The sequence below is a fragment of the Rhinopithecus roxellana genome, chromosome 5 (genome assembly GCF_007565055.1).
Source record: "Rhinopithecus roxellana isolate Shanxi Qingling chromosome 5, ASM756505v1, whole genome shotgun sequence".
NCBI classification, from domain to species: domain Eukaryota; kingdom Metazoa; phylum Chordata; class Mammalia; order Primates; family Cercopithecidae; genus Rhinopithecus; species Rhinopithecus roxellana.
This window is the reverse complement of record NC_044553.1, coordinates 32,779,257-32,851,345: the sequence shown is the minus strand read 5'-3', so window position 1 is coordinate 32,851,345 and position 72,089 is coordinate 32,779,257.

The following is a 72,089-nucleotide window of genomic DNA, read 5'->3' as shown; positions in this document are numbered from 1 at the left end:
TGCACATGCATGTTTATAGCAGCACAATTTGCAATTGCAAAAATATGGCACAAGCCCAAATGCCCATCAATCAAAGAGTAGATAAATAAAATATGGTGTATATGATACCATGGAATACTACTCAGCCATAACAAGTAATAAAATAATGGTATTCACAGCAACCTGGATGGAACGGGAGACTATTATTGTAAGTAAAGTCACTTAGGAATGGAAAACCAAACATCATATGGTGTCACTCATAAGTGGGAGCTAAATTATGAGGACACAAAGGCATAAAAATGATACATTGGACTTTGGGGATTCAGGGGAAAGGGTTGGGGGTGGTGAGGGATAAAAGACTACACACTGGGTACACGGTACACTGCTCGAATGGTAGGTGCAGCAAAATCTCAGAAATCACCACCAGAGGACTTACTCATGTAGCCAAATATCACTTGTTCACCAAAAAACTATGGAAATAAAAAAATTTTTCAAAAAAAAAAAAAAACAGCAAAAAGAAAACTAATAAAAACTGTACACCTCAGCTTTGTCCCCCCACTTTTTAACTTTTTGGTGTTTCTATATATATGTATCTTACTGTACTGTCTATGTCTTGAAAAGTTTTTTGTTACTATTTGTGGTGGGTTTATCATTTAGTCTTTCTACTTAGGATAAGAGTAGTTTCTACACCACAGTTACAGTGTTATAATATTCTGGGTTTTTCTGTGTACTTACTATTACCAGTGAGTTTTGTACCATCAGGTGATTATTTATTGCTTGTTAACATCATTTTCTTTCTGATGGAAGTACTCCCTTTAGTATTTCTTGCAGGACATGTCTGGTGGTGGTGAAACCCCTCAGCTTTTGTTTATCTGGGAAAGTCTTTATTTCTCCTTCATGTTTGAAGGATATTTTTGCCAGATATACTATTCTAGGGTAAAAGTCTTCTTCCTTGAGCACTTTAAACATGTCATGCCACTCTCTCCTGGTCTGTAAGGTTTCCAACGAAAAGTCTGCTGCTAGACATACTGGAGCTTCGTTACATGTTATTTGATTCTTTTCTCCTGCTGCTTTTCGGATCCTTTTTATATCCTTGATCTTTGGGAGTTACACTATTAATGCCTTGAGGTAGTCTTCTTTGGTTTAAATTTGTTTGGCCTTCTATAACCTTCTTGTACTTGGATATTGATATCTTTCTATTGGTCGGGGAAGTTCTTCATTAATATCCCTTTGAATAAATTTTCTACCCCTATCTCTTTCTCTACTTCCTCTTTAAGGTAAATACCTCTTAGATTTGCCCCTTTGAGGCAATTTTCTAGATCCTGTAGGTATGCTTCACTCTCTTTTATTGTTTTTTTTTTCTTTTGTCTCATCTGACTGTGTATTTTCAAATAGCCTATCTTCAAGCTCACTAATTCCTTCTTCTGCTTGATCATTTCTGCTACTAGAAGTATCTGTTGCATGCTTCAGTAAACCAATTGCATCTTTCAGCTCCAGAATTTCTGCTTGATTTTTTAAATCATTTCAGTCTCTGTTAAATGTATCTGATAGAATTCTGAATTCCTTCTCTGTTTTCTCTTGAATCTCTGAGTTTCTTTAACAAAGCTATTTTGAATTATTTGTCTAAAAGGTCACACATCTTTGTTTTTCCAGGATTGGTCCCTGGTGGCTTATTTAGTTCATTTGATGAAGTCATGCTTTCCTGGATGGTGCTGATGAGGCAGGAAAACAGGGTCTGGAGGAAGGGAACATAAGGCCAATTCACACTTCAGCTCTAACAGGAAATATCCTCTGTATAGGGCGTACCCCATAAATAACTTTCTAACTTTACTTCATCCTCTCCATTTACACAGGGCATACCCGAAGTAACCAATGGAATCCTCTATGGGGTATTTAAACTCCCAAAAATTCTGTAACAGGGCCTTTGAGCCCCTGTGCTTGGGCCTGCTCCCACACTGTGGTGTGTACTTTCATTTTCAATAAATCCCTTTATTCCTTCCTTGCGTTGTGCGTTCTGTCCAATTCTTTGTTCAAGACTCCAAAAGCCTGGACACCTTCTACCGGTAACACTGATACTAGATATCTTCAGTGTTTGGGCATTGAAGAGATAGGTATTTATTGTAATCTTTACTGTCTCGGCTTATTTGTGCCCATTCTTCTTGTGAAGGCTTTCCAGATATTTGAAAGGACTTGGGTGTTGTGATCTAAGTTGTACCTGCTTTAAGGGACATCCCAAGCACTGTAGCACTGTGGTTCGTACAGACTGGTGAAGGTACCGCCTTGATGGTCTTGGATAACATCCAGAAGAATTCTCTGGATTTTCAGGCAGACACTCTTGTTCTCTTCCCTTACTTTCTTCCAAACAAATGGAGTCTCTCTCTCTCTCTGTTCTAAGCCACCTAAAGCTGGGGAAGGGGTGACACCAGCACCCCTGTAGCCACCACCACTATGACTGCACTGGGTCAGACCTGAAGCCAGCACAGTGCTGGGTCTCACCCAACACCTGCTATAACCACTCCCTGGCTACTGCATATGTTTGCTCAAGGACCTGGGGCTCTATAATCAGCAGGTGGCAAAGCCAACCAGGTCTATGTCCTTCCCCTCAGGGCAGCAAGTTCCCTCAGGCCCCAAGTGCCATCCGGGAGTCAGGGACTAAGGTCTAAAACCTTAGAAGCCTACATGGTATTCTACTGTACTGCAGCTGAGCAAGCACTCAAACCACAGGATGCTTCCTTCCCACTCTTCCTTCTCCTTTCCAAAGGCAGAGGATCCTCAACCCATAGCCACCACCACCACCGGCTATGGGAAGTACTATGGGAAGTACTGACTACTGCTGTTCCCTTCAGGCCCTAGGGTTCTTAAGGCAGCTTGCGGTGAATATTGCCTGGCCTGGGACTCACTCTTTCAAGGCAGTGAGCTCCCTTCTGGACCAGGGCAGGTCCAGAGATGTTACGTAAGAGTTAAGTCCTGGAATCAGGGAGCCCCAAGAGCCTACTTTGTCCTCTACCCGATTGTGGCTGTGCTGGTACCTGAGGAGCAAGACAAAGTCCCCTTTACTTTTCCCTCTGCTTTTCTCAAGCAGGAGTTTCACCTTGTAGCCACCACAGCTGGTAATGTGCTGAAACCAACATCTGAAGCCAGCAAATTTCAGAGGCTCATCCAAGGCCTCACTGCAGCACTTAGATGTTGCTGCTGGTTATTCAGGGCCCAAGGGCTCTTCAATTAGCAGGTGATGAATGCTACCAGGACTGAGTCCTTCCCATCAAGGCAGTAGGTTTCATTCTTACCCAGGATGTGTCTAGAAATGACATCCAGGAGCTAGGGCCTGGAACAGAGGCCTCATGACTCTTACAGGTTCCCTATCCTGCTGTGACTGAGCTGGTATCCTAGAAAGGATACATCCCACTCTTCCCTCTCCTCCCCTCAAGCAAAAGAAAGGGCTCTCTCTTGGAGCCATGAGCTATGCAGCCTGGGATTAGGGGAAGGATGATCCAGAATCCCATAGCCATCCTGGCTAGTGTCTCAGTAGGTCACATGCCCCCCAGTCCACTGTCTCTGAGCCTAGATCAGCTCTAAGACTCGCCTATGAGTTGCAATCCATATGGCCTAGACCGCCTTTCAGGTTTATTTAGAGCACAGAGCACTTTAACCCGCAGTGGTGAGGTTTTCAGGAACTCAATTTCAAACCACTGGGATCGGGAATTCCCTTCTGACCAGGGCCAGTTTAAAGCTCCCTCTGTGGGAGGGCATCTGCTGAGTTCAGTCTGGTTTTCCTTCCTGCTCTGTAACAGGACAGCACTGAGTTCACCGCCTCGCAATTGCTGTGCTCTCTCTCCCCCCCGCCCAGAGAAGCTCCTTGACCATGCTGCGGCTGCTGGAGGTGGAGGAGGGCTGGCATCAGCAATTCACAACTGTTTTTTCTATCTCTGCAGTGCCTCTGTTAGTAACATAGAGTTAAAACCAGGTACTATGAGGGCTAACCTGATTTTTGGTTCCTATGAAAACGTTTTTTCTGTGTTGATAGCTGTTAACTTTCCGATCTGTGGAGCCTTCTATTCCACCATCTTGCTCCACCTCAGCCTCAACATGAGTTTTGGAGGGGACATTCAAACGATAGCCTGTATCTTGGAGAACTGTACCACCATTCCCCATTCCCTAACACCAGAAATCCTGGAGTCATTCTAAGCTCCTCCTTTGTTATCATCTTTCATAAAACTGGCCACCAACTAGGTATTTCTCAATTTCTCTCTTCCTCTCCATCCTTCCCAACACTCAAATTAATTTGTTTCTTATTTGAAACAGTCCCCAGAGGGGTCTCTCTGCCTTCATTTCCTTCTACCTTCTGCTACATCCGCTAGAAGAAAACCGTCCTAAAATACAAATCTAAGTACATCATTCCCTGCTTAAAACAATCTTTTCAGCCATCACCCACACCCATTCCACTGCCTCTGAGATGCAGGAGAAACTTCCAAGCATGGCACAGGTGGCCCCTGCCTTTCTGCAACATGATCTCCTGCAGCACCCCAGCCCCATTCCCCAGCCATGCCGACTTGCAGTTCCCCCTTGGTGGGTCAGGGCACCGGGAGTACCCTTCCTCTCCTCCCTGCCTAACCGACACTGTGTTCCCCAAACAGCTCAAGCATTACCTCCATAAAACTTCTTCTGTCCTGATCCTCCTCCAGGCTAAATTAGGCGCTCATCTTCTGACTCCCATTCTACACGAAGAAGTTCAGTTCTGCTCTGTGTGAGACTATTCGGAGCTTCTCAACTCCAACTACACATTAAAATTCACCTAAGCACCTGAGAACCCAACTGCAGTGATTCCAATTTAATCAACACAATTATCCTGTGCCTGGGGCTTCGTACTTCTCAAACTATAATGTAAGGGCCAATCACCTGGGGATCTTTTTAAGATGTAAATTCTGATTCAGCAGGTCTGGCTAGCATCTGAGATTCTTCATAATTAATAAGTTCCTAAGTGACGTAAATGCTAGTGGTCCACAGACCACACTTGGAGGGGCAAGGGTGATAAACTCTGACAGTGGCTGACCATCCATAGGCAATAAAGCTGTTAGTAGCCAGAGCAACTACAAAAAGACTCCTCCTTTCAAGGAAAGCAGATGTTGCTAAAAACAACATCCATAAATAGCCTGGCTCCAGGAAAATGTATGAGTATCTCTGATAACTGTAAAACCAGGGTTTGTAGAAGCTACTGTCACCTAAGGATCTAAAGTTCAGAGAAGAAAAGTGACTTGCCCAGAATAACAGAGAGAGTCAATAGCAGAACAGAGGTCCAAACTCAGGACACTTGATCCTCAGTCTGTACACTGTTCAGTGTACTCAGTGCCTGGGGAGAAACATCAAAGACGCTACTGCATTAGGAAAGTAGCAGGAGAGACACAATCAAGATTGGGAGGACCCAACTAAGAACTTCAAAAGAGATTCCAGCCAAAAGTTGCTGGTGGAGACAAGGAAACTGACCACTTCAGTTCAAGTTTAATAGATGTGTGTTGGGTCCCTGAATGGACTTAACCTTGTCCAAGGATGGTGAATGACATTGGAAAATGTATGCTGTGGAACACTGGACTATTTTGATGCCTTTTAGCACCTTGAAGGCAGCAGGAATGAATATATTATTTCATTACTTCCAGCACCCAGCACAGTGCCTCACACATAGAATTCAGCCCCTGGATATCTGTGAATAAAGCCTAACCAGAGAAGGCCTTGGCTTTCTTTGCTTGGCAAATACTTTATCTGTCTGTGCTGTGGCCAGCCTCCTTCCTATAGGATGACATTGTCACCAGTCAACTGCTGAACTGTCCCACGTAAACATTGCCTCAAGTTTCTGGGTGGGGGCTGGATCAAGTAGAAGTGTGACACAATGCATGATTCCAGGCCCTTCCCACATGTGCCTCTAAGATACAAAGGCTTAAACATAGCAGTGTTCATTCTGACTTAGTGAAACGGGCAGAAGTCGAGGAGTTGTATTAAGTTGTTGGGGAAGAAGGAATTAGAGACGTGATCTCATTTGTTCTCCTGCCAGAAAAATTATTTTCCAAAGACAAGAGAACCATTGAAGGGTAAGCCACATTGCCTAGAGGTTGAGAGCATGTGCTTAGGAACCAGATAGATCTGAGTTGTGTGTCATCTCCGCCACAGACTCATCACTTTGGGCAGGTTACTTAACCTTGCTAAGCCTCAGATTCCTCATTTATAAAATAAAGAAAATAAGTAACTTTCTATGAGCATTGCTGTAAGGATTAAATGAGGTAATTGTATAAAGCACTTAGCACAGTGTCTAGGGCACTGCAGATGTTAAATAATAATAGCTCAGCAATAGCACTGCAATAAACTGAAAGTTCATGTCCTCCCAAAATTCGTATGTTGAAATTCTAACGCTCAACGTGGTGGTATTAGGAGGTAGGGCCTTTGGGAGATGATTAGGTCCATTGTAGGGAAGCCCTCATGAATGGTGTCAGTGCCCTTACAAAAGACACACCAGAGAGGCCCTAATCCCTTCCACAATGAGAGGACAAAGCAAGAAGACGCCATTAATAAACCAGGAAATGGGCCCTCACCAGACACTGGATGTGCTGGCATCTCAGTCTTGAACTTTTCAGTCTCCAGAAATGTGAGAGTACCTTTCTGTTGTTCATAAGCCACTCAGTTTATGGTATTTTGTTATAGCAGCCCACATGGACTAAGAGAAGCACCACTGGAGAAAGCGTTCCATGCCGGTTGTTGTTGCACAACTAATTCTAGAAACAAGGTTGTGACCACCATTTGTATCTCAGGTTTCTTTCCTTGCTAGACTATTCAAAGACTGAAAAAATATCTTCCCATTCTTGTTTTTTTTAAAAAAAAAAAAACAAAAAAAAACAAAATGTTTTCTTGTTTAATAATTTTATTTAAAATGTTATTTAAACTTATTTTTTAAAGAAAAGAGCATTTATTATTTCATTCTAATTATCTTAATCATATTCTGTTTTTCCTCCACTATTGCATATGAAGTGGATAGATAATAGTTGTATTTACTGATTAGGTGAGAGATGGCAAATTTTTTGCATCTCAAATTCATGCCAATTTATTGGAGATGGCTGCCTGGACCACTATGTTAAGAAGGATTTTTATACTAAATCCAAGCTTAGTAGGGGGAAAAAAACAGCCATGATCAATTAGCAGTATCTTCAATGGGTATTTTTCATACCTCATTTTATTTCATAAATGGCAGAATGGTGAATAATAACACTTAGGTAGGATCACAATGCAGCCAAAGAGGGAATGGACAGTAATGGTAGACTATAAGTAGAGAGACTGATGAGCACTTTTGCACGGACACTGAGATGTCTTTCCGTAGAGTTATTGGGTGTCTCTGCCAATTGCCCCTCCACATCCACCCTCCATCCTTCTCTCAGCTCCCTGCCTGGAGGCTGACCTGGCCTCAGTATATCAGCATGGCTTGTGTGCCTTCTGGCTGTAGTTGGGTTTGCCCATTGGAGGTCCATATAGGAAACAGGAATACAGAAACAATGAAAGCAAGGTCAGTATTTACCTGGATCTCTCCCTACAGGATAGTCTCAAGCTGACTGTGCCCCTTGATTTAAAATCGTTTAATCCTCTCAATGTGGTTGACTCGATGTGAGTTTCTCTTTTTCCAGTTTTCAAAAACCATCCTCTCTTCCATCCCTTTGAAACTAGAGGTGATAACAGCTTTAATGCTACAAGATTTGGGTTACTGCACTGTAACTAGTGGTTCTCCTTAATACTTTTATAAATAGTCACTTTATCAATGAGCCTTATTGGACTATATTATTTTCAAAAGATCATTTCCTCTTGTAACCCTGTGCTTTGGGGTCACTGCTATTTTGGAAGTGAAGTGAACATTCACAGACATGCATATGATAGAACATGCTAGGATAGGTATCTTTGTACATATAGGAAGAGGAGTGTGTGCATGGCAGCAACGATGAAATGGATTGGAGACAGCAATATAGATGCCCACCATGCCCACTTTCCCATCTACCTTAAACTACCCACCCATGATCTAGACCTTTCTTTGCAAAGGAATGTCAACTGGTTGAGCAAGTTTAGGTTCAACCATCAACAACCTCTAGTTTGACCTGGTGGGACTGTTCTGCTTCCCTTGCTGGGAAATCAAAACTCAAAAATGTGTTATCTGGGTACCTGTGAGACAGAGAAGTGCAGATGTTCAGAAGGCTGAGTAAAGTTAACAGCAAAGAACTAGAGTGAAGAGAATACTGTGTTCCTGCCTTTCCAGTCACCTGTCTTTTGCACCAAGCCTGCCATTCCTGGGGCCAAGTCAAAATTCTGTCAAATCTCTACATGTGGGAAATTAAATGCATCTCTGGTCCTTATTCAAACATAAACAAGAAAATAATACACCCCTGTATATGCACTTAGTGAATACACGTTATGATTAGCGGTCCAGATGGTAGCAGAAAAGGAGGTGAGCCTCCAAATGTGACCTCCACCTTCAATGTAAAGATGCTTGTCCTTAAGTGTTGCCCAGTGATCTTGTGCACTAGGCAATCGCACCTGAAAACCTTCATCTAAACTAAGGTCATCCCACTTCTTAGTAGAAGGGAGACCACTCAGAACCATTAAGTCTCTTCAAGTGTCTAGCATCCAGAGATAAGGTTTCCACAGTCAGCACAGGCAAGGTAAAGAACTACAGCTCTCACTCTGTCCTATACAAAAGATGATAAAACATCCAAAGAGAAAAGGAAGGCAGGGTATCTCTGAAAAGACAGGTTGTGAGAGAGCAATCAAAACACTATGCAGGGAAAGAAAAGGAAGTGGAATTAGGGCTGCAGGCCTCTGCCTCCTAAGCTGGGAGGACACTAAAGTTCACCCCAATTCCATTTCAGTAAGACTCTTTTTAAGCATCTCCAACTCTTCAATTCTCTGTCTTCAATAGCCTTTTCATCTTTCAAGGTCCAGATCAAATGCCTTCTCTTCTGTGGAGGCTTCTCACTCCCAGTCAAAATTAACTGTTCCTTTCTCTACAGGCTTTAAAGCACACTAACCCTCTCTTTAGTACTCTATACGTTGTAAGATATGTTCGCATTTGCCTTCCCCAAATCGTTTGTGAGCTTGCTAATGGCAGGCATCTGTCTCAGTGATTTCTGAGTAAAAACAGGCCCTGGATCATAGTAGAAGAGTATTAAATGTTCACTGAGCTTGACAATAACAGACTTTTGCTGCCAACAGGAAATTGTCCAGCCCTCCTTCCTTCACCCCACCCCAACCCTTTTTCCAGGTATGTCATTGGTGGGAAAATAAGGGTGTCAGCAATACATGTAAAGCTGACTTTCACCCTGTCTTATCCTGGGTTGCTCCATTTTTTGAAGCAAGCTTCCCTTCCACAAGACAAGGGCTTGTGGGAACAGAAGTGGGTAGGGGTCTGGGTGCTGGAAGGAGTGAAATAAAAAAGAAGAGAAAGACAAAATCAGGTGTATTATCAAGCTGGTTCTTTCTTGGGCAGTGGGGTTCCCTCTCACTGGGAACAGTCTGAAGAACCATGTAGAAAGCACCTCAGAATCGTCCCCCGAAGAGAAAGAAGAGGGGAGGATGTATCCATATTACTCATTGGCCAAGGGCTGCCTATTGGATCTTACCTTTCTCACACTTGATGTGTGTGACTACAAACGACTAAGCAAATTTCTGCAAGTGTCCTAGGTGATGGTAGTAGAGATGCCCCAGGACAGAAAGCAGGTGATAAATAGTGCAGCTGAGGTGAAACAGGGTCAGGTACACCTGAGCACAGATGGCTGCCAAAGCAAAAACTAGAATAAAAATGTGGTCCAAAAGAATCTGAATGGGTGCACAAGAAGTATTTGATACACACATGCTATGATAATTGTATCAGTCTTTTGTCATTTTTATCCACCTTAGAGAATGTGTCACTAATCCTAGGATTAGTAATTGTTAAATTGTTAGCCAAAAAAAAAAAAAAAATCATTGGCTGATATAACTAGGATTTTCCCAAGTCTCACCAGGCTGCAAGTAAAAAGTCATGACAAACATTCAAATTTAAATGGCTCTAATCCTCTAGCCCTCTAGCTTCCTGCGACCTTCTCCCAGTTAAACCTCCAATCCTCCAGAGGGCGCGGCACATACACACTTAGAAATCAAACTGTCTGTCCACCACATTCTTCCTCTCCCATTCCAGCCCCTCTTCTGTAGGTCCTTCTGCAAGCAGTCAAACCAAGCCCACCCCAAGACTGCACCATGTTACCTTCCCTTCTCCCAAATCTGCCAGACCCTCCAGTTGCCAAGATAGCACATTTCTTCCCATTCTCCCTGTGCAGGAGCTATACTGTGGTTCATACAGACATGGGAAGATGCTTCTGTACCCCAGGTCACACTGGGCTGAGAGAGTCCATGTGGTGCTGCTACTGACCAGAGGCTCAGTCACCAAAGACAGTGTCTTCAGCTTCAGCCCTAGTCCAAGGAGCTGGCCTCCTCTCTCCCCCTTGTTGTCTCTCCCCAGGCTCCACCACCAGCAACACAGCTCACACAAAATGGCTGCCTACCTCCTCCAGCCAAAAATATATACCATTGCACAAATAAATTCAAAAATCCCAGTTGCTGGCAGCCCATCTCAGCAGTGCACTGGACTTGCCTGGGCAGATGTGAACTCCAGCAGTGCCCACAGCAGCAGCAGAGGCCATATCCTCACTACCACAGCAAGTATCTAAGAGCTTCTGTAAGCCAGCTGTTGTGTGCATTGTGGCTTAGAATTCTGAGGATACAGTTTAGCACCGAAAACTCCTAAGGCTTTTTGTTTTGTTTTTTCCCTCCTACTACAAACTGAAATCCCACCAGATGTGCTGAGTAGCTTTTATCCTGGCATTCTTTCACATTACTTCACTTTAAACAGAAACTGGGTTTTTTGTTAGAGAAGGTACCTAACCTCAAAGACCCATGTAGTATGAGTAACTCTAAGGCACAACAGGTTTCCTGGAATATGTTTTTAAATGACAAAGTTTCCTAAAAGTAAACTCAGTGGACGTTCAACATCAGTCCTCAATTGCGGCTATAAGAAAAGAAAAAGGCTGGGGCAGTGGCTCACGCCTGTAATCCCAGCACTTTGGGAGGCCGAGGCAGGCAGATCATAAGGTCAGGATACCGAGACCATCCTGGCTAACACGGTGAAACCCCATCTCTACTAAAAATACAAAAAATTAGCCAGGCTTGGTTGCGAGCGCCTGTAGTCCCAGCTACTTGGGAGGCTGAGGCAGGAGAACAGGGTGAACCCAGGAGGCAGAGCTTGCAGTGAGCCGAGATCACGCCACTGCACTCCAGCCTGAGCAACACAGTGAGACTCCGTTTCAAAGAAAAAAAAAAAAATGTGCTCACAGTAGCATGCTACAGCGTGGTCCAGCTATTTGAAGAACAATAGCTGATGAAAGCCAAAAGCAAAAGAAAATAGCAATAAAATCAGGTAGCATTTTGACAGCTGAGATCTAGTATGACATCTGTGGGTGGTGCTGTGGCTCCAGGATTAGATTGTTCTCACTTCAAAAGAGACATCCATGAACTCTGTCAATCAACAACTCAGTCATACATACATAAAACATTTTCCCCTACCACACTCTGTTTAAAAAAAAAAAAAAAAAAATCCGTAAAGATGGTGCTAAGGAAACATTGTGCAGATCATATATGTCCCAGTAAAAGGCAGCATTTTTCTCCTTGACTAACTTACAAACAGCTTCGATTTTTATCCAACATTTATGGTGCCTCACTTTTACAAAAGGAATTCAATTTATTATTCTCCGTGGTCTTCAAATAAAAAAGTAACATCAAAGTCTAACAGAAAATGAAAGCTCTCATTCAGACATTATTTTGTTTTCCTCTCCCAAGCAAATATTTGCACTTGCTGGAAGAGCTTATGCTGATATGTCTCTAAATTGAATTTTTTTTTTTTTTTTATGAGAAGGTAAGTAGCCGGGAACAAAGGGACACAAAACAGGGTTCCCCTGTGCTCTCTTCCAAGTGACCTCCAGCCCACTGTGTGGATGACATGTTTAAAAGGAAGATGATTTGGTCTCCATGGAAGCTCAGTTTGTGGGCTCTGCTTTGGCAGATTGACAGCTGTGCTAAATGATGTTGAAATTACATGTAATAGATTTTAGATTATGACTATTGTCCACTAGGGACTGAAGCACCCCATGCAGTGAGAGTAGGCTGTTTGGTGATCTTAAGCTTCATTTGAGAGTAAAAAGGCATGAGTTTTTCTTACTATAAATTGACCTGTTTGTTTGTTGAGGGAGGTGGTAACTAAAAAAGTAGTTTAATTAGAAGCCGCAGGTCCAGAATAACCACTGTCATTCTTTTCTAGAATGAAATCCAAACATGTTCAATACAATTTCTGGCCACAATTCTTGCCCCAATGTAAAGCTAAGTATACATGAAATGCTCACTTTTTCAGTGCCATAATAGCAAATTAGCATAGAATTACCCCAAAGTGGCATTTGCAATTGTATTCTTTCTAGGACTAGTGGGTCACTGACTTTCTCCAGATACAGATTGATTGACATGCATGACTTTTGTATTGTATATTTGTTTAGTTTTTATGAAGGAGAATGGGATTTGTGTGAGGATGTTCAGGAGAGAGGAAAGCAATGGAAAGAATGCTGGTGTCAACCCCCAAGGAAATGGAGTAGATAAGGAAGGACAGACTTGAAGCTGGGCACAGTTGAGATGGGCCCCCGGAGACTCCCAGAAATAACTGGGGGAGGCTCTGAGGAGCTGGGTGCCTGTATGAGAAGCAGACATGTCATATCTGGGAAATACACAGTAAAAAATAAAATAAAATTACCATATGTGTACTCAAAAATTGGGAGGCTGGGAGACACAGGTTATCCTATGTACCCAGGTTTGAACAGCATTCTTTTTGTCATATTACACATAACATAGCTCACACCCTGCCTTTTTCCTTTTAGAGAAAAGTAAGTGTGTTTGCTCAATAATTAACACCTCTGTCCAAATGACTTGAATCTCTTTACAGGAAACAATTTAGGAGGCAACTGGATAAAGAAGTAGGAAGGGGACAGGAGGATAAAATGAGTTAGAAGGGTACTTTACATTTCATCAAAATATAAAATAGCATTTCATGTTGTCTCCTCCAGTATACCATCACCAGTACCCCCAAAATAAAGCATGAATCATACGGAGACAGGCCAGTATATGTACTGGTTCCAAAAAGACATTTCAAGAACTGTGGTCTGAAGTTCATCCAGAGTCAAGGGAGGCTGTCCATGATGCAGTCTAGTCACACCCAGGAGTAGTCTGGAGTCCTGTGGCCCAGAGCCAACAGCATCAGCGCCACCTGTGAGCCTATCAGAAATGCAGAATCCCAGGCCTCACTTAAGACCTACCACATCTGCCCTTTTACAAGATCCCAGGTGATTCATGTGCACATTAAAATTCACATCCGGCTTAGATGACCACCCTCTAAAGGTATTGGGAAAGGCAGAAAAGGAAAACTTACAACAGAGAAGAATTCTGAAAATAATGAAGGTGGTATCTCCTCTTTAATTTCTTGCCTCTCCCACTAAGAAAGAAGCTTCCCAGCATGCAAAAGAGCATACTGTGTGTAAGCAATAAAGGGAAATAAGATATATATATATATATATATATATATATATATATCTCTTTACAAAAAAAAAAGCACAGCAGAGATTGATCAGGAAGCACTGAATCTGGTTACTTATGAGGTATAACAGGAGAGAGTGGGGTAGAAAGGCTATAGGGGAGACTGATGCTTCTCTGGGTATACCTTTTAACATAGCTTTAACTTATGGAAGCATGTTTTACATATTCAAAAAGCAAAATGAGCCAGATACAGTGGCTCACACAGGTAATTTCAGCACTTTGGGAGGCCAAGGCAGGCGGATCACTTGAGGTCAGGAGTTCAAGACCAGCCTGGCCAACGTGGTGAAACTCCGTCTTTACTAAAAGTGCAAAAAAAAAAAAAAAAATAGCTGGGCGTGGTGGCGCACACCTGTAATCCCAGCTACTCGGGAGGCTGAGACAGGAGAATTGCTTGAGCCCGGGAGGTGGAGGTTGCCGTGAGCCGAGATCACACCACTGCAGCCTGGGCGACATCTCAAAAACTGACAAAAAACAAAAAAGCAAAATGAAATCAACAATGATGGGAAGAGGAAAATAAAACCTAAAGCAAACTAAAACAAATGAACCAATCGCATTTCAAGTGAATACCATAACCATAGTGAGGGAGAAACAACAACAACAACAAAGAATTAATCCAAGTAACTTATGAATGTAGTATTTTTGACTCTATACCGCCCCCCCGTCATGGACAAGATTGAGGTTAGAGAGAGCAACAAACAAATCCTGAATTCTTTTTAATACATTTATTACTTATACAGGTATTGGCAAAACAATTCTGAAACTATTTTAAATGCATTATAGAACTAAACGGATGAGTAAATGTGTTGATGTTGTCCAGAGCCAAGGGTTAATGCTTTCTTGAGACACACACTAACGGCACAGGGTAAGAGTTGCTCCCCAGAGCCTAGCATCAATCATGATTTACTCAGGAACAGAGACAGAATCAGTTTCATACAGACACACAGAGGAGAAATGAAGTGAAAATGGAGCCAGAGATTAGAGTAATGCAGCCACAAGCCAAGAAATGTCTACAGCCACTACAAGCTGGAAGAGACGAGAAACAGATTCTCCCCTTAGAACCTTCTGAGGAAGTGTGGCTCTGCCCACACCTTGATTTTAGACTTCCGGCCTCCAGAACTGTGAGAGAATACATTTCCATTGTCTTCAGCCATAAAGTAGGTGATTATTTGCTACTGTAGCCTCAGGAAAGCTGCAAAGTGGGTATGTCATTATCTTCACTTGCTAGGTAAAGAACGAGAGGCATGAATAGGTCAAGTAACCTGCCCAAGGTCAAGAACTAGTGAACAGTGAAGACAGTACTCGAACCCAGGAAATCTGAGCATACAGACAGCCCCTATAACCTCTGTTTCATACCCTTTCTATAAACTAGTCCTTAAAGAAGATAACTATACATAGTAATATATAGTAGATCTCCTTCCATGTTAAAATGTGATTAAGTAGAAAAGCAAGTTACAGCACTCTATGTAACGATAATTTGGTGAGTGAGCATGGAATCTCACCTCAATAAAAGTTCATAGATTTTCTGGAAAACAAAATTAAAAGAAATAAATACCTAATTGGGCTCAGAAAACAGAAACGTTCCCAATAGGCAGAAATAAAGAAGGAAAATAAACCCAAACTGATAAACTTGTGAGCAAGGGCTGGAGTTTAATATCCATGAGGGTGCAAGCAACTTAGTTTCAGAATGCACAAGGAAGGGAGTAGGAAGTGAAACCCTCAGATAAAGCCAGGATTCCTGAAGGGCTGTCCCTCAGTTGAGTGGACTAGATAGACTCCCTGATTAGCTCAGAGAAGGACTAAGGAAGTTTGTCTTTTGGGGAAACAGTCCTCCATTAGAAATAGCAGGCCCAGGCCTGTTCCACACATGTACATGGGCTCTGAATTTATACAAGCCACATGGTGCAGGAACCTTCAGTCAATAAATTAATGTAAAAATGGGCCCCGCATAAGTGAAACCCTGGAGCATCTAGCAAAAGCAAACACAAAACTGTTTAGAAACAAGCCTTCTAATACCGAAAGATACGGAACATTCTAAGACATCCAAACACACACACAAATAAATAAATTCTGACTGAAAATAAGCTGACAATAAAAAAAATCACAAAACATATTAGAAAAAGAGTTACCATAAGGAAGGGTCAGCAGTCATTGCAAAAGGAAAGATTTGTATGATCGATAACATAACAACCTAAAAGAGATTGTTAAATAATTGTGATTTCAAATAAAAAGACTTGAAACCATAAGGAAAAGACAGGCACTATGCAAAAAAAAAAAAAAAAAAAAGAAGAAGAAGAAGGTGAGAACTTCTAGAAGTGAAAATGATGTAAAACTCAATGAACAGGTTAAAGAGTAGAAATGGCTGAGAACAGATGTAAAAAAATCATTCAAAATGCAGCAATAAGAGATAAAGATATAGAAAATATGAGAGAGATGCTTACATAAATTTAACACAAAAGAAAATAAGAGAGAGAGGTTAAGAGAGACAAGGAGTTTTAAAATATATATCATTTAAATTCCAGGAGAGAAATTAGAGTATGAGGTAAAAGCAACAATCAGAATATAATGTCTGCGAATTTGTGAGACTTGATGAAAGACAGGAGTATCAATCAGAGTTTAGGCAGAAAGCACAATCAAAACAGGTAACTGAGAAAGGTTTTTAATAAAGTGACTTTTTCGTTGTTGTTTTTGACACAGTCTCGCGCTCTTGGTCAGGCTGGACTGCAGTGGCGCAGTCCTAGCTCACTGTAACCTTGAGCTCCTGGGCCCAAAGAATTCTCTCACCTCAGCCTCCCAAGTAGCTGGAACTACAGGTACTGTTTTTTGTTTTTGTTTTTGTTTTTTTAAGAATCGCGCTCTGTTGTCCAGGCTGGAGGGTAGTGGCACAATCTTGGCTCACTACAACCTCCACCTCCTGGGTTCAAGCAATTCTCGTGCCTCAGCTCTCGAGTAGCTGGGATTACAGGTGCGCCACTATGCCTAGATAATTTTTGTATTTTTAGTAGAAAGGTTTCACCATTTTGGTCAGGCTGGTCTTGAACTCCTGACCTCACGTGATCCAACCACCTCAGCCTCCCAAAGTGCTGGGATTACCGGCATGAGCCACTGTGCCTGGCCTTTTTTTACTTTTTGTGTAGATGAGGGTCTCCCTATGTTGCCCAAGTTGGTCTTGAACTCCTGACCTCAAGAGATCCTCCTGCCTCCACCTCCCAAAGTGCTGGGATTACATGCGTGAGCCACCATACCTGGCCTAAAGCAACTATTTTAAAAGGTGAGAGCAAGGCAAGGGGAGAATAACAAGGGATGGAGGGACTAGTGAGAACAAGGATTCGGAAGGGTAAGGGGAGGGAGAGGCCACCAGAACTCAGAGAAACTGTTTGAAGGTTGTCCAGAAGCATAGCTGTGCCCTCAGTAGAGGGACACATCCAGCCTCTGGTAAACTAGCTGGAGGGAGCCTGGAGAATAACACCTCCACCTCACTCTCCTTAGACCCTGGGAGCTTCTATAGGTACCTCTCATAGATGAAACTGTACTGAAAGTCAAAGGGCCAGGAAAGATGCAATCCATCCCATTAGCTTTCTGGGTTCAGGGCCTGCAGGTGAAGACCTGTTTACCTGAACAGCTCCCTACTACAGCCCTATGGTACTTACCAGTTTTCCTGAACTCTGCTCACCTTTGTAGATAGTCCCTAGGCATTGTAAATAGGCAGTGTGCCATCTGCTTCCTACAAGGACCTTGACAGCCTTTATTGATAGGCACATGCACACACACACACATGTTATATAAGTGGATAGGACAGGGGAGAGGAAAGAGAGAAGCAGGGAGGGGAAAGAGAGCGAGAGAGAAAGAGAGGAGAGACTAAACATAAATATACCAAAGTGCAACCATTTTCATCATTTGGGTTTATTTTCCTTTTGCTTACTATGTTTTCTAATTCTTTTACAGTGAACATGGAGTATAATGGCACAAAAGATACATCTTTTAATAATACTGAGTCAGTAGAAATTGTGGATTCCTAACCGATTCATTTACTACTAGACTGATATCATCCCTAACTCAGACTCCCTGTCAGAGTTAAAGACTAAATCAGTGATGTAGCTGGGGGAAAAAAGAGGGGAGGATTCAAATCAAGTATTAGGCAACAGTTTGTAAGTAGTGAATTATAAACAGAGTTGTATGTATCCTTGCTTAAGCTCAGTAAAATACAATCGCTAAAAAGTGCATGGCTGAGTTTGTGAAGTTGGCATCCAGGCCTCTGAAAGGCAACAAGAAGTCCTGTGCAGCCGAAACTGTAGCTTAGGTTTCAGATCTGTAAAAATCGGTTTTGTCCTCATGATTCAACCTGAGGAAACTGATGTTTAAAAAATAAAAATAAAAAAATTAGTTTTACATTTAAAAAACAACAATAAAATTACATGTCTGACTGTGTAGAATCCTTCAAGAAACAAGGAGTGGAACCTTTACCTTGGCCAAAACTGAAGCTTGACATTATGTTCATAAATGCTAGCTAGATTTTTGTAATCTACACACACAGCTAATCATTTCCTGAAACTCAAATATCCATATGATGGGGCTTGAGGTTGAAATCTGGCTTTTGATGGATTAGAAGGCAGGTCCTCATTTCATCTCTTGCTTCTGTTGCTACCTGGAATGTGACACATTCTTGATTACAGCACAATAAACGAGCTTGGATTCAGAGGAAATAGCGCCATCTACTGCAACACCACTCAAATGTTAGTTCACTGTGCTTTCCCCACAGGCCTTCCACTTCATTGTTCTAGCTCAGACTAGCTTGTGAGAATTAACAAGATTTCGGCTGGAGGCTGGAGGAAAGGGAACCATGGCCACAGGCCAACACTTAACTGTATTAAAAATCCCAAGTCTTTAGTGAGAACTATTTGTTATTAACACTGTAATGCTATTAAGCAGGGATAATGATTGATGGAAGCCATTTTACTAGGCAGTCAAATGCAAGTGTCCATTTCTTGGCATTTATATGAGAAATGACATCATCAGCCCAATTCTCTGAGGAGGAGTGCAGAAGGATGCAAAAGCCAGTAGAGACAGTTATGAGCCCTCAGGTCCTTAACAGGAGCTGCTACTTCCTCATACCCCTACCCACACCGCTGGAGAGATTATTATACTCAAGTCCTGCTTTCATCCTTTATCTGAGATAGCAACTCACATTCAGGTGAGGGAGACAAGAGGAGGCATTGCAGCTACACATATGGTCATCTTAAATTCTGCAAAAAGTAGACTTTTGTACATCTGAAGCAGGACAGAATAATAGGCATTAAGTTCAGAAAGCAGGCAAGCCATGGGATTTGGTAGGTCAGGCAGGATCACAGAAGATTCCACTAATAATTGACAGATAGCTTCACAAGAGACCAGCTGTCGGCCCCCTATGAGATGAAATGCAAATACAGCTGTCTTTGGACTTTGGCTCAAACCCTGCTTGGCATGCAAATGCACATGTACCTCTTCCAGCTCTAAAATTCTACGGCAACTCACTTACACTTACATTAAACCATGCAATAAACACAAAACCTGGCTCAGAGCAGCATCAAAACCAGAGTCCCCTGGACTTTCTCACTACTTCTTGAATTCCTACCCCATCACTCTGAAGGCTTGAGAAGTTTCTTGTTCAACAGCTACATCCTTGGGTCTACAGAATTTCCTAACTGTATTATTCCTCTTGCTGGATTATCTTTATTATAAAAATAGAATCTTGGGGTTTGGGGAACAAAGCCTCAGTGCCTCCACAAAGAAAGTTAACATCTATATTAATTATTAATTATTAATTATTAATGCCACATTTCACACCTTTCACCATTTTGTCTTTCATTCGTCCTGCCCAGTTAAGAGTCAACTCACACTCACACTTTCACCCATTCATTTGCTGGTTTTTCAAACCATCTGTGCAAAATTCTACCATCTGGCTGTTTGAGTGCAATGACCTAGTAGCTGGGTTTTATGGATTTCCAACAAAGAGTGAAATACACTCTGCTATGTGAGCAAAGTTTTAGACTGTGAATTGCCATGATGCCTTGCCACTTTTCTTGACTCATCTTTGGGTGTCTTACCTAGGAGTAGACTTTGAAGAATCTGTCACACACCCAGTGACTCTGCAGCTTGGCCTGGTGCTCCTGGCCACCTGTCCATTTCCACATAGAACAGTTAGACAGAATCACATACACACTTTTGGGGGTGGGGAAACATACACTCAAAAGCCTTCAACTTTCCGTGGTGCTTTGAGGCCCTTCTGGATGTCCCATTCTCATTCCTCACATCAGCAATGTCTTAAACTGTGTCTGCCTTTCTAAGCTCTTGTCTCATCCCCTCCCTCCTTCTGTACAGAGGGGAAAATGGGGACTTGAGAAATGAACTCTTTTCATTTCCTCCTCCCCCATCTCCATCTCTTTGCCCCCACTCCTAATCACACCACTGTTCCTGCGACATGTTCCTCCTTTTATCCATGACTAATCCTTTTGCCTGAGTTTCTAGCCTTAGAGACTTGGCTCCATCATCATCATCTCTCATGCTTCTCCATCCTAGAATTTTTTCATTCAGGACTCTCACAATTCTCAAATGTGAAAGGGAGAAAAAGAAAAAGAGAGGAAGCAAAGAAAGGGAGGGAGGGAGGGAGGGGAAAGCAGGGAGGGGAGAAAAGGGAAGGGAAGGGAAAACAACTTCCTCAAGACCACATCCCCTCTGATTTTCACTAAATCTCTTTCCTCCCGGCACAGACAAAATACCCATCAGAGTATGATGTCTATTGTGTCTCCATTTCCTCACCAACTACTCTTTCAGCAACTCAGTGCCATCCAGATTCAGCTTCCACCACCACATTAGACCTAACTGAGGTGTATTTGTGCCATTTTGTGTGTGGTGCATCACACCTGCCTGGCATATGGTGAAGGTGCCATAAGTGTTAGCATAGAAACAAAACCTTTCTGGCTAATCTCCCCCTAATTGGTAAACCAAGTGGGCACTTTCCAGTTTTTCCTTCAATTGACTTTTCTCCACCAGCAATGCTTCCTCGGACATCTTCTCCCACACTGGCTTCCAAGTCCTTTCTTTCTCCTGAAGTTTCTCCTACCTCTGACTCCTTATCAGCCTCCTTTTCAGGCTCCTATCTCCCCATGCCTTTTATCTTCATCTCTTGGCTATGTACTCTTGCTGGGGAATTCATCAACTCTTACAAGAGCAATTACCATCTATATGATCATAAATATAACATGATGCAGTGATGACTTAACAGTCTATACCTGCATCCCAGAAATCTATTATTTTAATTCCGCAAACACGTAATAAGTTCTTACTATGTGCCAGTTTAATAGTCCTCCCCATTGGAACTTTCCATTGAAATGATCCACAGACATCTAAACTCAGCATGTTCAAAACTTAAATTATTGTCCTACACACACACACACACACACACACACACACACACACATTATTCTTGTGTCTTTCAAGTCAGTGGTACCACCCATCCACCAAGTCAACCAAATGAGAGATGTAGTAACAATCTTAAAATCTCTTTTCACCCACACCTACATCCAAATAATCACCAAGTCCTGTGGATTCTACCTCCTAAATTCTCAAGAATCGTTCCCCTCCTCTCCAGTCCACTGCCCCACCTCAGTTCAAGCCTTCACCCTTTTTCGCCTGCATTACTGCAAAGTCTCTTCATTGGCCTCTCCTTTCAGTCCTAGTCTCTGCCAAACCATTCTCCACACTGGCCTAAAATACAATCTAATAATAGAACCTCTTGGTCTTAAAAAATTCTGTGGATCTCTACTGGCCTCAGATAAGATCCAAACCCATAAAAGTGCCAGTGATCCAGCTCCCAACTACCTATCCAGGATCACATATCAACACCCCACTCTCCTACCTATATTCAGTGCCTGTGGTTTCCCATGCTCCCTCACTGTTTCCTAACTCGGCACACACTGGTGCCTCTACTCAGAGCCTCTTTACCCTCTTACTGTCTATCCAGATTTGTTCACATTCCCAGGTTCAGATCAACTGTTGTGTCCCTAGAATATTTTCTCTGCGCTTCCCCTCATATCCCCACTCTGAATGACATGCTCGTTCTTGGGAATTCCAAAGCACTGTTTGAAATGTTGATACTTCTCCCTACCCTGGCACTTATCACACTTTCATATGCCTCATATCCCTTACATTGTAACCTGCTGGAGGCCAGGAATCATTGCTACTCAGTATCTTCAGTGCCTATCCCAGTGCCAGGAACATAGGAGGTATCCAGTAAGTGTGTGTTGAATAAATGCTTGTAGAATGGAAGATTTACAGTAAAAAGCTTCCCCAGGCCTCATCAGCTATGGACAGCAATGAAGTCATAATCATAATATTAACTCAAAGCCCACTCTGGCCCCCAACCCTTTCATGTTAGATCTCAGATTCTGCAAATACACAGAGAGACAGAGAGAGAGAGACAGAGAGAGAGAGAGAGAACGCTATGCTCAGGAAATTGCTTACACATGATTCCTTCAGATTGCAGGAGCCTCCCACTCCACTCGACCTCAGCACAGTCTCCATTGGTGCCCCTTCGTGGCACCTGCACCGATGCTGTGACGCCTTCATGATGGTGGTCTTCAGCAAAAGAGAAGAGTAAGTGAACAGAGAAGAAAGCTTATCTCCTCTGTCCAAGATGGCCCAAAACACTACAACTTGTGCATTGATTTTGTTACACACCTTTGGATAAAACATCTCTTTCACCACTAATTTGCACAACCCTGCTCTGCATGGGGCCACAGATAAGTTCAGTGGAGGTTGATGTTAGATAAATCTGAGTGATGGACACAGAGCTGACTCAGCCACTTTTCCTTTCCAACAATGACGGTATTCTTGACAGAGGAAGCTGATCTGCCTGGATCCTCTCTCCTTCTGCAGTAGTATTCAGTGCCCCACCACTCCCCTGCCCAGGGGTTCATTGGATATGGCTCATTTTCACCTGTATTAAACCGGAAAATTGTCCCTGCCACACCCTGCCTAACACACTGTGCTGGCACAGGGCACATAATAGTAAGCAAGGCAGACATGCCATCATGGAGGCCACAGGGCATAGAGGTGAAAGACAGGGTACTGGAGCCAGGCCACCCAGGTTTACCCCTGGCTTTGTCACTTTCTAGCTGTGTGACCTTGAGCAAGATACTTTACTGCCTCAGTTTCCCCATCTGTAAAATGGTGATAATAGAATCCCTAATTTATAGTGTTGTTATGATGAACAAGTTAAATCATGTTAAACACCATTGCATGGCAGATAGCAAGTACTCTATAAAAGTTAGCTGGTATTATTATAGGCTAATGGGAGATTAAAAAACAAAATAGACAAATAGGAAAAATAATTACTGATTATAATATATGTCACAGAGAGAGAATAACAGGAATGGTGAGAGTGGGTTGTTTTAGGCAGAGACAGAGAAGACTCTCCAAGGAGGTAATTTGAGACCTTAAGGTTGAGAAGGAGCCAGCCACAGCAATAGCTGGGAGAAGAGAATTCCTTGCAGAGGGTCAAAAGGAACAGCAAGTGCAGCGTTCCCGAGACAAAAAAGAGCTTGGTGAGCCCTAACAGTGAGAAAGGGTCAGAGAGCTGATGAGCAGAGTGAACAAGGGGCAGATGGCACGGGAAAAAAGGAGGACCAGATTGTGCAGGGTTGATGGCTACAAGAGGAAGTTTTGAGTTCGTTCTACATTCAGTGAAAAGGCATTGGAAAATTTTAAACCTGAGAGTGACATGTAATCTACATGTTTTAAGATTATGCTACTAGATTGAAGGTAAACAAGAGTAGAAACAAGAAGAAAATTAGGAGACCGTCGCAGTCATCCAAGATCGAGATGATGGTGACTGCCACTAGGGGGTGGTGGTGGAGACATAGTAAATAAATGGTCTAGGTCTAGTGTTATCTGCAGAGAAGACGCAGTGGTCTCTGCAATAAGGCAGAGCTGGCTGAAGCATTAGAAGTTAAGAGAATGTGAATTAACCTGTCTTACTATAACCTGAAAGAGAGAGATGTTTTTGTTTGTAAACATGGTGTTCCATGAAAGACAGACTATCACTTTTGTCTACAACACAAAGCAATGATTTACTGAGTGTCTGCAATGTAGTCGAGCTCTGGATTTGGTAGAAATGACTTTGTTCCAGCATGGAAGCACAAATACCTTCTTTTCTCCTGATATATATCTCAGCTCTTGTTTTTGAGTCATTAAAATTATTTTTACAAATATTCTAAATAATAAAAAAGCAAACAAAATAGGCATTAGCTTCAATAATCATGTAAGAATTAAGTTATATGATTTAGATTATTTATAAAGCAATAGATTTATATTTTACAGGTTTCCCATGTCTTGTAGTATTGTATAAGCCAAAATTGGAAATTTTTTTATTTTAAATAATTAAATTTATTTTATAATTTTCTTTTGTAAATATTGATGATTATATACATGATTTTTTAATGTTACACTCTTAGTCAAGAATGTAGCCCAAAGGGAAATAAAATTTTCTTCACGAGTTTTTAAAAACTTACTTTGGCAAAATGTGGCCTGCCTATAGTCTTGCGTTATACTTTTTCCTGGCACAGGTCCACACATAGAATAGATTTTAAAGGCATGTTTTGATAACCTCTGTTCTCTGCTCTCAACCAATGAAGTTTTCTCTCTCATAATCTCTCATCATGAAAAAGTAGGTTCTATCTAAGAAAAGTATTACCAAAACACTTCAAGTACAAAAAAAAAATCACATCAACATATATTTATCAAACAACTAATAAACTTCTTTCTCTATCCACTCCCAAAATCCATTTATTTCATCCCAACTAAAATTAAAGTACATGTGCCAACTAAGAAAGTAACTCATGTCTTAAAGACAGTGGAAGAGAGCTATAGTCAGGGGAAAATGAAGGAAAATAAAAGAAGCCACTCAAACTTAAAGGCCACTTCTCTCAAGATGGCTTTTAAGACAAAAGCTCAAGGCAATTAACATTTGTTGCATATAAAAACTTATGGAATATTAAACACTAAACTAATGTGAAATTCTGACCATCCAGAGAATAAGCACATTCAGAAAATAGAAAGCATGATACAGTGAAGAGAATAAGCAGAGCCAGGCTTGGGAGGTAGGATAGATTTTGTGAGAAGTCAGGTTAATTGTTAATTGGTTAATGCATGGAAGAAAACTAGCAGATGGGAAGCCAGCGAAGGGACTCAAGGTTAAAAGCATTAAATAAAATACTTTAAGTAAAATGGTAATCAAACAATAATTCTCCAGTAATTTGGCTGCTTAAAAATGTCTGAATGAGGAGGCCCTCAATTCCATTGCTGAGCTAGGAATTCTATATACTGAGCTAAAAGCATAAAGTGGGGGTGAAAGCTGCATGTCTCCAAAATGGTCATCCTTCATGTTTATGTGTAGAGGATGATCTCTTTCTGGGATGGCTGAGTTGGTGTTCAAGGATCTATTTCACCCATTTGTTCAATATCCAAGATGGTGAGCCTATCTGATTATCCAAAACACTGACTCCTAGGGCCAGGCTGGAAAATAGTCAAAACCTGCAGAGAAATCACGAAATCCAAATGAAAGCAGATTCAAAATGGTTATGTTTAAATGTAGCACATCATTTCCATAGGCCAAGAAAAATATAAGGTTAGAGAGAAGAGTAAGAGTCCAGAGGGATGTGGCACCATTAGAAATCCCAACAGAGGCCAGGAGCAGTGGCTCACAACTGTAATCCCAATACTTTGGGATGCCGAGGTGAGAGGATCCCTTGAGCTCAGGAGTTCGAGACCAGCCTAGGCAACATAGCAAGACTCTGTCTCTATTTAAATATCTACATACATACATACACACATACATGAACACACACACACATATTTCTTTTATATATATGCACATATACATTTCTTATATATATTATATATATTTGAAATCCCAACAGAATGTGCTCTTCCCCCAAAAGCTTTGAAGAAAGCTCCAGCTGGCCTCCTGCTTTTGCCCCGTGTCCCTGCAAATCTCTTCTTAACACAGAATGCAGGTAATTCTATTAAACACAAGTCGGATTATGCCCCCCGTCTCCTCTAAACCTTCCAATGACTTCTGACCTCCTTCAGAGTAATTTCCAAAGCCTGCAGGGCCGCATGTGATGATAAATGGCGAGGCCCAAAGCAGAAGCCTCTACAGAACATTCTCCCCTCTTTTTGTCTCCCCAGCATCCATATCTCCTTCCAGGTTGGGGGAAATCCCTCCCCGTGGGATGGTTCTTGGTAGGAGGCAGGACCTACAGTGGTGGAAGCGAAACTGTCCCCTGTCCCCACTCTCAACCTGCTGCAGAAGAGTCACAGGACCCAGCTGGGCCAGTCCAGTTTAGTTTTTGCATCATTCCTTTGAGATTCAGACAGACTATTTGCAAAATTCAGACAGTAATGAGATCAAAGATGTGGTGGCTGTCACAATGTATATAGTGGCAGCAGTGCCACCAGCAGCGAGTGTCCATCTCCAAAGGTGCCCACAGGAACATCCCAACCGGACCATTCTTGTGTTCTTGGCTGCTGACTTCCCTTAGCTCCTACTTACTTTCTGAGCACAGTTCAATAGCCTCTCCTTTAAATCTGAGAGTTGCTATGGCCTTTCAATAAGTTTTCTTCTGCTTAGATTAGCCAGAATCATCTTCTATTATTTACAACCAAGAATCATTTGGTTGAGTAATTAAGATGAGTTTTGTAGCACATTGATGAATCTTTGACTATGGGGGCAAAAAGGGCTATGGTCTAGTACAGTGCAGAAAGCCAGCTTGCTCTGCATAAAAAAGTGAACAGAATTGAGCTTATTGGGGGTACTCAAGGGGAGGTGGCCTGCATTGGAGTCTTAAAGGAAATAAAGGAGTCTGAGTCCTGTAGTGGGAACCTGTGCAAGAAAGGGACCAGAATTTTTTTTTTTTTTTTTTTTTTTTTTTTGAGACAGAGTCCTGCTCTGTCGCCCAAGCTGGAGTGCAGTGGCGCAATCTCGGCTCACTGCAAGCTCTGCATCCTGGGTTCACACACACCATTCTCCTGTCTCAGCCTCCTGAGTGGCTGGGACTACAGGTGCCTGCCACCACGCTCGGCTAATTTTTTGTATTTTTAGTAGGGATGGGGTTTCACCGTGTTAGCCAGGATGGTCTCAATCTCCTGACCTTGTGATCCGCCCGCCTCAGCCTCCCAAAGTGCTGGGATTACAGGTGTGAGCCACCGCACCCAGCCCAGAAAAAAAAAATTTAATAAGCAACAAGAGGAGGGGGAAAGGAGAGTGAAATGGTTAAAAATAATAATAATAATTCATCGAAAAAGCTCTCTTGCCCAGCATCTTATCTGTCCATGATACTTTTGTTACCAAAACTGTTTTTTGTGAAGGTTAGCCTCAAGCAGGATGTCATTTGCCAGAGCTACATTTAAAAAACAAAATCAGGGCCTAAGTTAGTCTGACTTAATTTTTTTTAATGCCGTAGAATACGGGGCACGTATTCTGCTTGTACAGGACTATTGATGGGCTTTCTTGTTTGGTTGAGTAATTAATGTATTTTACTGCTTGCTGGGCATTATTCAGAGATCAATTTACTGAAACTTAAAACCTTGGAATAATCAACAAGAATGTTATATTTATGAGGCTTATGAAGTTAATAATGATAGGAATTCCATAAGCCTCACAGGGAAGTCACTATGTTGTTCCCGTCTCCTCTCCTGGATTCCTCTCCATCCCGGTCTCTCTCTCTCTCCTTCTCTCTGTTACTAGTCTCTTCTCCATATTTCTGTCTCCCTCCATCTCTGTGTGTCTGTCTGCATCTGTCTGTTTCACCTTTGTTAATTTCTCTTCTCATGTTCAAAAGGGTTTATTGCATCTCAGAAATATTTATACAATATAGCGAGATAATACAGATTCCAAGTGGATGAGAAAAGAGAGGAAAAGTTAAAGAAAAGCACAAAGGTCAGAAGTGAGACTGATACAAAAGTGCACACTGTGAAGTCCTGCCCACAAGCTGCAGGTGCCATCAGTTTTGCTCTACACTCTCTAGCAGTCATTTCAGAGGCAGAAATACAATTCAGTGTTCATAAGATAAAATTATACCAATTGCTCATGCTTCCTAAATCTGCATAATAACATAATTTATGAAAATGATGCATCACAATGACACAATTTGTCAAAAAATTCCTCCACCTCACAAATGGCCCTGCCACACTTAATAAGCGGAAATAACTGGCAGAAAGTTCAGTCACCTTCCCTGGCTGGAAAAGCTGGTTTTCCAGGGCACCTGATGGGAGTATTATTTCTCACAGCAGGCAATAAATTTGCAGAATTCATTACCCACAGGAGAAGGTGCAGGCAGGAAATAGAAATGGATTCAAAAGGGTTGGTCAAATTTATAAATGGTGAAGCCATAAATGGCTCTTATTTCCTTTGTAGTCGATAATATTTTATGCTGTGATCCGCCCCACCTCTTTACTGACTATCTTAAAGTGCATCCTTGCAGCTCCTTAGTTGTCTCTCTGATAGGATTTCTGACGGTATATATAATATTTGATGTGTATTTATTCCTATATAGAAATATGGTTTTATTCTTTGTTGGTAGGATATATTCAAATTTCGCTGGCTTTGTTTAAATATAGATAAAATGGGGCCAGGCATGGTGGCTCACATCTGTAATCCCAGAACTTTGGGAGGCCAAGGCGGGCGGATAACCTGAGGTCAGGAGTTCAAGACCAGCCTGGCCAACATGGTGAAACCCCAACTCTACTAAAAATAAAAAAAATTAGCTGGGCATGGTAGCAGGTGCCTGTAATCCCAGCTACTCGGGATGCTGAGGCAGGAGAATCGCTTGAACCCAGGAAGCGGAGGTTGCAGTGAGCCGAGATTTCACCATTGCACTCCAGCCTGTGCAATAAGAGCAAAACTCCATCTCAAAAAAAAAAAAAAAGAAAAAGTTAAAGTGTTTTAACACTCTGTACATTTTCAATATTATTTGTAATGCTATATAACACATAACTAAATTAATAATTCCAGTGCTATAGTCCCAACTTATACACTACTCTAAACAAATTAATTATGCGTTGACAACCCAAGAGAAGTAAACCTGGCCCTGGGAACATTTGGGAAGCTTTCTTATTGCTCAAAGGCCCAAAAGGGAGTGAGGATGGTAATCAGGTTGGATTAAGCCTGAGCAGCAGGACTTTGCATGGGCAAGGGTGGGTTGGGGCTCTGTTGTTTTCTGTAGCAGCTAGTACCTCTCTTCCTGTGATCCTGGCTGCCTCAAAGAGGAGGGATATGTGCTCAGTCTTTATCAATGCTGGGGCGCAGATAATGTATCCCAAAATGTGCTGCTTTACTATGCTAATTACTTCAAACTGAGAGCACTTTAGGAACAGCAAATATAGGGAGAGGCTTTCTCTGAACTTCCGTATCTTCCTTGAGACTGAATTCTAGTGGTCCTCGATCCCTTCCACAAAAATGTCATCATCCAGGGAAGACTGACTCATATCACAGGAAAGAAGACTGGAGGTTAACAGCACACCCAGACAGACTTTGTCACAGGCTATCACCTGTTCTTTGGGCCCATGTATTTTCTCCCCAAAATCATTTAGTCTCCCCTAAGTCGCCCACATTCCTGCTCCCCTCTTCCCTACAAAAAGGGTACACAAGCGTCTAAATTTAACTGGGTTATTGAGGAGTCACTTTTCTTTCCTGTGAGGAGTCCATGCATGTAATAAATTTGTGTGACTTTTATCCTATTAATCAGTCTAGCTGTCAGTTTTCATAGACTCAATTTCCAAACCTTCAGAGGGTCAAGAAAAAGTCTTTCTGTCTCCTACACTGAGAACCAGCATGACCGCTGCCAGTCCATCTCCAGGGTCACCCATCAATGTGCAATGTGGCAGTTCTGGGAACCAGACACTCAATCAGACAGAGATGGACATTGGATACTCTGTTAAAAGTCTTGGGCCATAAATTGAGAGACAGGACCCTGCTGGGCTTTAGGCAACTTTCTTCTGTCCAATTTTGGGCAATTCTGGAGAATTTAGCCAGGGTCTGAGTGGTTGGGAAAAAGTAGCCAGAAAACACAAGTTTCACTGGCTCTTCAGAAAAAGAATTTCAGGGGACCCAGGGAAGGGATTGCTACTGGGATGTTTTGTTTATACCAGGAGACACTGAGGCTCAGACTGGTGGGGCTCTTTGGCAATCTTGAATTCTAAGAGTTGTTTATTGGGATTTTAGAGGTGAGAATGATGGTAATGAAAGTAGTTTTGCAGCATTGATGGTATGCTGTGTGTCATGTTGGGATTTTAATAACTTACTAACACAGCAGAAGCAGGTCACATCCCCTAGGCACAGGCCAAGAAATAGAGCCCAGATGCCCACCTGGATCTCTGCCTCCCCCTTTGTGATGCTGCAGTTTGCTCAGAGTCCCGTTGGATAGGAGTATCACCTTAGACACAGTCCTTACCTCCTCTGCATCTTCTTTCTCATCCATAATACTGGGCAATTAGAATACATGATTATAAAGATCCCTTCCAGCTCCAAGCTCCTGTCTCTCTGACCAGGGCTCACGAGTCTGCTGGTGTAAATAGCAGTGCTGAGTCCCCTGTCAAGAGCACTCCTGATGCTCCTGCCTAGCTGCCTGCTAAGATCACACGATGCTCCTAAGTACCCACTTTTCTCCTTTTAGCAAGAAAACAACACTCATCTCACCAGAATATTTCTGATGAAATCTAAAAGTGTGACTATACATTAACATTTGTACTAAGCAAGAATCATTTGAAGGTCTTCAGGAACCCGCCAGGAGAGAGTTGGGAGAGCAATGTGGGCTACTCCTTTTCCTTCTCTTTAAAACAAGGATGAAAATGACACCTATCTCTAGGTGTGGATGTTTAGATCAAATGAAAGGGCATTTAGCTACATGGTGTCCATGGACATGATGCTATGCTATGAATACCATGGCGAGTGCTGGTGCTACTGTGAGGTGGCCATGACTATTATTGCACAGAACAAAAAACTAAAGTTCAGAGTGGTAAAGAAAATTGCCCAAGGTTACATAATTTGGAAGTGGTAGAACTGGTTTTCACACACACACAAATTTGACTCCAAAACTCATACTCCTGACCAGTATATAGTTATGAGTGGTTTGTCTTTGCAGCTGTCAGTGTGTGGGGACTTTAGAGTCAGTATAACACAGATTTAAAAGTTGACTCTAAATTTACAAGTGGTGACCTTGAACAGCCTAACTAATCTTACTGGAACTTAGTTTCCTTATCTGTGAAGATTAAATGAGATTATTTGTGTTAAGCACCTACACATGGTAGGCCTTCAAGCGGATCGTGGTTTTCTGTCTGAGCTTGTAATGTCCCTAAAGCAGACCCTGAGGAAAGGGTTTGGATGCAGCAGTTTATTTGGGACACGGTCCTCAGAAGTACAACTGAGGAAGTGGGGAAAGTGAGACACAGAAGGGAGAAAAGTCAACAGAGGTATGCTAGTGGCCCAGTAACCACTATGAGCAAATGGGGCTCAAACCCCCAGAGACCGTGAGAAAACGTGTGGAAGCCGGTTCAGAATCATCCCCCTAGAGCAGCAGCTGGAAAACTTGAGTGTGCAGCAGAATCGCCCGGAGGGCTTGTCAAAACACAGACTGCTGAGCCTCATCGTGAGGGTTTCCCTGTCAAGAGGCGGGGTGCGGAAGACGTGCATTTCTAACAAGTTTCCAGGTGAGGCTGATGCTGTTGTGGAGGGGCCACACTTTTGAGAACCGCTTCACTGACAGATGGGAGGCTGGGTGCCACTGACCCACCCCTACTGAGATTATCTGCCGTTTGAGAATATTAACTCAAACACACGCATTCCCAGGTTGGCCTGCAGTGGCAAAGCAAGTTTGCGCAGTGCCAAAGCACCCTTTAAGGCAGATCAAAAGAGAAACAGGTGCATATAGGTAGAAAGCTGTCAGCATGCTGGCAGCTGTCTCTCACAGCTATCGATGAACCCAGTTAAACTGAGGGGATAGGGACGGGGCATCAATAGCATCTGCTGTGCTTTCTCTACCCTATTGTTGCTGCATTTGTGGCCATTATTACTCTCTAAACTGAAGCGCTGCAGTCTTGAGGTCGTTGGTTGAAAAATCCCTGAATCCAATGGTTGTGAATGTGAAAAACCTCCTCAGTCTGAGGCTAACAGCTGCAGAAAAGGACTCTTGCCGGTCAGACACTTCTTCAGCAAATTCAAGAAATGAAGGGGAAAGGAATGAGGCCAAGTGCAGAGCAGTTAACCATGAGTGACTCTTCAGTGGCCAGAAGACCCCCTGTGTCTCAATGCAAACTCCTGACCCCACCAAGGCACGTCCCTGCTGGAGACAGGATGCGTTTCACATGCAGATCATGCAGAGCACAGGGCTGTCCCACATGCTCTTTGTGCCCTGTGGAGAAAATGGCTAGCACTGGTAACAAAATGGGACTGCTCCATTATTCTGTTCCGCATGTACACTTAATTGTCAACATCGCCATCGCTTTAACTGCTAATAAGCACAATCTTATTGCCCATCAATTGTTTGATGGGAGGAAAACGGGCTGTTTGGAGGTGATGTCGAGATGAGAATCATCATTATTATCTTTTTATGTGAGGTTTTGTTTTCATTCTTCACTTCCCTCGCCATCTCCTCAGTGATTATATTTTTCCACAAATTCAAAATCGAAATACCACAGTCAACACAAAATATTCCAGCATTCTTCTGAGTCCTGAGGCTGTCATTTACTAATTCCAGATATCTGTAGTAGGAGCTTTTTAATCTTTCTCAGAGAACTTTTATATCTCTTAATCTATTCATCCTCATAACAATGCCTTAAGCTTAAAGAGTAGCAGAAATACTATCTGCAAATGGGGAAACTGAGGCACAGAAGAGCAAATTGACTTGTCTGAGAACTGACTGGTGGTGATAACAGCTGATTTCCACTAATCTGCAGAGGGTCATGTTTAGTTTTACTCATGTGGCTAGAAATACTAACCAATGTGTATTAAGAATTCCCCATATTTACTCTGCCCTTTATTCAAGCAGTAGCAGAGCTCCCTGCTCATGGCCCCAGAAAAGGTATGTTATTCAAAAAATAAAACTAGCCCTGGAGAATTCCATGGGTTTCCAGAGGAAGCAGGAAGAAAAGTAGAGGATCAGAGAAGGGGTCTTAGAGAGGGGCAGTGGAGACAGAAGATAGCAGAAACATGCAAGGAGAAGACCCTCCCCTTCCCCCGACTAGAAAAGGACTCTCTGAGATGTGAGAGGAGTAGAGAGAGACGGCTGTGTCCCAAATCAACAGAGATCCAGATACCACTTTTTGGCACTGGAGCCAAGAAAGAAGCAAGACACTGAGAGAAATGCTGCAGGGAACGTGGCAGCCAAGGCGTAGGGCCCAGAACTCGGCAAAGATTTCCAGAGCCCCAGCATATTCAGGAAGCAACAGAGTCCAGCACCCAAAACGACCATCAGGACAAAGACACAGAGTAATAATACCCTGAATCTTGACCCAGGCCCATGAGGCAGAAGCCAGAGGGGGTAGGATTAGAGGGGGGATCTTCAGAATGGCCAAGTATGAATTAACTATCAGAGGAAAAGCGGCTCTGGATTATAGATTATAGAGTAAGTGACATTCCACACACCTGAGTTTAGGGCTGAGACTCAAACATACGATAATCTTCTTGGTGCCAGCAGCATTCTTAAACAGTTGCCAGGGCAGATCTTAGGTAAAACGTTGGAGCAGTGAGGATTCCTCTGGACTCCTTCATCCTGAAATGCTGGTGCCTCACCCAGAACTTCCCTCTGCTGCCCCCTGGTTCCAAGCACATCCTCCGATGTCCTCTCTCAGAACACACTTCTACTACCATCGTTAAAACACTACCCTGTAGTTCCAACTAGATTATCTAATAATCATCCTCAGTCTTCTCCCCACCCCAACCCCTAGGAAGTGTAACACACAAAACACAAATTCCCTCAGAAGCAGTAAAGCGCTCAGCAGGAATTCTCAGATGAGGACATGGGGGTGGGGAATAGAGGAATCTGAATACAATGTTAGGAAAAGAGGTGAGGGATGAGCTTTTTACGTTTACCAAAAGAAACATGAGTTTGAACACCTATCACAGGGCATACAAAGAGCATTTTCAAAATCTGGGCATGGCCATGAGAGTGCTGTAGACATGTGAGCTATGCAGGACAAAAGATTCAGAACCACTATATTATATTAATGCATAAAAAGCTTTGAAATGATGGAAAGCTGGGAGAAGAGGGTAGATCCCAGCTCTAGATCACTTACATCTGTGTGAGTTAGAACAAGCATCACAGAGCATTGCTATCACAGATGACAGCAATTGTGATCATCATCACCTTCATTATCTCACCATCTCATCATCATCATCTCTACTGCTAATACAGTTAATACTTATTGAGAACTTATCGTAGAATGGGTATTATTTTAAATGCCTTTCAGCTGCACACAAACTGTTTATCGTATGTATTGTTTTATCCCTAGTTTGACATGAGGAAACTAAGGCACAGGGAGGTTAAGTGATTTGCCCAACAAGACGATAATTTGCAGAGACAGCAAATCCTGCAGTGTGAGATGCCAGCTCTGAACCACCCTGCTTTACCAGGGATAGGTATGTTAGAAAGATGACGTGAGATAATCTAAGATTGTGTTACATATATTATGTGGCTAAACAAAGGGAATATAATCATGAGAGAACCAAGTTGCTTCCCAATTCATGGTGTACTAGTCCGGGTTCTTGGTTGCAAATAAGCAAGGTATCACTGGTAAACGTAAGAAGAAAAGGAATTTACCCAAAGGATATTGAGCAACTCAAAGAATCATAGAAAGCCTGGCAAACAAGATGTGAGTGGACACTAAGGGCAGTGAAACATAATGAAGACCCTACCCTAAGAACAATCTGCTCAGGACCCAGCACTAGCACTGTTGACTCTAGCCGTCAACCTTGTCTCTGCAGGGCTTTGCTACCCCTAAACAATACCATGTTCCCTGACTCTAACTTGGTCACAGCCACCAGGAATAATGGCTCTCTGGCCCCCTCTCCTTCAGGTTCAAAGGATTCATTCAGAAATAGTTGATTGGCCACAATTAGGTCATAGGCCCACCCTATATCTTGCTATATATCTGTAATAGTCAGCTATTGCCACAATAATGCTGCATAACAAACCACCCCAAAACTCAAAGCCTTATAACAACAAGCATTTATTCTTCTGTCTCACTACAGGTCAGTTGTGGTAGCTCTGCTTCAGACTACAGGTCTGGATCAGGTGTGCTCCACATGTCTCTCATCCTCCTTGGGCCAGAGATGATAAGGGGCATGTTTTTCTCATGTACAATGTCATTAGTGCAAGAGCACAAGCTGAAACACATGATGATGCCTTTTGAGACTCTGGCCCCAAACTGGTGTACTACCACTTCCGCCTGTATTCTGTGGGCCAAAGCAAGTCATGAGCCCCACCCCAACATCAGTAGAGAAATACACTCTCCTCAATGTAATGGGGGCACTGCAAAGTCACAGGACAAAGGGCCTGGATGTATATAATTCTAATGACGGAGATGTAGAATATTGCAAACTCACTCTACCATGTGATCACAAAAGAAGGAGCCCATTTCCATTTCTTCAAAAATAGAAAGGGTGCTTAGCTTCTAGTCAGCCAAGATTTTAAAAATTCACTACTTGTGTTAAGGGGGAGGCCTTCTGAAGACAAGGGGATCGTCAGGAACCTCAGAGATGAGGACTCTTTCCAACTCTTTTTCCCACTTTCCATGGTAAGTTACAAACCCAGCACAAGGTCAAGCTTAGGGTCAAGCTTCTATTTGAAGTTTTTGAAGATGAATGTTTATGCAGTATGTTTCACCCCATTATACCGATCGATTGTGTTATTTCCCTGGATGATTTTTTCAATTTTTATTAGAAATGACAGCTCTCTTATTAAAAAGCAGGAACTATTATATTGAAGAAAACTACAAGCAACAGTAATCAGGTACTAAAGGATATGAAAGTTCTATCTTGTGAAAGAGGGGAGCTAGCTGTATCTTTAATGGATTTGCAGTTTGAGTGTTTTATTAACGCTGACACCAGGCCTGCAATTAAGACCAATTATTTGGTCATAGTGTCAGTTCCACTTAAAAATGAGAAAGTTTGTGATGGCAACAGTTTATTTTTAATAACTGATTTCAGAGAAAACCATTTTGTGTTCAATTGCTACTTCCTGACCTCCTGATCTCCAAATAAAAGCCTTGTACCTGTGGGGTTACTTGCACGAACCCACCCCAGAAGAGCAGTCACTAGATGCTATTACAGGCTGACAGTGAATTATATATTCACTCAACCATTCATCCATCCTGCTACACAGAGATGCACCTGGTGGGTGCCCCTATGGTAAGTGCCTTCTAAACATGCTGCATTCAAACAAAATGCAGAGCCTGAGAACCCCCACCCACGCTACTAAGAAAGCCTTCATCCTCTGGGCAGGAAGACATTTCAAGGATGCTTGTGTTCTAGTGATTATGTGTAAGGAAATGCATCCTTTCAGGTGTATTAATCAACCCCTCTTTGCTCATTTAATAAAGCCCTAGATGGTTTTGTTTGATTGTGTGTGTGTGTTTGGATTCGTGGTTCTTGGGGTGAACAAATGGCTCTCAGGTTCCAGGAATACTTGAAGACAGTGCCTTACCCCTCACAGGTTAGCCCATGCCACTGGGCAAGTAATTCCAGATAAGAGGTTGCCAAACTTAAATGAGGCTACTTTTTTAAAATTCACATTTTTCCTATTTCAAGGCACAATCTCCCACAAATTACAATGAAGTAATTTAGGAATTTCATATTTTATACTTTGTTATCCTCCCCTTCTACTTGTAGGGCACTGGGGTTTAATAACATGTTCACGCCCTTCCCTGCTTTGGGGCTCTTTGCTTGGTTTGGCTTCTTTTGTTCTCTTGCTCCTTTAACTTGCTATTATGATTCTGGAATCTAAACAATAGCTCCCCAAATTCAGATATTTTTACCATCTAATCCACCAAAGTTTCTGAATAAATAAGATGTCTACATTCAGCTTTGGCATAAAGAATGACTACCGGCAAGAAACTAGACTGAGGTCATCATTTTCAAATTCTTTCACTTTTGATGGACTGGAAGAGCTGAGAGGGATGGGGGAAGGAGGACATTGGGGAGAATAGTGTATGTTCTTATTTAAACAGACAAGCAAACAAAGACTGAAAGGACCTTTAAACCTTTCGGTAAAGGCTTCTAACTTGAGGCAACACATGTCATCCTCTGTTTCATGTCCTGAATCTCACTTCAGCACGAATACGGCTGCTTTAGGAGACACAGACTGAAATAGGAAACCAGCCACGGTGATGAAATGTGACAACCTGCTTCAGAAAGGACATGTTTGATGTGTTTTCCAACTGGATGTTTCTAAAATTTATGGCAGTTTCAGACAAGATTTCCAAAGAAATCCTTTCTCTTCCTTATTTCAAGCTTCTGAATCTATAATACCCTTATCACGGCTGCAGAGAGGCACCAAAGAAAAAGTTTCTCCCCAACAGGTTTTACAAATTACCTTTCACTCTTCAGATGTGTCACATCTTGGCAAACTCACGTGTTGCTCATCTTCCCAGGCAGGACTGCCCCTCTTTGTGGATACATTCCTTGCCTCCTCAAGGCCTCAGTTTCTTCATCTGTGCAATAAAGAAGTTCAGCTAAATAATCTTTAATGCCCCTTCAACATGTAACATTCAGGGGCTCAGATTTTCACAGCAAGCCTGAAAGCGTTTTGAAGGTCACAGTGAATCCTTAATAAGTAGGGAGGGACATTCTAGAAATATGAAGGAAAAAAAGAGATGTTTTAAAAACAAGGACTGAGCTTCCAGTAATGGCCAAATAAAGATTCTATCAGAATAAACCCCTTCACAGACAACTACTGTAAAATAAGGACACAGCATAAGAAGCAGCTACATGGAGGCACGAGAGGGTGATGGAAGGCAGGGAGAGTTCAGGGAGGAGTCCACACACCAGAGAAGACATTACATGGAGTAGGTACTCCATGCTGCTGCTTCTAGCCTGGGGGTAGGTTCAGTTAGCTTACACGGAGCAGCAGGTACAGTGAAAAATAAACACATTTTTTCTGGCCTTGGAAATCTGAGTACTGAGTCCAGGGCAACTGCAGTCACTGAAGAAAAGGGAAATTTGGGAGGAAAAAGAGCCGGGAGGGACACCAAAATTCTGCCTGCCCACATCTCTGGCTGGCTCCTGAATCATACGTGCATGGAGCAGACTCAAGGCACCTCAGCTAGAGGTAAAGGACCTGAAGTGAGTTTGAAATTGGTTAAAAACCAAAAATAATTTGGAGCTCATATTTAACCAGGTTAATTGTGTGCTAAAAGGAAAGAAACATGACTCATCAAAAGAAATGAAAATCCAGTATCTACAACATGAAATTTATTGTGTACCTTACACAATCAAAAATTACTCAAAATATAACAAATCAGGAAAAGTGGGAGCCCTAACATGACCGTCCCAGAGGGGCTGGAGCAGAAGGCTGTGATATTTATCCTACTGTCCCCTTCCCATGAGGTCTGGCTATGTCAGACCATCCTACAATATTTTAAATGTTCACCCCTTTCATAATCCTCCATCCCAAAAGCCATTCAACTTCTCAAAACTTTGCATTTAATGAGCTCTTCATTCCAGGTGATCATAAGAGATTGTTTCAACACTGCCTGCCCTGTGCTACCAGAAGACCATTCCCTAATACAAACGGATTTACCATCTTTTTCCCCAGTTGGCAAGCCTAGATTCCGCAGTCTTCCCTGATGATCTGTTACTTACCATCTTCTCCCAGTACCAATATTGTACCAGTCAAGTTTCTTGACTGCAAACCATGGAAATGAACTCAGGCTGATGAAACAGATAAGAAATTTACAAGGAGGAGCAAAGCAGTTCATAAAAGTGACAGGAAGATAATCTCCTGCTTCCAGCCATGGGAGAATAACAAGAAATCCATTTTTCCAGCATTATTGAGATATAATTGGAAATAAAAATTCTATGTACTTAAGGTGCACAACTTAATGTTTTGATGTATGTATACATCGTGAAATCATCACAATCAGGCTAATTAACATATATATATCGCATAAAACCATTCTCGTGTGTGTGTGTGTAGTGAAAACATTCAAGATCCACAAAGTTTCAGCTATGCAAGATGAATAAGTTCTGGAGTTCTAATGTACAGCAATGTGACTATGGTTCACAACATTGTTTGTATACTTGAAATTTGCTAACAGAGCAGATCTTAAGAAATTCACTTTAAATATACAACTACAGATCATTTAAAAGAAGATGGAAAAACATGCCATGAAAACATTAAGCATAGAAGGCTAAAGTGGCTATATTAATATCTGACAAAGTCAACTTTGGAACAAAGAGTATTTTGAAAAATAAAGAGGGGCATTTCATAATGACCAAAGGGTCCATTCACAAAGAAGTGATGAGGAAATGAAGAACGATTCCTATCTCTTAGAGCGTAGATAGGAACCATGAGAGCTTTGGTCGCAAAGCAAGGGCACATTCGGCCAGGACAACAGCTGGGCCACCTGCATGGAATGCTCAAAAATGCAGTGGTTTCTGCTCCCATGGTAACCGCTGCCACCGCACTTGCAACATCCCACCTCTCTGTGTGTAATCTCTAAGTATCCCCCATGTCTTCAGAGCTATATCCCTCTCAGATTCAAGTCCAGAGCAAGAGCATCTGATATAGTTTGGATATGTGTCCCTGTCCAAATCTTATGTTGAATTGTCATCCCCATTGTTGGAAGTGAGGCCTGGTGAGAAGTGATTGGATCATGGAGATGGATTTCTCATGAATGGTTTAGTACCATCCTCTTGATACTGTCCTCACGATAGTGAGTTCTCATGAGATCTGGTTGTTTAAAAGTGTGTAGCACCTCCCCACTCTTCTCTTACTCCTGCTTTGGCTCCCCCATTGCCTCCCACCAAGATCAGAAGCTTCCTGAGGCCTCCCCAGAAGCAGATGCCACTATGCTTCCTGTATAGCCTGCAGAACTGTGAGCCAACTAAACCTCTTTTCTTATAAATTACCCAGTCTCAGGTATTTCTTTATAGCAATGCAAAAACAACGGCCCAATAGAGCATCCAATGGCAAAACCTGCTTTATGTACCCTAGATTTTGTTGCCAAGGAGTAGAAGGAGGAAATATCTGCGTCCTTCATTCCTAACATGAGACAGGGCCCGGCTTATCAACAATCTTAATATTTTAAGGGACACCCACAACAAGAATGAGATTTAGATGCTGGACTTTCCCAAACAAATAGCAAGTAACCACCTACAGTAAGTATTTCACATTGAGAGGCAACTTGGATCTGTAATTTTCTTTTAATTTTTGACCAAGTAATTCTATTTGTAGAAGTTATCCTTTGAAAAAAATCAGAAATAAGCACCAGGATCTAGGTACAAGTAGTTTCAACTGAAATAATATTTATAATGATGCAATCCCAGAAAATTAGTTAAACTCTGGTATAGATGAGTCAAGTTCTCAACAGGAAAAGATAACATTACAGGGTATTCAAGAGAATGTTTACAAAGATGTGTGCAGAAAAACCACAACAGACAGTGTAGTAATCCTGGCTGAAACCCCTTAGCCTAAAAGGATGAAGGGAGGAATAGTTACTGGATCTCAGAAGGAGAGGACCCAGTAGATTGTCTGGTGGAAAGACCCAGCCAACCTTAGGTGACCTGCCAGGGAGAGAGCCAAAGAAATAAAATACCTGCCCTTTATCTCTTTCTCCCTCCTTTCCCTCCCATCTCCTGCCAGGGCTTCCCATTTCCCAAATCCAAGAGGAAGCCGAGAGGCACAGGAACTCCTTGATGTGGTCCATGAGTTCAGCCTCCAGAGGCAAAGAGCCAGGTACAGAGGCTGGAGAATCATGCACAGTGGATCTGGAAGGACAAAGGGAAGCAATTATATTCTACATGATCAAATCTGCAGGCAACGATTAAAAATTATTCTAGAAGAATATTTAATGGTAAAAGGGAATGTTCCCAACATGATACCAAGTGAAAAACGGTATTCAAACCATCTAGAACTCAGATGCCAAATCAAATTATGATACCAAATCAAAAATCATGTTAATGTTAATGTGTGAGGTTATGTGTATTCACTCTTATTAAATGTTTTCTGTTTTCCAAAATGTCTGTAAGTTACGCATGTTATTTTTAGAAGAAAATATGTAGTTAACTAAAAAGATATTCCAACTAATAAACCTATGACAATGATAATAACCAAGACCCCTATGAAAAGGAAAACAGAAGTAAATAATATGTTTCTGTGGATGTGCCACGTTTGGTTCAACAATCACTGACCCCTTGCCACATACCGGGCACTGTTCTGGGTCCTGGAGACACAGTGATAGAATAACTTTGTCTTTGGGGAGCTAACCTTCTCAAAGATGGTATGAAACTTTGGATTGGAGAGTGGAACTAGATGGGGAAGAATAGTGGCTGGAGCGTAGCTGTCCACAATGGCATTCAATGCAAATTATTAATGTTTATGATGTCCATAAGCCTCATGGAGACAAACACAGAGGTGGATAAGAGCTGAAAGTAGCTGGCTAGAGCATGTGCTAAGATTCTGCCTCATGTTGAAAAAGCATAAGGATTGGAAATGTTTTCAGCATTATTGCTGCTCTGGGATCTATACCAAAAGTGCTACCTCTGACCACAGTATGATAAACAGGGACACCAATCTTCTAAAAGAGACTCTTACAGAATGAGTACCTGATACAACGGGAAGACAGACAGAATTACATTTATGTATTTCTCACATCATAGGTATTCCATATATTTTATATCAATAAAAAACACCAACCAAGAAACTAAATAACTATAAATGCAGTCCTAGGATTGAGATGTCCAATAAATGTAATTACTTACCAGAAACCTTTTATAACACCAAGAATTAGATACATTTTTTACAAAAATTATAGGCTACAGAAACTTTATGGCAAAAACATCGAGAAGAAATTAAGCAATGAGTCATAGGACCATGTAAAGACAATCAACCAGAACCAATTTTCAGGCTTCTGTCGGGCTGTATTTATGGTATGTTACAGCTGGGTCAGTCCTGTTAGAATAAGGGCCATGCACTAAGTCCTAATTACCATCCCCAAATGCCTGTTAGTAGGACACGGATCAGCTTGGTGACCAAGTGATATGTGTGATCACATGAAAGAGCTGGTGCAGAGGCCAGAGGCACTGAGGGCAGGTTTGGACATTAATAAAAGGAAGAGATACGGTTCATCATCCCTCCCAGGTACTGCACATCACTTTCAGTCTTTAAGTCGAGACATCAATGAGACAAAGGATGTGCCTTTGGCTGAAAGGATACTTCAACAGGTCTATCACCACACTGAAACAAGACTTTTTCTGTTCTGTATGAGGTTTGGGGTTTTTTCCATTTTTTTGTTTTTGTTGTTGTTGTTTTCAGACAAGGTCTTGCTTTGTCATCCAGGCTGGTGTGCAATGGCACGACCTTGGCTCACTGCAAGCTCCACTTCCCACATTCAAGCAATTCTCCTGCCTCAGCCTCCCTAGTAGCTGAGATTACAGGCATGTGCCCCCCTGCCTGGCTAATTTTTGTATTTTTAGTAGAGACAGGGTTTCACCATGTTGCCCAGGCTGGTTTTGAATTCCTGGCCTCAAGTGATCCACCTGCCTTGGCCTCCCAAAATGCTGAGATTACAAGCGTGAACCGTTGTGCCCAACCAAGGTTTGTTTTAAATCTGGATTTTACAATGTTAGAAAAAAATTCCACAAACCATGTAGACTTTCTGAAAACTATATGAGTTGATAAATTCTTCTTAATTGGCTCTAGATATTTTTCAATGAGAACTATTTTTTATATGTTGGATGATTTTGTTTGAAATATAGCACAGACATGGTACAGCTCTGGAGAAAACTACATGAGTTCAAAATCTATTGAGTTACACTGTGAACTTGGGGAAACTATGAATTTTCTGTGCCTCAGTTTCCTCATTAAAAAATGGAAATAGTGACAGTAATCTCTTCATGGGATTGTTATGAGGATTAAATGAGTTGATACACTTCCCAAGTGCCTGGCACATACTAGGTACTTTTTAAATATTAGCAATCGCTATTATTTAAAAGTCATACTACAGAGAAACCATATGGCATTAACATCTCAAAATCTATTTCCATCTTTATATTAAAAAGCATTACATTTTAAGTGACTTAGAACATTCTAGAAGGCTTCAACTTTCATCCAGGTTGAAACTGATTTTTGTTATCTTGAAGAGTCCAGTAAATGATAATATTGTGGGTCCACATCTAATTTGATTTGAGAACGAAAAAGGCAGAATTCTTTTTATCAATGCTTTTATAGAACTTTTATAATAGATGTTAAGCTACTCCTACTTATAGGTAATAGAGATAGTAATCCAGATAAAATTTAAGAGACCTCCAAAAACCACCTGCCCACAGAATATCTCATGCACTTATTTAAAAGACATTTATACAAAATTGAATGTAATCTGACCTTGCCCTTGAGAACTCATAAACCAGGGAAGACCAATCCACAAAAGTAATTATAAAATTAATTTGATGTTTAATAAAAAGAAAGACAATGTACAAATTGCCTCCTACCATCCATCAGTGCAATACATCATGAAAAACAAAAATAACTACAAGAAAAATGAGATTAGGTGGCTATTACCAAGGTGCATCGGTGCTCCTCAGAAATAAACTAGATGCGAAAGGAAATTAACAAGCAATTGGAAACCAAGCATAAAAGCCAGAGGAGGCCGGGCATGGTGGCTCACACCTGTAATCCCAGCACTTTGGGAGGCCAAGGTGGGCGGATCACGAGGTCAAGAGATTGAGACCATCCTGGCTAACACAGCGAAACCCCATCTCTACTAAAAATACAAAAAATTAGCCGGGTGTGGTGGCGGGCACCTGTAGCCCCAGCTACTCTGGAGGCTGAGGCAGGAGAATGGTGTGAACTCAGGAGGCGGAGCTTGCAGTGAGCCGAGATTGCACTGCACTCCAGCCTGGGTGACAGAACGCGATTCCGTCTCAAAAAAAGAAAAGAAAAAGCCAGAGGACCTCTTTGGTAACATAAAAAGAGTCCTTATTTCCTGCAGTGCAAGGACAGAGAATCCAAAGATTAAGGCCAGGGTTTAATGGTCCAAGTAACCAAACTTGCCCAATAAATGCAAATTTGTTATGTCAAGCTCAGAGTCCTACTTGGGAAAACCTAGGACCTGACATGCCATAGAGACATCTGTGAAGATGCCCTGAACATTTTGACTCCATAGACTCCTCTAAATTTTCTGAGCCTGCAAAAATAACCCACCCTCCTTACTAAATGCTAGCACTTCCCTTTCCACCTCATTCTGGAAGACAACCCAAAGACCTCTTCCCAGCAATGCTATAAGATTTGCCCCACCACCCCTCCTGGCCTTTAGGCCTATGACTATGGTTGAATCATAGCATTACCCAGCTGAGAATATGCTGGGCCTAATAATAAAGGAAAGGGGTTATGCCCCAAAAGAGCTACAAATTTAGCCAGCATGTTCTATCACATACCAGCATGTACCAGGGTAGTACATTTGGGACTGGATTCTGATGGTGCTTAATCAAGACAACTGAAATATAAACTTAAAATAGTCAAGTGTTCATTCACTTGAACTTGGGTCTCCCAAGATACAGAATTTAACACCTTGGCAAGGACCCCAAGAGATTGTACAAGCTTGCTATGAAAATGGCTCCTGGAAACATGAGGAAAATGATTGTGCTCCCTGATCAAAGTTGTAATGCTGGGAATGCCATGGCAAATGGTAGAGGAAGCGATTTAAAGACTCACGGAAGTAGTTAGCTGAAATGGAGATACCATGTATGGCGAGAAGCCGTGCTCAGTAATTACATTCCATTGAAAGACCCATAGGAAACACCATTTACCAAGACTATGTGCTGGTAAATGTGCTGGCAAGAGGGGTACCAGTACTAACATACCATTGTGATGCTCCTCTGTAGGCCAGAGGTAATGGTAGGAGAGGCGATTATGGAATTTGGCTCCCTACTAGCAATGGAGATGATGGGACCTCAAAACAATAGAGGGCAAATGGTAGTGGTTAACAGCTTAAAAATAGAGGATTGTAGTAATGGTAATCAATTAATGGCAAAGTTGGCATGGCAGCTAGAAGCCTGAACTGTAGAGAGTTATGTGGATGGTTAGTAGAACACTGAATCCTTAGAGGCAAAATAGATGAGTACCACTGAGTTTGTACCAGCAGAAGAAATAAAAGATGAATAATTAGAAGACTAGGGTCACCTCTTCACCCGAAAAAAGGCATGGTCTCTTACGCAGTTGCCATACCTGAACAAGTCTTCAGATCTAGAACCCACTGACTAAAGAGGCTGCCTGGATAGCACAGCATGTATACACTAACTATAATGATTGCTCTCATCCTTCCTCCAAAGGGACCTATTGCCACTTATTGGGGTTAAACCACACTGGGGTAAGGAGAATAGGCAGAACTATGAGACATAAGGTTTGAAGACTTGAGCTGATACCTGGAGATCTGGAGTGTTACTCTGAAGCCCTATTAGAGGGGGAACACATGGATGACAGGTATATATGGAAACATAGCCAAAGTCTGGCCTATAGTGGATCCATTAGGCCCACAGATTAACCTGATGGTCATTTCCCCAGTGCCAAATGTACAGACGTACAGTTAGCAGTTGCATACTCCTGAATACAGAGGAGGAGAGGTGTTGTGCAGGGAAGGTGAAAATTAAAGCTAATTTTTTTTTTTAACATAGAGTCTCACTCACTCTGTCACCCAGGCTGAAGTGCAATAGCATGGTCATAGTTCACTGCAACCTCGAACTCCTGGGCTCAAACAATCCTCCCACCTCCACCTCCCAAGTAGCTAAAACTACAGGCATGTGCCACCACACCTGGCTAATCTTTTTGTTTTGTTTTTTGTAGAAACAGGGTCTCCCTATGTTGTCCAGGCTGATCTCAAACTCCTGGGCTCAAGTAATCCTCCACCTTAAGTGATCAGCCTCCCAAAGTGCTGGGATTATAAGTGTGAGCCACTGCACCCAGCCTAGACTACCCTTAAAGATCTAAAGAATCAAAGAGTAGTTGCCCCCATAATATCTCTTCTTAATTCACCACTCTGGCCCCTACAGAAACTACATGGATCCTGAACAATCAATGTAAACCAGGGGTTGGCAAATTTTTTCTATAAAGAGACAGATAGTAAATATTTCAGGTTTTGTGGCCCATACAGGCTCTGTCACAACAATTTAACTCTCCCACTATAGTGTGAAAGTAGCCACAGACAGTATACAAGAAAATGAACATGGCTGTGTGTTCCAATAAAACTTTATTTACAAAAACAGACAACACAAGCTATAATTTGCTAATCTCTGATGTAAACCATCACAAACTTGACCAAATAGTAGCCCAACTGGAGCCACAATGTCAGATATGGTATCTGCTAGAGCAGATTAATATAGCATCACATACATGGTCTGGGCTATTGATTTGGGGATTGAATTAACAGAAAGAACCATTGACAATTTGCATTTGTGTAAGACAGACGTTATTTATTTACCATTTTCCCACAGGACTCTGTTAACTCTTTGTACTTTATCACACTACAAATCAAAAAGATCTGAACCATCTGGACATCTCACATTACACTGATTCATCACATGGATAACATGCTGATTGTATTACATACACAAGAGGTAGCTATCACTTAGACTTTGTAAGACATATGCACTCCGTAAGTTGGGAGATAAGCCCAGTGGCCACCACTTTAGGAAAAGTTTAAGAGAATAGAGATCAAGGTCATGTTGGGGCATCCCTTCGCTAAAGCTAAAAATAAGTTATTGCCTCTTGTACTTTCTACCACAAAGAAGGAAGCACAACACCTGATGAGCTTTTTTGGGTTCTGAAGGCAGGATATTCTACATCTACAATGTCCAGTTCAGTAGCCATTAGCCACATACAGCTATGCAAGTTTAAATTTAAACTTAAATTTTAGTTCCTCAGTTGTATAAACCACATTGCTTAATAGCCACAAGTCGTTAATGGCTACTGCATTAACAAGGTGGCTATAGAATATTTCCCCCATTGTAAAAAGTTTGATCAGAAAATTCCATTCACGCAGGAATAAGGAATATTGTTCCAACCCCTATATCTGGTGACCAAAGAGCAACCAGCTTTGGGTGGAGCCCAGAGCAGGAAGGAGTTCTGCAGCAGATGTAAGCTACAGTGAAAGCAGCCCTGCCACATAGGCCATATGATCCCACAGACCCTGTGGTCATGGAGGTATCAAGGGTGGGCAAGACATCTTGTGGAGTTAGTGGCAAGCTCCAGTGGATGAATCACAGTACAGGCCCCTGGGATTCAAGAGCAAAGTTATGCCATCTGCCCTTGAGGTTAGCGGTAAGATCAGAGTTGTGATACAAACTGAGGACGGACTATTGTTACAGCAGTGGTAGATGCCACAAGCTGGGATTCTAGAGCAAGGCCATGCCATCTATCCTGGAAAATTAGATACCATTTGAAAACCATCTCCTGGAAGGGCTCTGGAAGAGCTGGAATGCCTATTGGTCTTGCTCATGCCCATTCCAGAATACACCACTTCCATGTTACAATAAATGACTGGGCCTATTTGATCTTAGGTTTTGGCAGCTCTAATAGAACCTAACTCACGGTGGACAGATCCAGACACATGGTCACTTGGTGTTTCATGGTGAGGCATTCCTTCTGCACCAGGTATAGAGGTGGGTCTATGGTCACAAATTCCACTTGTCATATCCTATTCTACAACTACCCGGAGCTACAGGCCTGACACAGTGTTGGATAAGCCTACTGAAGGCACAGGGGAAGTGTCATCTCAGAAGCAAATCTCTGAAAGAATGAGATCCATCCTCCAGGATGCCATATTGACATTGAATCAAAGAACTTTATGTGGCACTGTCTCCCGAGTAGAAGGAATACATGGGTCCAGGAACCAGGGTGTTGAAATAGGAATGACTCCCCTTACCATCACTCCCAATGACTCACTTAGGAAATTTGAGTTCCCTGTCCCCTCTCTGGAGACCAGACCTCTATCCCTGTAGAGCATGTAGGGCATATGCTCTACAGGGATAGAGAAGTCTGGTCTCCAGACGGGGGACACTTACCACAGGAGCAGCAAAAGCCCCATTGAACTATAAGCTACTTTCTGCACACTCTGGGCTCCTTATATTCAAAGGCCAGTAGGCAAAAAGAAGAGTCACCATCCTAGCAGGGTCACTGTCCCTGCTCATGAGACTAAAGACCATTGCTACACAATAGGGGCAAGGAAGAATATGAATGAATGACACCCAGTAATTCATTTGGGCATCTTTTGGTCTTCCCTTGCCCAATTATGAGTTAAATGAGCAGATATAACAACTCTTCCTGAGAAGGGCATGGCTACCAAGGTCTCAGACCCCTCAGGGTCTGGTTCAAGCCACTGAGCCTAAAAGATCTGGTCATGAGATTGAGAGGAATCTAGAATGAACAGTGGAGGAGGGAGACAATGAATATCAATTCCAGCCCCAAGGACAACTGCAGCGACAGAGACTGTAGTTCATCCTACTAAACTCTCTCTTCTAAATTTTCCATCAGAGGGAGATCCAGGTGTCCAGGAAGAGCTGCTCCTCCAAAATATATGGAGAAGTAGAGCTAAGGAGGCTGTGGATTGTGGTGGACCAGAGATGCATCACCCAGATCTCCCTTCAAGGAAGGACTTGCTGCCCAGCTCTGGGGGAAGGGAGAACTCCTTTAGGGTGTGCCTCAGATTCAGAGAGCTACCTTGCCCAAGATTATGTCCTTCCCTGGGACAGCTGACATCCAGTGACTGAGAGAGACAGGCACATAAAGCTTCAGCCATTTCATCCCTACATAGGACGGTTCTCAGAGGCTGATGTTGGCTTTTTCAGGCCCGAATCACTATTCAACTTCTCCCTCTGCCCAATCCTGCTTCTTTCCTCTTCCTTTCCCAGGTGTTGATCCCCAACAAACATCTTATGCCTCGAACTCCATCTTACTATCTTCTTCTAAATAACCCACTGCAACTCTGTGTGTGTGTGCGCGTGTGTATGTGTGTGTGTGTAGGAGCCTGCACCTATGGTACAACCCAGTTGAATGTGATGATATAGGTAAAACATCCTGCTCTTTCCCCTCCTACAGCATCCAGAGAAATTGTTCTTGAGCTGACAGGTGCATTAGTCCAAAAAGCACTTACCTCACTGGACAATAACTATGCCAAGCTGCAGGACCACCAGCGTCCATGACAAGCATGTCCGCATTACTGCAAGTCTTTTGGTAGTGATCAGAACACAACACTGGAGCAATACCATGTGGCAACAAGAGCAACAGTGGCCAACATAATGGAGCTGTTCCACTGACTGCACAGGTTTTCTGGTCCTTTCACCATGGCAGGACAGTGACAAAGACTGACTCCTAAAGTTAAATAAATACCCTTGGGATGTTAGATAGGTAGGTAGGTAGATAGATAGATAGATAGATAGATAGATAGATAGATAGATAGATAGATAGATATAGAGAAATGAAAGAAAGATATTCTTATGTATTGGAGCCACAAATTAATTTAACTTCAATTTTAAAAGTATTGTTAACTCATTTGTACCTCCAAACTGATGAAACAAAACATACTAACTACAACTATTAAATGAAAAAAGATTACAGAATAGTATGCTTAGTATAAACATACTATTATGAGATACGTCTCAATATGTTCATAGAAAAAAATTGGAAAGCCAAAATGTTGCTAACAGTTATGTCAGGATGGTGTAATCACAGGTGATTTTTATTGTATTTTCCTAATCTGTATTGCCTGAATTTTCTGTGATGACTTGGTGATTTGGTAACAAGGAAAAAAATTACTGTTTTAAATTTACCAAAGCAATGAATCTGTTTTCCCTTGATGTCTTTGCTTTTTTTAAGAAGCAGTGTGCATTCTTTTCCTAAGAAATATAAACATTTCTCCTTTCTTTCATTTTAGATAATTAGAAGAGAGCTGCCAGGTTGGAGACCATTTCAGATGTCAATCTGCAAAGTGGTATGGAAAGGCAGGAAATAAGCCATGGAACATTTTAATTGCCTTCATAACCTGGGATACAGGAAAGAGGCATCTCCTTCATGATTTCTGCTTCTGAGAGGAGGGTGCTGTGGCCAAGGGCTTGGATGCTCACAGAATCTCCCATCCCCTTCCATGAGCATTACTGAAGAGATGATACCACGGAAGAATTACGGGAATAAACACGGTGTCATTCATATGCTCTGTTAGCTCATCTAGTCCAAGGTGCCATAACTTCTGCAGGATCACTAGCAGCTGTCCATGTGGCACCAGCTCGACCATCTCTAATGGGGAAATTAACCCCTACTGAGCAGTCCTACTGAGATATACTACAAGTACCAAGTATCAGACACATGGTTCCAAAACTAAATTTACCCCCCTCCCTCCTAGGAACAATGCATTTTCATGTGTCCTACCGTTACTCCTACCCTGACACCCACTAGACTAGAGCAGGTGAGTGATCCTGTCTCATTTTGCTGTATTACCAGCACCTAGAATAGTGCAAATAATATAGTAGTTGCTCAATACACTCCCATGGAATTACTATTGAATGAATAACAGGTGCCCCAATGATTTTCTTTAAAAAGCCAGATCCCTTGGTAAGTTTTTGTCTTTGATCAGCTTGTCTATTCAATTTCTGCTGCCCTTCTTTTGATTGTGACCCTGTGCTATCTTGGAAGCAGTTGGTTTCTGTCAATTCTCTTTTTGCTAATTATCTCAAAGCCCATATCCAAGGTCATCTATTTCAAGGATCCTGTTTGGGTGTCAACAGTCTATGTATAGTCATATTCTTCTGTTAACCTGCCTAAATAAGATTTGACAGAAAAGGGCATTTTTGAAACTTAAGGGTGAAAGAGTAGCTTAACACAATAGAAGCTCAGTAATTTGAACTAAGTGAAGGGAAGATCAGTCTGACAGTGAAAAGTATAAATTATGAAATCATGTTTTAATAGAGGGTGACTGTTCTCAAGCAGAGGAAGATTAGAGACCAAACTAAAAAATGTACCTTTAAAAAACATGATGATATATTATGGTTGAGAAGAGTGTGGGAAAGACAAAGGCAAACTGAGGCAGAAAGAGACAGACAGCTAGGCTGGAGCTAGGACACAGGACACCAGGAAAGACTCACACATTAAGAACATGGCTTCTCCGTAGAGGTTGCTGAGCTATCCGGAAAGATGAGCAGCCACTTGGGAAATATGAGGTCAAACACTACCGTGTTTTGACCTGACTGACTTCCTGAAGTCATGACCAAAACAAAAGCGGGGTTCAAAGCTAAGCAGGCATCACTCTCTGCAGTACAGAGGACAGAGAACTGTCAAAGGTACATTTTTCAGTTTGATCTATAATCCTCCTCCACTTGAGAAGTGTCAGCAGTGAGCACCTAACAGACGACTAATGCAAGCATCTGTGCAATGCCAAGCTCTTGAGGGATGATGCTGGCCATTCAAGAGTCTGGCATAGGGCCTAGGCTGCTCACGTAGGCCCAAACTCCATGAGAACTGAGAACAAACACTATTTCTAATGAAATCCTGAAAGAACCAAACAACACCAAAGAAGTGATAGTGAGATGCAGTCAGACAACAAAGTCCTAGGCTTTGTGGATGAGCATCATCTCAGAAGCCATCATGGAGGACATGGAACTCAAGTGTAGTCATATGGGTAGGATTTGGTTAGACGGAGAAGAGGGGGGAACCAGTTTCGGTGGGGAGAACAGTGTGAGCCCAGCCGGGAAGTAGGGATGGATGAAGCTTGTGCTGGGCACGAGAACTGAGGGGACAGAGTAGAGGGGCTGACAGGTAAGAAGGCCCACCCACCGAGTCGAGGAGGGACTGTTAAGCAGTCACTGTGGACTAGGCACCGCTCACAGCACTGCAGATACAGCAGCAAACAGGAAAACAAGGAGCTTACCAGGAGCCAGACCAGCCACCATTTACAGTGATCTTACAGAAAAATTGGTAGTGAAATGAAAAGCACACATAACAAAATCCAAGGGGGAGAAGTATGAATAAATCACCCCACGCCTCCCAAAAAACAAGTTTTGTCCAGCTGATATTAGTCAAGGAGAGGGAAATGGTTATATAAACTAGAAGAAACAACTATCTCTGCCATTGCATTTCTTTACAATCATGAGTAACCTGGCAAGGTTGGTGAATCAAAGTGAAAGAAAGGAGGGAGGATGGAAAAGAGCCTACAGAATAATTACACCACTGTTAAAGAGATCACCGAAGAAGAATAAATATACTACTGATTCTTTTTTTTTTTTTTTGAGAAATGCTGAATCATGCCTTAAATTATATCTCTATTTACTTATGAAATTATTAATATGTCAAACATTTGCAAATCAATCTAGTTCCTAGGAAGAATTTCAAGTTGAATGTTTTCTCATTTGCATGGAAAAGCTCTTTGCAGGATAATCTAAGTGAGAATAATAATACATCTTCAAACATTTTGATTCCTATCTATTTCCTTCTCTTCTTACCAAAATAGTTAATGACAGATTCATTTCAATTTTCAGCTGCAAATATTATTTTAGAGAGCTGCCACCAAGTGTAAACATCTTCATTCACTTTCCTTTAAATTGCACCATTTTATTGAATAAATTATTCAATGTCAGGGACCTAGACAAGGGACCACACTACTTTGAAAGAAGTAGAAATATTGTATTAGAGACTGGCACGCTGTCATGGCCAACTGGGCATGACCCACCACCCCTGCTCCCAACCTCAGCACCTACCATGTTGTTTAAGCTTCTGTGACTGAATCATAAGTCTGGAAAACTCAATTTGGTAAGTGTGGAAAGACAGATCTTAATTGAAAAATTCATTTCTAATGAAATGTGAGGTGGTAAAAGATTGGGCTGGCAGGGTAGATCATTTGATGATCACTTGATGATGCTGACCATTCAAGAGTCTGGCATAGGGCCTAGGCTGCTCACGTAGGCCCAAACTCCATGAGAACTGAGAACAAACACTATTTCTCATGAAATCCTGAAAGAACCAAACAACACCAAAGAAGTGATAGTGAGATGCAGTCAGACAACAAACTCCTAGGCATTAATAACACCAATTCATTTTAATTCAGTGAAGCATATAATTGGCATCAAGCTTCTCAAGTTCACCACACATTCCTGTGCTTGGAATCCCTAATATTTTAAAAACTTTTCTTATTTGGTAATAGCTGTTTTAATAATTTGCATTTAAACACGAGAATACTTGTAACTGGCTTATACTAATTATAAGTGTGTTGAGATGTATTAAGCCAGTGGTATCCACCGACCAGTGACAAATCTTTCTAAGCCTTAACTTGAATTCCCTGTAATTATTCTGCAGTCAGCTAAGACTCCAGCAAAGAGATGAATGAGGTCCCTTGAGATTACTGCACCTTGAATAATCAGAGGCAGTCCACGAGGTCAATTACTGTTTCAGTTTGTTCCATAGCTGCTGCATGTAAATCCGTTTACCAGGAGCTTAGAGAAAGACTTGATGGCATTTGTTTCATTGGCTTTATCTCTGCAACCACAGCCATTCTGCCATGCAAGACCCTGAGGGCTCAAATGGACCATCTCCATGGGAAGTGAGGAAGCTGCAAAAGGGCTGTGTTTTTGAAAAGGAGACAAAAGAGAACTTTCTGTTATTCACAGGATGGAAGAGAGGCAGAATTGTCAGTTAGTAAAAAGGGCTTAGGACTGAGAGTCCAGAGATGTGAGTTTTCTAATCCCCTTTGGCTGAGGTAACAACCCAGCCAATCACACCAACAAGTTTCTTTTGGGATAGTGTGGCAAAATGCAAGTCTATACAGCAAGAAATACAATGTAGGGTACCAAACAAGAAGTGCTAAGGGCAAAAAGCAAGAGAAGGAAATCCTATCATGAAAGTAAAAACAAACAGGTGAACAGGTAACCCATGAAACTCTAGTCAGTGTAGAAACTAACACACCAATATCTTCATATGAGCTGACTAAATGTGCACAATATTTATGGTTTAACTTTGTGATAGCCTTTTAATATTACTGGATGTTACTGAGGATATAAAGATAAATAAGAATAGCAACACCTCTCAACCTTACAGCCTCAAAGAAGAAAAAGATACACACACACAAAAATTGTTAGTTAGCAAATGACGTGAATAAATATTATTCATTCAAATAGGTTTCAATAATCTTGCAGAATTCAGGAAGTAAACTGGAGAACTCAAAGATTTCCAAGCCTAGTTGTGCAATGGAATTATAGTGTTTATATAGTATTTTTGAAAATACAGATGCTTAGTTTTCAATACAAACTTCAGAGGCTTGACCCCTGGAATCTATATTTTTAACCAGTCTCCTCGTTTTTATTTAGTCACCTGGTATCATAGCTTTCCCATTTCTGGAGAAAAAATTAGTCACACCTGCATTAATTTTCCAAGACAGGGAAATGGGAAAACTTCCTTAGTCAATGCAGAATCTAGACTAACTTAATCCCAATTCACTTTATCCCATTCTTCTGCTTTTTGTAGCTTTTCTTTAAACTGAAGCACCTTTTCTTTGATATAGCCAGGGAAATAAAGGAAGGAGAGGAGGTGTCAGATTCTCAATTTTAATGCATATTTCTGTGAGTGTGAGGAAAGCTCAGCTGACAGCACTATAGAAATGCATTTAGAGTGTATCTAAAGACAGTTGAAACATTTGGAAAGTAAAAGCAGCTAATATGACTTTTAAAGGCTGCCAAAATTGTTTTACTATAAATTAGGGGATAAATGAGGAGATCAACACAATGATCATACTGCCTACTTGGACATAATGACAGAACTAGAATCCTGATCCCTGAATTCCTAGTAAGCTGTTTCCATAAGATCTTCCCCCCTCCCTTATTGGCTGTTGGCTGGAAGTAATGGAAATGAGGTACACACAGTCTAGATATAGGTCCTAGTTTATGCCAGGGCGCTTATTTATACAGGATATTGATGACTATGCAAATGCAGCATTGTCACTGTATAGTTAAGATTTATTGTCTTAAGGTTGTTCAGTTACTTATTCAGCAACCAGAAAGGTAAAAGTTCACATTTTGTGATTCCATTTCCCCCTGAAAATTGTTTTTATGGCCAATTAATAGATGCTGAAATAGTCAGTCACCACCTCTGGCCTCTGAATTTATTTAAGGTTGGAGGAGACCAAGCCTAACATTCTGGGCTGCTGGCGGCCATGAGGCAGGATTGTTCAGTACCCTACAGTGGGGCCAGTATGGAAGGTATAAACCAAAAGAAGTTCTTGGCCCTGGAAAGATAAGTGGGGGCAAATAAGTATTAATACATACTACATACCCCAGGTCTGTGCAGCTGAGAGAGTGAAAGCCAAGATGAAGGGGATCTCCAGTGCTAACAGAGCAAGTCAGTTATGGGGTATTCAGTTGCTGTGCCTTTATTCCCATGTGGGAAATTTGGTGTGACTGTGAAGCCAGGATCCTACATAAAAGCCCAGTTCTCCCAGCTGGAAAAAGATCTGTTCACATCTCAGGAAAGTCACAGCAAAGAGTGAAAGTTCATCTCACAACACCTCCCAAATGAAACTGCATATAGCCTGCTGGGACAATTGAATATCCACATGCAAATGAATGAAACTGGGTTCCTAACTCACACCATACACAAAAACTAACTCAAAATAGATCAACAATCTAAATACAAGAGTTAAAACTATAAAATTCTTAGGAAAAAAAAGGAGAAACTGTTCATGGCATTGGATTTGGTGGTAAGTTATTAGATATAGCACCAAAAGCACAATAAACAAAAGGAAAAATAAACAAATGGGACTTAATCAAAATTTACAAATTTGTGCATCCAAGAAGATTATTTTAAAAGTGAAAAGCCAACCTACAGAGAGATAATATTTGTAAATCATATATCCAGAATATATAAAGAACTCTTACCACTCAACAAGCAAAATGCAAATAACCCAATTTTAAAATGGGCAAAAGACAATAGATATTTCTCCAAAAAGATATACAGCTGGCCAACAAGTACATGAAAACATGTTCAACATCATTAGTTATTACAGATATGCAAATAAAAACCACAATGAGATACCACTTTATACCCATGAGAATTGCTATGATTATTTTAAGTTTAATAAAAAAATAACGTGGCCCCTTCTGCTACATGAAGATGCAGCGAGAAAACGCCATCTATGAAGCAGAGAGCGGGCCCTTGCTAGACACTAAATGGTCCTTGATCTTGACTTCCCAGCCTGCAAAACTGGGCAGAGGTCAGCCCAGTGTATCTGTCCTTGGAATCTACAATTATCTTTGAAAGAAATCTATTTCTGGGACCTCCAGCAAACTCCAAGAGACCTGCAGCTGAGGGGCCTGATTGTTAGAAGGAAAACTAACAAACAGAAAGGAATAGCATGAACATCAACAAAAAGGACATCCACACCAAAGCCCCATCTGTAGGTCACCAACATCAAAGACCTAAGGTATATAAAACCACAAAGATGGGGAGAAACCAGAGCAGAAAATCTGAAAATTCTAAAAACCAGAGCGCCTCTTCTCCTCCAAAGGACCGCAGCTCCTTGCCAGCAAAGGAACAAAGCTGGATGGAGAATGAGTTTGACAAGTTGACAGAAGCAGGCTTCAGAAGGTCGGTAATAATGAACTTCTCTGAGCTAAAGGAGCATGTTCTAACCCATCTCAAGGAAGCTAAAAACCTTGAAAAAAGGTTAGACGAATGGCTAACTAGAATAAACAGTGTACAGAAGAAATTAAATGACCTGATGGAGTTGAAAACCCAGCACAAGAACTTTGTGAGCATGCACAAGCTTCAATAGACGATTTGGTCAAGTGCAAGAAAGGGTATCGGTGATTTAAGATCAATTAATGAAATAAAGCGAGAAGACAAGGTTAGAGAAAAAAGAGTGAAAAGAAATGAACAAAGCCTCCAAGAAATATGGGACTATGTGAAAAGACCAAATCTACGTTTGACTGGTGTACCTGAAAGTGACAGGGAAAATGCAACCAAGTTAGAAAACACTCTTCAGGATATTATCCAGGAGAATTTCCCCAACCTAGCAAGGCAGGCCAACATTCAAATTCAGGAAATACAGAGAACGCCACAAAGATACTCCTCGAGAAGAGCAACCCCAAAACACATAACTCAGATTCACCAAGGTTGAAATGAAGGAAAATATGTTAAGGGGAGCCAGAGGGAAAGGTCGGGTTACCCACAAAGGGAAGCCCATCAGACTAACAGTAGAACTCTCTGGAGAAACCCTACAAGCCAGGAGAGAGTGGGGGCCAATGTTCAACATTCTTAAAGAAAAGAATTTTCAACCCAGAATTTCATATCCAGTCAAACCCAGAATTTCATATCCAGTGAAGGAGAAATAAAATCCTTTACAGACAAGCAAATGCCGAGAGATTTTGTCACCACCAGGCATGCCTTACATTTAGAGCTCCCAAAGGAAGCACTAAACATGGAAATGAACAACCAGTACCAGTCACTGCAAAAACATGCCAAATTGTAAAGACCATTGGCTCTACAAAGAAACTGCATCAATTAATGGGCAAAATAGCCAGCTAACATCATAATGACAGGATCAAATTCAAATGTAACAATGTTAACCTTAAATGTAAATGAGCTAAATGCCCCAATTAAAAGACACAGACAGGCAAATTGGAGAAAGAATTAAGATCCATCAGTGTGCTGTATTCAGGAGACCCACCTCATGTGCAGAGACACACATAGACTCAAAATAAAGGGATGGAGGAAGATCTACCAAGCAAATGGAAAGCAAAAAAAGGCAGGGGTTGCAATCCTAGTCTCTGATAAAACAGACTTTAAACCAACAAAGATCAAAACAGACAAAGAAGGCCATTATATAATGGTAAAGGGATCAATTCAACAAGAAGAGCTAACTATCCTAAAAATATATACACCCAATACAGGAGTACCCAGATTCATAAAGCAAGTCCTTAGAGACCTACAAAGAGACTTAGACTCCTACACAATAAAGGTAGGAGACTTTAACACCCTACTATCATTATTAGACAGATCAATGAGACAGAAGGTTAACAAGGATATCCAGGACTTGAACTCAACTCTGCACCAAGCAGAGCTAATAGACATCTACAGAACTCTCCACCACAAATCAACAGAATATACATTCTTCTCAGCACCACATCACACTTATTCCAAAATTGACCACATAGTTGGAAGTAAAACACTCCTCAGCAAATGTAAAAGAACAGAAATCACAACAAACTGTCTCTCAGACCACAGTGCAATCAAATTAGAACTCAGGATTAAGAAACTCACTCAAAGCCGCACAACTACATGGAAACTGAACAATCTGCTCCTGAATGCCTACTGGGTAAATAACAAAATGAAGGCAGAAATAAAGATGTTCTTTGAAAACAATGGGAACAAAGACACAACGTACCAGAATCTCTGGGACACACTGAAAGCAGTTTGTAGAGGGAAATTTATAGCACTAAATGTCCACAAGAGAAAGCAAGAAAGATCTAAAATCAACACACTAACATCACAATTAAAAGAATTAGAGAACCAAGAGCAAAAAATTCAAAAGTTAGCAGAAGGCAAGAAATAACTAAGAGCAGAACTGAAGGAGATAGAGACACAAAAAACCCTTCAAAAAATCAATAAATCCAGAAACTGGTTTTTTGAAAAGATCAACAAAATTGATAGAACGGTAGCAAGATTGATAAAGAAGAAAAGAAAGAAGAATCAAAGAGATGCAATAAAAAATGATAAAGTGGATATCACCACCAATCCTGCAGAAATGCAAACTACCATCAGGGAATACTATAAACACCTCTGCGCAAATAAACTAGAAAATCTAGAAGAAATGGATAAATTCCTGGACACATACACCCTCCCAAGACTAAACCAGGAGGAAGTTGAATCTCTGCATAGACCAATAACAGGTTCTGAAATGAGGCAATAATTAATAGCCTACCAAGCAAAAAAAAAAAAGTCCAGGACCAGAAGGGTTAACAGCCAAATTCTACCAGAGGTACAAAGAGGAGCTGGTACCATTCCTTCTGAAACTATTCCAATCAATAGAAAAAGAGGGAATCCTCCCTAACTCATTTTATGAGGCTAGTATCATCCTGATACCAAAGCCTGGCAGAGACACAACAAAAAAAGAGAATTTTAGATCAATATCCCTGTTGAACATCGATGCAAAAATCCTCAACAAAATACTGGCAAACCAAATCCAGTAGCACATCAAAAAGCTTATCCACAATGATCAAGTTGGCTTCATCCCTGGGATGCAAGGCTGGTTCAACATATGCAAATCAATAAACATAATCCATCATATAAACAGAACCAACGACAAAAATCACATAATTAGCTCAATGGAGGCAGAAGAGGCCTTCAACAAAAGTCAACAGCTCGTCATGCTAACAACTCTCAATAAACTAGGTATTGATGGAATGTATCTCAAAATAATAAGAGCTATTTATGACAAACCCACAGCCAATATCATACTGAACAGTCAAAAACTGGAAGCATTCCCTTTGAAAACTAGCACAAGACAAGGATGCCCTCTCTCACCACTCCTATTCAACATAGTGTTGGAATACTGGCCAGGGCAATCAGACAAGAGAAAGAAATAAAGGGTATTCAATTAGGAAAAAAGGAAGTCAAATTGTCCTGTTTGCAAATGACACGATTGTATATTTAGAAAAACCCACTGTCTCAACCCAAAATCGCCTTAAGCTGATAAGCAACTTCAGCAAAGTCTGAGGATACAAAATCAATGTGCAAAAATCACAGACATTCCTATATACCAATAACAGACAAACAGAGAGCCAAATCATGAGTAAACTCCCATTAACAATTACTACAAAGAGAATAAAATACCTAGGAATCCAACTTACAAGGGATGTGAAGGACCTTTTCAAGGAGAACTACACACCACTGCTCAACAAAATAAAAGAGGACACAAACAAATGGAAGAACATTCCATGCTCATGGATAGGAAGAATCAATATCATGAAAATGCCCATACTGCCCAAGGTAATCTATAGATTCAATGCCATCCCCATCAAGCTAACAATGACTTTCTTCACAGAATTGGAAAAAACTACTTTAAAGTTCATATGGAACCAACAAAGAGCCCACAGAGCCAAGACAATTCTAAGCAAAAAGAGCAAAGTTGGAGTCATCACTCTACCTGACTTCAAACTATACTAAAAGGCTACAGTAACAAAAACAGTATGGTACTGGTACCAAAACAGATATATAAACCAAAGAAACAGAACAGAGGACTCAGAAATAACACCACACATGTACAACCATCTGATCTTTGACAAACCTAACAAAAACAAGCAATGGGGAAAGGATTCCCTACTTAATAAATGGTGCTGGAGAAACTGGCTAGCCATATGTAGAAAACTGAAACTGGATCCCTTCCTTACACCTTATACAAAAATTAACTCAAGATGGATTAAAGACTTAAATGTAAGACCTAAAACCATAAAAACCCTAGAAGAAAACCTAGGCAATACCATTCAGGACATAGGCATAGAAAAGACTTCATGTCTAAAACACCAAAAGCAATGGCAACAAAAGCCAAAATAGACAAATGGGATCCAATTAAACAACAGAGCTTGTGCATAGCAAAAGAAACTATCATCAGAGTGAACAGGCAACCTACAGAATGGGAGAAAATTTTTGCAATCTACCCATCTGACAAAAGGCTAATATCCAGAATCTACAAAGAACTTAAACAAACTTACAAGAAAAAAACAACCCCATCAAAAAGTGGGCAAAGGATATGAACAGACACTTCTCAAAAGAAGACATTTATGCAGCCAACAGACATATGGAAAAAACGCTCATCATCACTGGTCATCAGAGAAATGCACATCAAAACCACAATGAGATACCATCTCATGCCAGTTAGAGTGGTGATCATTAAAAAGTCAGGAAACAATAGGTGCTGTAGAGGATTTGGAGAAAGAGGAATGCTTTTACACTGTTGGTGGGAGTGTAAATTAGTTCAACCATTGTGAAAGACAGTGTGGTGATTCCTCAAGGATCTAGAACTAGAAATACCATTTGACCCAGTGATCCCATTACTGGGTACATACCCAAAGGATTATAAATCCTGCTACTATAAAGACACATGCACACGTATGTTTACTGCAGCACTCTTCACAATAGCAAAGTCTTGGAACCAACCCAAATGTCCATCAATGATAGACTGGATTAAGAAATTGTGGCACATATACACCATGGAATACTATGCAGTCATAAAAAAGGATGAATTCACGTCCTTTGCAGGGACATGGATGAAGCTGGAAACTGTCATTCTCAGCAAACTATCACAAGGACAGAAAACCAAACACTGCATGTTCTCACTCATAGGTGGGAACTGAACAATGAGAACACATGGACACAGGGCAGAGAACACCACACACTGGGGCCTGTTGCGGGGTGGGGGTCTGGGGGAGGGATAGCATTAGGAGAAATACCTAAATGATGAGTTGATGGGTACAGCAAACCAACATGGCACATGTATACCTATGTAACAAACCTGCACGTTCTGCACATGAACTCTAGAACTTAAAGTATAATAATTTTAAAAAAAATGTGTTGGTGAGGATGTGGAAAAAATAGTACATTCTTGCCTTGCAGGTGGGAATGGGACTGCCACTATAAAAAGAAAGTTGGCAATTCCTCAAAAAGTTAAACATAGACTTACCATACAGTCCAGCAACTTCTCTCCTAAGCATATACCCAAAAGAATTGAAAAGATACTCAAACAAATACTCAGCCACAGATGTTCATATCAGGACTATTCACTGTAGCCAAAAGGTGGAAGCAGCCCAATTGTCCCTCAACAGATAAATGGATAAACAAAATGTGATATATACATACAATGGAATACGATTCAACCATAACAAATGAAGTATTCATACATGCTATGATGTAACATGCTACAGCCTTGAAAACATGCCAGGTGAAAGAAGCTAGACACAAAAGATCACTTTTGTATGATTCCATTTATATGAAATATTCAGAATAGATATATCCATAGAGACAGAAAGCACATTGATGATTGCCAGGGGCTGGAAGGAGTAGGGATAGGGAGTGGCTGCTTAATGGGAATGGGGTTTTCTGTTGAGGTGATGAAAATGTTTTGGAATTGGATAGAGGTGGTGGTTGCTCCACAATGTGAATGTACTAAACGTCATTATATTTTACGTGTTAAAATGACTAATTTTACGTTATGTAAGTTTCACTTCAGTAAAAACAAAAATTCAAGAAAATAAAATCTGCATGACCTCAGAGGAACCCAAATCTGCAAGTATGCCAAATATTTCAAGTTTTAAATTTTTAAATTTTTAAACAACCTGAACTTGCTGCCTCTGATTCCTCAGCACTACTCACTCTTCAGTTCCTTGTCACCTGCAGCCTCCGCCATCACTACAGAACGTGTCTGCCCAAGGTCTCCTGGGTTGTGCTGTCTGACCTCAGTGCAACGTTGAATACTTTGCCCAGATCTAACTTTCCTGAAACTCTCTTTCCGTGGCTTGTACACTAACAGTGTCTCTGACTGCTCTACTCTGCCTACCTCTCTCTGCTGCAGGTGGCTCTTCCTCCCTCCCACTTGTCAAGCATAATTAGGCCTCAAGTTTCTGCCCTCACAGCCTTCTTCCTCCCTAGATTTCCATGGCCATCCCATGTCATCTAATGAGGCTGTACTACCTCATCATCACTCAGCTCAGTGGTCAGGTAGGCCACCTGCTTATTCCACAGATGAGGTACCAGGATCCTTCGCTGGCCTGGTGTTCTCTAGAGCTTTAAGAGGGACCATCCAGCCACAGCCTGTCTCCCAGTCTGCATCTCTCATTTCTACCTGTGTGTCAAAAGCATAGATGAACATCCTGCCAGCCCTTCCTATCCAAAACTAAATTCATTCTTTTCTCCAAATTAAATATTCCTCAAAATGTCCCTGTTTCTGCTCATTGCAGTATATCCATCAGCATTCATGGTTTGAAATAACAGAAGCTATCTCCAGCTAACTTTAGCAGAAAGGGTTTATTGAAAGAATATTGGGTAATTCAGAGAATTAACAGGAAGCCTGAAGAAGTGGCCTGGAAATAGGCAGAGACAAAGAGGGTCCAGGCAAAATTGAAGTGAAGAGGCATGTCCCCTTAAGAGGCAGCTGAGTGGTGGTCAATCCTCTCACCTGACCACCAGACCTTCACTCTACCCCACTGCTGTCCCTGTGCCCCCATGTCGCCCCTCCAGATTCAGTGTTCCAGCGGGAGGATGAATTGGTCAAAGCTGGGTCATGTGCCTGCACCGGGAGGACAGGACAAATAAGAGGCCTGGCCCTTTTCAGCCTCCTCATTGGAAGAAACTGTTCCCAATCAATTCCACACATTACAGGGAAAGCAAAGAGAAGAAAAAGCAAAATGGAAACTGCTCAGTATAGACACCCTCTTTTTCCAGTTACCAAGACTCAAAAGCTCAGAATCATCTTGGAACATGAGGAGGAAGAGTCATCCTGTAGCTAAATCCTATAGCCTGTTTGTTCACAACGCCCACCCCCAGGCCCCTTCTTGACATTCACAGGCCCTTGTGTAAAGGCTGTTTCAATCCTCATCTCCACTCTCTCCCCTTTCAGTCAGCCCTGTATTCTGCCATAGCCAGAAAAATGGGTCAAAGACAGAGAACTCTGATCATATGAGCTTGATAACCTCTCTCCATAACCATAACCTCCGCCCTCAATAATCTTTGCCAATGAAATTACATGTGTGCTCCTTTTTTGACATGAAGTTCCCACATTATGGTCCACCCACCTACCTTCCCAGCTGCTTCTTTTCCACCACTCCGCTGCAACTCTGTTCCAGCTGAGCCACTAACTGTTCTCCAAAACCCAGAATGTCCCACTTCTGCAACTTTGCTCACACCAGACCTCCCACCCAGAAGCCTTTTCCACAATCTTTGGTTAAAACTCTGCCCATCCCATAAAGATCACCACAAACTGGCTGGGCGCAGTAGCTCACACCTGTAATCCTAGCACTTTGGGAGGCCAAGGTGGGCAGATCACCTGAGGTCAAAAGTTCTAGACCAGCTTGGCCAACATAGTGAAACTCCGTCTCTACTAAAAATACAAAAATTAGCTGGGTGTGGTAGTGCATGTCCGTAGTCCCAGCCACTCGAGAGACTGAGGCAGGAGAATTGTTTGAACCTGGGAGGCGGAGGCTGCAGTGAGCTGAGATCACACCACTGTACTCCAGCCTGGGAAAAAGAGCAAGACTCTGACACACACACACACACACACACACACACACACACACACACAGAGAGATCACAAACATCTCTTCTCTTGTTGAGCCTTTCACGGTGGCCCCACAGAGTTTTCTGTCCTTTCTCAAAGTCATTCATTTTTCACAGTCACCTTTCTTCAGTGACATTTTGCATTCTGCTTTTATCATTATATCCTATGCCCTTTGGGATCAGGAATCATATTTTACTCATCTTTGGATCCTTTTCCTCATCTCCCTTGAGCCCTGTTCCCCTAGCATACAACACAATGCCTCCTATCAATTAGTTGCTCAGTAGATGTTGGTTAAATGTAATTAAATTTTGTAGATTAGGCAGAGGAAAAAGGGCCTACCATTTTTATGGTAAACTGGACCAAAATGAAGTAGCAATCTTGGACTGGTGTTTGCCTTCCCTCCTGCATATGGTTTGTACAAGGGTAGCTTTGATGTCACCCAAAGCTCTGCTCATAACTGTAGTTACTTGTTTAGTGTCCAGCCTCCTCACCAGGTTACAAGCACTAGGAGGGTAGGAATCCTGCTTTCTCTGATCCGTCTCCATATTTGCATATAGGAGGTGCTCCAAAATCATTTGAAGAGGAATGAATTGCATTGAACTGAATCATATATAATCTCACCTAACTGAATGAAATCTAGAGGGAGGAGGCTGGTAGTGGGGTACAAACTTTTCACTGTCTTTCACAGTCAGCTGACCTCTTTTGGAGGAGTGTCCAAAATAAAGTAAGGAGATATGGTCTTCACAAGAAAGATGTATTTCTAGAAAACAACCCAAGCAGCTGAAGCACTGCCTTGGGGCCATAATGGAATGGGAGAGGGAGGTGTAGAGAAGATATTAAAAAATATATTTTATTAAAGGAACCAGATGGGGACAAGTAGTATTTTATTGAAGGAGAGTCTACCTTAAGGCCTGTCTGTCTGTCTTTTCATTTGTGCTGCAAAAAGTTTTAAACAAGGGACTATACCCTAATCTTGCAATTCTGTAATAATTAATTAATGTTAAAAAGAGCTAATCTTTGGAAGAAACTTACTTGGCAAAATTTTAAGGTCAGTAAGAAGACTCCCTTTAAAAGGCTCAAAAACATACGTTCATATACTGATTATTATTCTTGTTTCCTACATATTAATTAGGTGACTTTGAGCAACTCATACCACTTCTCTGGGCTGAACAACCAGGAGTCAGCCATTCCTGCTTCACCATATTACAGATTAAGAATTCAGCCATCCAGGCAAGGTGCAGTGGCTAACACCTATAATCCTAGCAGTTTGGGAGGTTCAAGCGGGAGGATCACTTGAGGTCAGGAGTTCGAGAACAGCTTGGCCAACATGATGAAACCCCATCTCTACTAAAAATACAAAAACTTAGCTGAGTGTGGTGGCAGGCACCTGTAATCCCAGCTACTTGGAAGGCTGAAGCAGGAGAATTGCTTGAACCTAGAAGGCAGAGGTTGCAGTGAGCCAAGATTGTGCCATAGCACTCCAGCCTGGGTGACAGAGCAAGACTCTGTCTCAAATTAAAAAAAAAAAAAAAAGAATTCAGCCACCCAGAACCCCTTTATAATTCTAACATTCTACCATAAGAGAGCCATTCCTTTGGCTTTGGAGGCATTTTGTCCCAAGGAAACAATATCAAAATGCAAATGTCCCTGAGAAGGACTGTGTTGTAATTATGTTTTTGTTTGTCTCTGCATAGTTTTCTGATATTCAGTTGAGAGAGAGGAATGTAGAAATAGCGTAGTTGGTAGATTACCAAAGACAAGAGAGCTGTTTGAAAAGATAAGAAATGGAGAAAGAAATATCAATAAAAAAGAGAGTATGAATTGTCAATGACCAGCTTTGTTTCTGTAAGTTCACTTATAGTTGAGACAACAAGGAAACTCCTCGTAATCAGCCTGACTTTCTGTCAGGAAACAGCTTCAAGGAACCTATTACATTTTTTTTAAGTAGCAAACAAATAGCTCCCCTCCAGTATGTGACAAAAGGCTTTTTAAAAAATTAATATCCTTCAGAGACTAAAGCTTAGGCAAATAGATCAATGGAATTGAATAGAGAGCTCAAAAACAGATAGACTGATTTGTGGACTTTGATTTAAAATAAAGGTAGAACTGCAAAGCAATGGGCAAAAAACAAAATTGTTACTACAGGGTGCCGGGAAAACGGGATGAAAATATTAGGAAACAATGAAATTTGACTCCTACCTCATTCTATGCAAAACTCAATTCTAGGCCAACTGTAAACCCAAACGTGAAAGGCAAAACAGAGAACAGCAAGTTTTCAGAAGATGATATAAGAGATTGTTGTCCTCTGTTATGGACTAAATACCTATAGCGCTCCCCCACCCCCAACCCCAAAATTGGCATGTTAACATCCTAACCCTCAGTGTGCTGGTATTAGGAGGTGAAGCCTTTGGGAGGTAATTAGATAATTTGATGGGATTAGTGCTCTTATAAAGTGCTTTTGAGCCCTATTTCCTCCATGTGAAGATACAAGAAGCACCAGAGCCCAGCCAATCTGGCACCCTGATTTTGGACTTTCAGCCTCCAGAACTGTAAGAAATAAATTCTGCTATTTATAAGCCACCAGGTCTATGGCACTCTGTTACAGCAGCCAAAACTGACTAAGACATCCCAGTCAGGAAAAGTTGTCTTAAAACAGGACGCAAAAAACAAAAATAGTAATGGAGAGAGTAGGAAGAAAAGATACGTTTGACTCCTTAGGCATTTAAGAAGTTATGTTTATCTAAAGACACTATGAAGAGAGTATAAAAGCAAACTAAAATGTAGGAAAATATATTTGCAACACATTTTTGAACAAAAGCCTTTATCCATAATATAAAAGAACTCTTACAAATAAATTGCTTAAAAAGTCAGATAACCAGTAGAAAATTAGGCAGAGACTTGAGCAAGCACATCTCAGGAAAGAATATCCAAGTGGCTCAAATACATGAAATGGTGTTCAACGTCATTGTTATTGGAGAAATACAAAGTAAAACTACAATGCACCCACTGGAATAGCTTCCTGTTTTGTTTTGTTTTGTTTTGTTTTGTTTTGTTTTGTTTTGTTTTTTGAGGCGGAGTCTCGCTCTGTCACCCAGACTGGAGTGCAGTGGCGCGATCTCGGCTCACTGCAAGCTCCGCCTCCCGGGTTCACACCATTCTCCTGCCTCAGCCTCTCCGAGTAGCTGGGACTACAGGCGCCCGCCACCGCGCCCGGCTAATTTTTTGTGTTTTTAGTAGAGACGGAGTTTCACCATGTTAGCCAGGATGGTCTCGATCTCCTGACCTCGTGATCCGCCCGCCTCAGCCTCCCAAAGTGCTGGGATTACAGGCGTGAGCCACTGCGCCCGGCCTTGTTTTGTTTTTTTTAATATCAAGTGTTAAAGAGAATGTGAAACTAACAGGAACTTAAATATACTGCAGGTGGAAGTGTTAATTAGAACAATCACCTTGGAAGAGTTTGGCACTATTTACTAAAAATGAACATACTCAGAATTTATGATCCTGCAATTGCACTCCTAGGAATATGCCCAACAGAAACGCACACACCTACACACCAAAAAAGCACATACACTCCTAAGAAAATAGCAACATTATACTTGAGTCCAAATGGTAATAACCCAAATTGTTCAACAACAGTAAATTATTTATTTATAGAATGAAATAATATACAACAACGAAAATGAACAATGTCCATGTGAAGCAATATAGTTGAATCTCACAAACACAAAGAGAATGTTGACTGAAATAAACCAGAAACAAAAGAATACATATAACATGAACCCATTCATGTGAAATTCAAAAACAAGCAAACCTAAACTATGGGATTAAAAGCCTGGATCATGGTTACCTTTGGGAAGTAGGCAAAGTTGGTCATTGACAGGGGACACAGAGAGAGTTTCTAGGGGCTGGCACTGTTTTGTTTCTTGAGCTGGATGGTGATTACATGAGTGTTTGTTTACAATGATTGGCTGAGCTTTACACTTACATTTTGTGTACTTTGTGTACTTCTACTTATTTTTTAATAGTACAAACAGCTTTTATTGGTTACAACAGGAAGTGGAAGAGAGAAGATACAACAGCTTCCACTCCTGGGACAGCATCCATAGACTCAGTAGCCACCCTTCAAAAGCTATTTTTTACACTTTTCTAAATGTACAAAACATATCTATTTACAATAAAAAGCTCTTTTATAAAGTAACTGATCTTTAACCCAGCAATTTTACTTCCAGAAATTTAACCTAAAGAAACAAGTTGACAAATGCATAAAGATATAAAAGATATTTATTGCAGTGCCATTAATATGGTAAAAAAAAAAAAAATTAGAAATAACCTAAAGATTCAACAATAGGATGTTGGTTTCATAAATTAGAAAATATCCCCACAATAGATAGGATACATTTATTAAAATTATTGCTGTAGATCTATATTTGTTCATGTAGAAGAACGTCATTTTTTAATTTTTTTCCAGCTTTATTGAGGTATAATTGACAAACAAAATTGTGTAAATTTAAGGAGCACAACATGCTGATTTTATATACATCTATATTGTGAAATGATTATCATAATCAAGTTAGTTAGCAATTTTATCACCTCACCTACTTACCATTTTTGTTTTGTGGTGAGAACATTTAAGATCAACTCTCTTAGCAAATTTCAAGTATACAGTACAGTATTATTACCTGCCATCACCATGCTGCTTATTTGATTTCTGGAATTTATGCATCTTATAATTGAAAGTTTGTACCCTTTAACCAAAATCTCCCCATTTTCCTCACTCTCTAACCCCTGGCAACCATGATTGTACTCTTTTTCCTGTGAGTTCAACTTATTTAGATTCCACATATGTGTGCATTATTTGTCTCTCTTTGTCTGACTTATTTCACTTAGCATAATGCCCTGAAGGTTCATCCATGTTGTCACAAATGGTCGAATTTCTTTCCTTTTATGGATGAATAATATTCCATTGTATATGTGCACACCACAGTCTAGAAAATCTAAGGGAAAGCACCTTGACATTAGTCTTGGCAGTGATTTTTTTGTAAATGATACCAAAAGCACAAGTAACAAAAGCAAAAATAGACAAGTGGACTACATCAAACTTAAAAGCTTCTGCACAATAAAGGAAACAATCAACAAAATGAAAAGGCAGTCTCCAGAATGGAAGAAAATATTTTTAAAACATATACCAGATAAGGGGTTAATATTCAAAATACATGAGGAACTCATACAACTCAATCGGGAAAAAAAAGAAGTCAATTAAAAAAAGAGCAAAAGACCCAAATAGACATTTTCTAAAGAAGACATTAAAATGGCCAACAGACAGGTACATAAGAAGGTGCTCAACATCATTAATCATAAAGGACATATAAATTAAAACCACAATGAGATAGGATGATGGGATGGCTATTATCAAAAAGACAAGTTTGGTAAGCATGTGAAGAAAAGGATACCTTTGTGTACTGTTAGTGGGAATGTAAACTGATTCCACCATTACAGAGGTTCCTCCAAAAGCTAAAATCAGAACTACCACATGATCCAGCAATCCCACTTCTGGCTATATACCAGTGGCTAGAGGAGGTATCTGCATTCTCATGTTCATTGCAGCATTATTCACAACAGCGACTGCAGGGAAACAATTTCAGCATCCATCAACAGATGAATGGATTTAAAAATTGTAATTATATTAAGTGAAGAAAACAATTTTTAGAATAGGATAAGTAATCTAATCCTAATTTTGGAAATATATGCATATACAATTATAATCAATAATTAGTAATAATTGTCACTTTCTATATAGCATAATTCTGATAAGGGTTTTTCTCATTTTTCTACAAACATAGATTACTAAAGTTATAAACACTAACTGTGTAACAATCATTGAGAAAGATATAAAACATATTTTTCTTTTTTTTTTTTTTTGAGACAGAGTCTCACTCTGTCACCTGGGCTGGAATGCAGTGGTGCAATCTCGGCTCACTGCAACCTCCACCTTCCAAGTTCAAGCAATTCTCCTGCCTCAGTCTCCGGAGTAGCTGAGTTTACAGGTGCGTGCCACCATGCCCAGCTAATTTTTGTATTTTTAGTAGAGATGGGGTTTCACCGTGTTGGTCAGGCTGGTCTCAAACGCTCAACGTTGTGATCCGCCCACCTCGGCCTCCCAAAGTGCTGAGATTACAGGTGTGAGCCACCATGCCCAGCCCATATTTTTCTTAATCTTCACAAAAAACCTAGCATAATAGAGCAAATTATCAGCGTTTTGCAGCTAAAGAGACTGAGAAGAAGTAGATATACAAGGTCAAAGAAAAGAAAGTTTTCAAAGTCAATACTTAACCAGAGTCTGTCTGGATCCCTAGCAAACACTCCTTTTTACCATATAACATAGTGAGGGTATATTAAGAGGAGATTTCACACCCAGGCTATGAGCCCAAATCTCTTCATTCTGTTTTAAAGCAAGAATTTCTATAAGCTCATAAAGTAACACACAAAGAACAGGTAAAAAAATTAAAACCATGATAGATGCTAGTTGTGATGTAAATAGTGAATAATAATGACAACCACTACAATTTATTAAATGATTTCTATGTGCTGAGTACTGACTATTATCTCATTTAAGTCTCATTATCCTACAGTAGATTGATTATATAATGGCCCCGATTCTTCATCTCTCCTTTTATCTGCATTCTTTGCATGTAACTGTATTGCCTCCCTTTCTGACTTAAGGCTCAGCCATAGGATAGCTTTTGTCAATAGAGTATTAGCAACCATAAAGCAATCAGCGGCTTAAAAAGTGCTTCTGTGCTTCTGCATGTTGCTCTTGCTCACTTCCACCACCACAAGACACCACCACAAGACTGTGCCAAGCTAGCCTGCTGGAGGATGAAAGACACATGGAGCACAGCCAGTCACATGAGTCATCCCAGATGAAGCCATCCTAGATTAACCAATAGCCAGTCAACACCCAGAAAAGTGGTCAAGCTGTGTCAAGATCAGCAGAGCCAAACCCATGTGATTCCAGACACATGAGTAATAAATGCTTGTTCTATGCCACTGAGGTTTTGTGGTTATTCATTACATAGCTTTATTACACCAAAAGCTAACTAATAGAAACCCTATGAGGTAAATAGTACTATTATTACTCCTATTTTACACAGGAGGGAAACTGAGGCTCAGAAAAGTCACACAGCAAGTAAGTGGTGGAGTCAGGATTTGAGCCCAGCCTTGTCTTAATCCAGGAGAATTGCTTTTAATTACCATACTATCTATCTACCTACCTACCCACCTATCTATATTGCCTCCACAAATGCACTCCCAGCTGTAATTTTTAGTGGAGCTCCAGCAATGTATATATCCATATGTGCGTGTACATACATGTATGTGCATCTTTATCCACAGCTACTCACTGACTGAAGATTTAAAATCTGGAAGCAGTATTTTTGACTAACCCAAATATCTGAAGCTGCGCTTGGCACTTTTAAAAAGCTGACTGGTCGGCCGGGCACAGTGGCTCACGTCTGTAATCCCAGCACTTTGGGAAGCTGAGGTGGGCGGATCACAAGGTCAGGAGATCGAGACCAGCCTGGCTAACTGGTGAAACCCTGTCTCTACTAAAAATACAAAAAAATTGCCGGGCGCGGTGGCTCAAGCCTGTAATCCCAGCACTTTGGGAGGCCGAGACGGGCGGATCACGAGGTCAGGAGATCGAGACCATCCTGGCTAACATGGTGAAACCCCGTCTCTACTAAAAAATACAAAAAACTAGCCGGGCGAGGTGGCGGGCGCCTGTAGTCCCAGCTACTCGGGAGGCTGAGGCAGGAGAATGGCCTAAACCCGGGAGGCGGAGCTTGCAGTGAGCTGAGATCCGGCCACTGCACTCCAGCCTGGGCGACAGAGCAAGA